We start from the raw sequence: 72,089 nt of genomic DNA, 5'->3' as shown, positions 1-72,089 counted from the left end.
AGCACTTTCGTGCAATTGCTTTATGCTTTCCAAGATCAAGAAATTGCACTTTTATTATTCATACTCACAATGTCCTTTATTGTACTGTGATTATTTATACACTAATGTCCCCTATTGTTTTATGATAATTTTTACTCAATTTTCCTCCATTGGTTTTAGAATAATTTATAAACACGTCCCTTCTTGAATAATGATCAGGTACACATACATGTCCGTTATGATTCGCAATGATTTATAAAAAAAAAAATTCTATTGTATTGTAATGATTTATACAGGAATGTCCCCTTTTGTGTTGTGATTTTTTATACCCACAATGTCCCCTATTGTATTGTGATTTTTTATACACAAATGTCCCCTATTGTATTGTGATTTTTTATACACAAATGTCCCCTATTGTATTGTGATTTTTTATACACTTATATATGTCCCCTATTGTATTGTGATTTTTTATACACAAATGTCCCCTATTGTATTGTAGTTTTTATACACAAATGAACTCCCCAATTGTATTGTGATAATTCAAGCACACAATTCCCCTATTGTATTTTTTTATGGTTTCCTAAGATTTATACACAAATGTTTTCTGTTGTTTTGTTATAAATTACAAAGATCTCCCTACTGAATCGGGATAATTTATCCACAAATGTCCCTATATATAGCTTACTTATTTGCATTATCCATTAGTTCTCTAGTTTACTGCTATACTTACATGTAATACATAATATTCCCTACTGTTTTGCGATAATTCTTAACAATAATTCCTCTACAGTAACTGTATTGTACAAATGTAATACAAATGTAAACATGTGTATAATCCCTTATTGTATTGTAATAATTAATACACAAAATGCCCCCTGAAATGTATCCTGATAATTCAAATATACATTTCCCCGATTGTATTATGATAAACGTTCCACTCTTGGTTATATTTAGGGAACGGGTTTCCTACTGTATCGGAGATACAGGGCGGGGCTTAAGACGAGGGCGAGAGCTCGAGCCGCACCCCGCCCTTTGTCTCCAATACAGTAGGAAACGTATTCCAAATGATTTGTATCATGACCTTTCTTATGAACTCACTTATTTACATGCGTATTTTGGTCTCAACCAATCAAATGATTTTGCATAAAATTGGTTTAGTACCCCATTTTCAGCAGTCGCAACTGAAATCCCGAGTGAAAGGGAAGTGCAGGAATCTTCAAATTAAATAATTATAATTATTAGATTTGTATGTAATGTGTTTTCCGTAAAATTTAATTTAGATTTGATTACGTAGGTTTTCCACTCTCTATTTAGCTCTTACCAACACTTTTTTATCAGTTAAACTACAAGTGTGCAAACCATTTTGATTCATCTTAAAAAGTATTTGGGGATGTTAAAGGGGGCATATTTTCATGTCACAAAAACATGTTCTACATACGAACAATTTCTAAAACGAGGCAACTTATTGACTAACACGTTGATGAAACAAGAATATCAACAGTCTCGTTTGAAATCATCATTTCACAAGTTCTATGACCGATAAAATGACTTTGTCAGTAAATACAATCTATCATTAAGTCGAATGCTGACTGACGTTTTACAAACTAATTGTTATGCCATTATTAACACATATAATTGTCAACGGATTTTTCCGTTTTCCCGATCATGACAAGGAGCACACGGCTTCAATTTTGTAAATATCGGTAATTTAAAAATTGAATCATTTTCGTACCATTATCGGAAGTAAAGTTTGAGTGTGCTTAACAAATATCAGAAATTGCATGTTTAACAAAATATTTGGCAATAATATGGGGTTTTAAGGTATTGTATCTGTTTATCATAAGTAAATCAGCAATGTTCCGAAAAATAAATTCCCCTATCTTTTCTGAAAGCGATGCCAAGGCTGTCTGAAAGTGACTTAAGTAGACATTTCCATTGCTCTAGCTGGAAAATCTCAAAATAAAGGTGATGGAGAGTTGCAGATGCAAATATGACCTACATCACGCCTCAACAGTCTCTTACTTATCATTAGCATGAATGACAGTCCTTGGACCGTACATCCAAGGGTTACTACACTGCGCTTGGCTAGAGAAAATTCGACCTCATCATCTGAAAAACAGGCATTTAAAAATGGCAAAGAATATTTCTTTCCCTCAGGTCTCGAGATTGATGAACCTATTGCATCGTAGAAATCAAGCTGCAATTCTTTTACCTAAGTGTATTCATTTTTGAAAATCATTAGATAAAAAATTCAAATATTTGTAGATTACTGCTTTTGCGTTTCTTTTGCGTTTCAGTATATATACAAAATGACGATTGATCACTATGAGAACAACCAGTTTTAATGCTACAGTAATTAAACCCTGTCCATAACTTTTGCTTTCTATATAGATAACAGTAAAATATCTGAAATACCTGAATACAGGGGGCGGACCTTTTATTTTACTGCGTTTTAAGGTCCGCCTTGCCTCTTTCTCTTATTTTTATGCAACGAAAATAAACCTTGTACAAAGCGAGAAAAATATTTTTTCTACCTGGCACCTAACGGCTTCCGTATGTTTCGAATATTACCTAATAAAATTTTGAATAATGATTATATGAATATTTTCGGTATTGGCTGGAGAAATTTCCGGTAGTACAATGGATCTCAGGCGAGGAAGAGGGGGAGGGGGCTAAATCAGTTTATAAGTGGAAAAACCTATGAATAAAAACTTTTTCCTCCGGATAACCGTGAGTTGCCAATGTCCATAAATGACTTAAATAAATTATCAGCGCTTATTGAGAGATAAATATTTTTAAATTGATCTGAAATTAGACTGAAACGTTATAAGAAAGAATTAAATCCAAACCATTATGGTCTCCGACGATGTATTACATGGAAAACTCCTTATATAACGCGAAATCGAATTTATTTAAAAATACAGTTGTGTTGTTGTGATAATGCGTGAGGAGTAATTTCTTTTAAATATAAAAATGTACGTCACACCTGAAGGAGGGGTGCACAAAATGTATGCTTTAAAGAGAAAGTAGCAGAAATCCCCCCCCCCCCATGATTGGTCTCTAAATTTTATGTTTGATCATGAGCACCTTTATCCTCTGCGGAAATCTTCATCCTGATAAATTGTATGTATTTATTCATTAAAAGATATGGACCCTAACCACACTGCAAATTCCGAATTCACTTCTTGTGGCAATGCACTATTATCTGCGTAGCAGAAATAAATACGTGTAATCAAATTTTTTTGTCTTAACTTCAGCAAAATTGTCATCTATAATCAAGCAGGAATAAGCACACTGGTATTATTTTTTTTCAAAAAATTAATCCTTTTTTTTCCTAAGAATAGGTACTTATTTATCATGGAGAATATAATGACTGGCTAACGGTCGAAAACTTTCCTTCATTTGCAAGTCATGTACCATTATAAAGTTTGTGGATTCTGGGATTGCTTTAATAAGGAAACAGTAAAAACGGAGTAAAAATGATTGCTCTGTGAGCTTGCTTTCCACTGCAAGGAAGAACGCTTTGTCTAAGAAAGTTGCATTTTCAGCAGATACGTGAAAGAAGGGAGTGATCACTGGATAAAAATTATATTACAGCGATAGGTATTATTAATGCAGTGTTTCTTCAGCTAATCTTGTGTATCTGCTTCCTGTGATAAGTGTAGTGGCGGCTGGAGAGGATGATTTCTTTATTAAGTTCTTCGGGTCATTTGTGCGAGGAAAGGTGCAATCGAAACTGCTCCTCCAAACTGTTCCAAAAAGGAATAAATTCCGGAACATAATTATCATTTGGGAAAAATCACCAGGGCTGAAAGTATTTTAGACGAACGGCTTGATTTAATTTATATGCGGTTTATTATATTGATTAACCTCTCTCTCTCTCTCTCTCTCTCTCTCTCTCTCTCTCTCTCTCTCTGGAATAGGGTGGGGATCATGTATTGTAAATATTTAAGTTTTCTCTGAAATTGTTTAATTACCGATCATAAAATCGTAGAATAAAACTTTTGAAACAGAGAAAAAAACCTACAAACAAACAATTAAATCTGAACTGTGTAACTTTTTTAAAGGGGATTGGGGGGAGGGGGGGGCATAAAAGCCTCTAGTATTAGATGAATCTGAGTTTTCCGCCGATATTTTATAACTACACATCATAAAAAAGCACAATAAAATGTAACCAACAAGAAAAAAAAAATAGAAATAAGCTTAAAAAAAGATATAAAAAAAAACAAAAATTAAGAAAGACACAAAACAAAATAATATCTCTCGTCTGGTCTCTCTTTTTTTTTAGGGGGGGGGGGGGGGTATTGTTAATATATAAACCTGGATTTTCTTCTGAAATGCTAAAATCATCGATCATAAAAATATCAAGGTAATTTAAAAAAAAACTACATTTGTAATGCCATCTGTATTTTTGGTATGCAGTTTTCACACCACAAGCATGGAAATGTTAAAAAAAAATAAACGGCACTGCTAAAAGCAACTAAATAAGGAGTAGAATTCCTGCTCTAGAGATATATCATACAAACTATCTTTAATTTTATGTGTTTAAATCAAGATTAAAACCTTTTGCACTACCCGGACCTTTAAACGTAGGCAGATCTTTTCTTATACGGGCCGGACCTTTTCTTATAAAAGGCGGACCATATATGTTATCGTATTAGCCATCCCCCCCCCCCCCTCCCCCGACCTTTAAACGAGGCGGACCAAATATCATGCGACACCGGTCGGCAGGGGGTGATTACTCCTCCATGGCACTGTGAACTTGAGTGTTTTTAACGTCCGTGTTTGCCCTGCTCACGATTTGTACGGATTTAACATAGGCACTAGGCACTCCCCAGCTTAATTGTTAAAAAATATATATCTATTATACTACAAACATGTTATGTTTATAGTATGGGTTTCAATGGACTTTTGAGGCTTATTACTGTTCGTTATCTCCATATTTGATTTAAAATCTAAAACATTCAAGTACCTGTGAAGACAAGAATCCTATTCAGAGATGAGAACGGTGTTAATTATTGAATAAAAGGCACAAAAGGGAGTATTTTGCATTCTTTTTTGAAAATGTCCCCGATTAGATACAATGAATCAAGTACTGGTGTGTGAATATTAATGAGTGTGAAATAGGTCCCCGTTTGTGCTGTAAAAAGTGCTTGGCTTAAAATTAAAGATATTGACATATTCTGATTATATTCGCCATCAGAGTTATAGGAGGACAAATATTTTTGGTCAAAAGTCAATGAAATAATAAAAATAAAGAAGTCCCCACTTTGACAGTCTTTAACCCCTGTCCCCGTTTGACACCTTTCACATGTATGTGTGTGTGTGTGTGTGTGTGTGTGTGTGTGTGTGTGAGGGTGTGTGTGTGTGGAGATGAGAAACGCGGGGTAGGGGTTACTTGATCATTGTTTTTTTTATGGGCATGCAGAAACAATCCATTTTATTATTGGAGAGAGAGAGAATTTTATTTTTACTGGTCTGCAATGCACATGATTTGTAAAACAGTGTGATATCTTAATTGTCAAGAAACTCCCTTTCCGCTATATTTACACATGCCAGTAAAAATAAATAGATTTCTTTTCTAAATTTCGTGCATGAAAAAGCAAAAGCAAACTGATGCACTGATCAATGAAATAACCCCCCCCCCCCCACACACACACACACACACACACGTGTGTACGCACGTTTCTAATTTGCAACACCTGTGATTTGAATATCAACTGATTTTTTTAAATGGTTAATGATATCAATATATGATGAAGTCAGATCTATTGTAAGAATAAGCATATGTTTTTTTTTCCTTTTGTTTTATTTTCCTTCCGTTAACTATTCAATCAGCTGTAGAAAATAACGGCAGCTAAAATACGATCACGTTACATACCTTTCCCAATGAGACTAGAAAATGGAAAATGGGAATTTCCATTCTTAAGTTATTTCTATTTTTAGGTCCACACTCAGATAAGTTTACATGAAAATGGGAGTGGATCAAATATTTTAGTATTGTTACATGTATAATATTTGCAGACAATTTGACACCAGAAAGCGGAGTTGGGAGGAAATAAAGAAAAAATATTATAACATCAAAACTAGAAGTAAAGACTGTTATCTTTCTATACTTTTTAGCAGAGAAATAATTATTATTAGTAATTTTTTTATAATTGTAAAGAGAAAGAAAAATGACAATTAAAAAATACAGTAACTTCAAGCAAATACACAATAAAAAATATGTATATTTATCTCATCCAATGTTCCTTACAAAAAATTGATGACATCTTCACCTTTGTACATGTGTGTAGAATTTTTTTCAATGAATTACAGGCAAGGAGAAGTTGGACGGCCTAAAGAGGCCTAAAACTGGAGGAGGGCCTCCTCTACCCCCACTGACTCAAGGGGAGGAAATACTCCTTAAATTGTTTGAAAAGGAACCCAACCTCCATGGCCTCGAAGGAGGGATGGATACTGATGGTATAGTTTGTGGTGTATTATATATACTATTATTTATGTTCCTTGTAATTACAGCTCTAATTCATCAAGTAAATTTTGATAAATATTTCTAATTATGAATAATTTTATCTATATATTCAATTGCCAAAGCTAGATTTAGACACTAATTATAAGGACTGGTACCATATATGATTTAAATTTGTTTGTTTCTTCAATTATGGTAAGATTTTTTTATAATCAGTATTTTTGTTACTTTTCCAGCTCCAACAGTCAGTGCCATCACAGTCCCTGAAAATGCCCAGGAAGAAAATGCAGGGATAAATGCACAAGGTAATGATTTGTCCTTAATTATGTAAATATTATGTATATGGACTGAAAAATTAGGACAAAAAATTAACATGACAATGCAAACTGATGTTGATTATTAGTTCAGTGAATGTTTATCTGTCAAATTCTTAATCACTCATAAGAAGACAGAAATAAACAAAATCCTCCTATGCAGTTCAAGCTTCAATTCTCAAAACAAGGATTCATTTGACAAATAATTTTGCAGATTTAGATTCTTCATCTAACATCCAATTGCAAGAAAGACAAGATGCAGAAAAATCATCTGCTAGACATAAAAGAAAGGAAAAGAAAGGTTTGTCAGCAAAATGTAGCCCTTCTCTCTCTCTCTCTCTCTCTCTCTCTCTCTCATATCAAATAAAAAAGAAAAAAAATGTTAAATTACATAGATTATTTTTAATATTTGATTATAATATGTATTAAAAATAAATGTAGTTCAATAAAGAGAGTCCAATATGTATTTCAGTATGATATAGCATTTTTTTTTATTTTAGAAAATCTAAATTGTATAACTTCTTTTCAATCTGCTAATAATTATCCAAAGCTTTAAAACACAAATTGAAATAGCACAAAGCAGTATTCAAGTGAATTTTTTCAGCAATGGAACACTTATCTATTGAATCATTTCTAAATGATCAACAAAGAAGATGAAAAAAATGTTAATGTACATGTAATATGTAAAGCCAATTGAACAAAAACAAAGGATTAAAAAAAAACACTTTAGTTTTAGATTTAATGCATTTGTAATTTAATCAAACAGGTGAACCCAATAGAAGAAAACTGGCAGAGTTGGAAGAAAGAAATTTGAGGCTAGACAATGAAAGATTAGAGGAGGAGATCCTAAAGGTGAAACAAGAGAGGGAAGTCCTGAACATCCAGAAGGAGGTCCTCACCCTGAAGAAGCAGAGGCTTCTGTTAGACATTCAAACAACATATCCTGAAATGTTGGTCCATATTTCATCAGAACTTTAAATATGCTTTTATTTCACCTTTAACTCATATGAACCAAAAGTTTAAACAAACTTTTCTGATCACTGTTGTCCATCGTCTGTCTAGCTTTTTGTCCTTCTGTCTGTCCTTAGGGTGTTGTCATGGTTACTAAAATAGAAATTTATATGAATTTTTTTTTCAAATTGATATTCTTCTTACAGTTTAATTCTGATTTCAATAAGACTTTGTACACAAGTAGACTATGCTGTCCAGTAGAGCTACAGTCTTATCAGACTTCTGGTTTTAATATATCAAGTAATGCAGACTCAAGTTGGTTTGGATCTTAGCATAGGCCAATGTGAATCATGTGAGCATTGTGGCTCATGGACCTTTTTTATTCTTAAACCTTTTGAAATAAAATACATTGAGAGAGAGAGAGAGAGAGAGAGAGCAAAACTGGACCTCTTTTCATGAAAAATTACGTTAATAAATTTAAATAAATGAACATTTTCTCTGACTTGGCTTAATTGTATACGTTCCTAGAAAATCTCATTTAAACTGTGGACATTAGATCTACAGTTTGCATTAATATTTCTTTTAGAAAAATCCTTGTGTAATTGCTGCTCTCTTTAATACTCCATCATTGCGGACTTGTCCAGGTTCCTGTATATTTTGCTGGATGCAGGCGGCAACATCAATGTTTGTTAAATTCTGCTGCACACAGATATCTCCTCTGTCGATTCCCAGATTAAGGAGTATCACACAGGCTGTAATAAACTGTACAGCTTGGTCTGGGGATACCCTGAACCCGATTTGGAGAGCTTGGAATCTCCTCTTCATGATGCCAAAGGTCTGCTCAATCAAGACACGGGTCTGACATAGACTGGCATTATACCTCTCCTCAGACCGTGTCGCCGGTGCTAACTATGAATAGGGTGTCATGAGGTATCTTATAAGGGGGTACCCAGAATCTCCAAGCAGAATCCCATCATGTAACCCTGAATATTAAAAGAGGGTATAAATGCATGCTTAAGTCAAGCTAGAACATAATCAATGCAATTCAGGAAAAGGATACATATAGAGAAACATATCACATATAGTTACATTATATAATTTAAAGAAGTACCATTTTCAAAATGTTGGCAAAGGTGTGAATTTCTCCAAATTCTCGAATCGTGACATGATCCAGGCCACCTGGCACAAAGTGAGGTCACCTTGAAAGTGGGACTACATACCATCTAAAGAAATACATATGTTTTTTAAACATATACTTTAAAATGTATAATATGTTAATAATTATTTATCATTCCAATTTCCTTTTTATGATGAATTTTTGAAACATAGCTGTAGCTGACATCCCTTATTACATTTAAAAGGTCTCTTGTACTATTCATAATGCCAATGAAAGTGAGCTTCTACAATGAAATATTATGGTCAAACCAACTTAATATATGTTCTACTATATAAAAAATCAGAAGTAAAATCCTTTTAAATATGTTTTTTTTAAATACCTGAACATTGAGGCTATGGAATCCCTTCCTGTTCACATAATCAGGTTCATTCAGTGAAGGAGCTTGAATTCTTATCTGGGTTCCGTCAATACAACCCACAACTTTGGGAAAACCTGTCAATGAAATCATTATTGTTTCAGCTTTAATTATATGAGGGCATTAAAGGTTTGAAGGTTGTATTTCTAAATATTGGAAAAAAAATTACACGTATACTTATTTCTAGCAAGAACAACCCAAAACATCTCTGTATTTTTTTAAACAATACCTTAAACTCATTTGAAATTCAGATATCAAAGTAATTTAATTAATAAAAAATATTTATTTCAATTTTTGTTCTCATTTTTTTTTAAATTGCCATTATTGATGATTTTCTTACAAAAAATAACCAGCCAACAATCATTTAACTTGCTTTTTTTCTAAGGCCAAACAAATAAATATGTGTGGTTCCGGTTACACCTCCAAAAAACTAAGAGTAGGTAAGTAGGGATTTTTTTTTAACAAAATGATTTTCTTAATTATTCTAAATAATACTTATCACTACTTTGCAAATGACATTTAGATGTGGTGTGATAAAATACTAGTCAGTATTGGTAGGGGACACCTACATGCTAGCTTGCTTTCGATTTAACACTAATAAACACTTGCACTATGTCGTGCAAGGAGGCCGTCATTGCTGAAACTAAAACTTAAACCGGAGCCATTGATGGAAATTGGGGAAAATTCCGGAAAAAATATGAAAATTGTCAAAAAAAAAGTTTAGGGTCGAGGGGTATAAAATAGGGACGGTCGGGTAACCGGAACCACACGTATTTTTTTATTTGGCCTAACATAGCAGTAAAAACATAAAGAGGATATGAAAATGGAAATAAGAAAGACAATAATTATTTGAAAAAAAGTGATAGAGAAAGGAAATAAATACTGTAGATTCCTAAATATACGCGAGAAATAAATTATCGCGTAATTACGCGAGAAGCACCACTCGCGAAATAAAATTACTCGCTTTTATTTTTATGGTGCTTTAATGTATGTAAAACCTCTAGATAAATCACCCATTCGCGAATTATTATTCTCGCGATTTGACGCCCTTGGGCCATTTCGCGATATTAAGTACTCGCGTAAAATAAGGAATCTACAGTAAACAATAGTAATTCTTTCAAATGTGCTACAAGAATTTAAATTAGTATGCATTTTGCACTAAGTATTGTTTATATACTCAGCTTTAAAATCATTACATTTTATTGTCAATGTTTACAAATAACAAACAGAACAGCTTTGCTTTGAAAGTTTGTGTTGGATCCACCACCTAATTACACTATTGCACTAAATACAGTTGTGGCCCGTAGTGGAACTCTTCCTATCTTCCGTAAATGTCGACGGAAAAAATGCAATTTATTGTAAGGGGATTTTTCATAAATTTACAGAAAAGTAAATATTCTCTCGAGTGTATTTATTGACTTAATTGTTGTTTTGAATAAGCTTTCAGTCATGTAGTGTATTTAAAGATTTGCACATATCTCACTAAAAGCAAAGAACGATTTTTGCAGTGGGTTTTTTTTCTTCTCCAAATTATAGGTCTTACCCGCAATTCTTCTGAATCCTTCCTTGACTTTGGTCGCTATTTCACCGACGGGAAATTTTATCAGATTGATAAAAACTTCAATGATGGCCCTTGCTACCGCTTTAACAGCCCTTCCAGTCGTACATTCTGAAACGTTAAGACTGTCTCCAATAAGTCTTAAGTGTGCCCCTGTAGCCGGGAAACGGAGAAACAGTAGAACCTGGATCAGTGGAGGAATGGGTCGGTTCCTGGCAGTATCTGCTTGAAGATTGTCACTGACACCATTTACAATATAAAGTATGCTACCCGGAGAAAAACGATATCTCTGGAAAATCTCTTCCTCCTCTAGACTCTCCAAAGGATTGCTTAGGTCACGAAATACTCGTGATCGCCTCAAAACAAGCAGATTCTGTCTCCTTCGATGTCGACGTTGGATCATGGCAGCCATTTTTAATGCTTGAGAATGTACTTAAGTTTGCTTTATAGTAAACTCAAATATTTAAGAATAAAATGATTCTGAGAATTTTTTTGTTACTCAAATTTTTTATGGCGGTGGCTGAGTCTGAGAATTTAGGAGTTGAGAAAATTCTCAGACTTGAGAAGATTCTCAGACTTAAGTATGTTTTATGACGGCGGACCCTGGAAATTACACGTGGATGAAGTTATAGGTGAAGCTTATAGTCGCCTGACAATGATGCGTAGAGTTAAATTTATACTGGATAGGAAAACGTTACAAAATATCTATTTTTCGTTTGTGAGACCTATACTTGAATACGTCGATATCGTTTGGCATAATATACCAGACTATTTAGTAGATAAACTTGAAGGTGTTCAACATGAAGCTGCTAGAATAGTTACGGGAGGGAATAGAATGGCAGCCAGGTACTTGTTATACAAAGAGACGGGATGGGTAACCCTATCAAAAAGAAGAGAAAATCATCGTTTAATTCAATTCCATAAAATATATCATAAAAAGTCCCCTGATTACTTAGTAAATATTGTCTCCGAGTATGGCAATCATAGACATAGTTACAACACTAGACAAGAAAACTCACTACAAGAAATCCAAACTACAACCCAACTATACTATAATTCCTTCTTTCCCAGGACAATACGTATTTGGAATAAATTACCTTTGGTGATTCAAAATAATCCATCCCTTTCAAGTCTTAAATTATACTTAAATTCTAATTTATCTAGAATACCCAATTATTTCTTTGTTGGGAGTAGGCTTGGTCAGATTTTACATACGAAACTCAGACTGGAATGCAGTTCTTTGAATTTACATATGTTTCGTAGAAATCTGTGTATTTCTCCACTATGTTCTTGCGGCGAGATTGAAAGTATCGAACATTTTTTCTTCCATTGTAACAATTTTACAAGAGTACGAAATAGAACTATTCTTTCAATACCTCATCACATAACTGTTGATATATTACTTTATGGTTCACAAAATCTGTCAGAAAGGAAAACCAAAATATTTTTCTTGTTGTCCAAAACCTTCTGATAGAAAGCAAAAGATTTTAAAACAAATCACTTGATATTTTTACCACGAGATATTATTCGGTCTCTTTTTTCAGTTTAAATTTTTATTAGTGATGTGGCTTAATGAGTGAGGTAAATTTTATTTTGTAATGTAAAAATTGGAATTTTTGGAGATTTTCAGCGACTTCAATTCCAGTAAACTGTTCACAATATAAATGTATGAAAGTTTTCCATATGAGTGTACTATTTTAGGTTCCATTCACATACATTTCCTCGCACTTGTTGAATTTGCAGAAAGAGGGATTAATATAAGCCTTATGGCTTGTTTCCCAATTAACTTGTATTTATTACTAGTGTATTGTACCATTGTCAATTTCTTCAATAAAATATTGTTTAAACTAAAATTGATTGGGTATGGCTTTTCAAGGAGGTTTTTGCCTAATCAAATACTAAAAAAGTTTGCACATTTTGATAAATTCATCAAAAATGCTTTGTACTTAAATGATATTAATTGTTCTTGAGAAAATAAATTTAAAAAGTTCCAATTATGGGCCAAACATTTATATCCCCCCTTTTATCAAAACCTAATTTACATCATTAATTAAATTCTGTTATCTCAGACTGGTAATGAATTAAGTAAAGGAAATACCTATAAGAGGCTCATGGGTCACATGGTCACCTGAGCATTTTATGCTCGATTTGACGAATGCATGTACTGTGTAAATTATAGAATTATTTTGGACTTTTTCCTTGGTAAGCCCAATAAGTCTGCATTTAGAGGCAAACACCTAAGTGCGAATATTACTGTCTCCTGACAGCATCTAGTTTTCCTTACATGTGAAAATGGCGCTCCCTGATCGGCAAGAATTAAAAGCACTTTCTCTTCCGTTGCTGATGAAGGCATATCAAAGAATTCTTGGAGGAAATAAAGTAACAACATCAGTAGTGACCTGTTTTAACAATTTTTGGCATAAAATACTCTACGATAGGCCGTTTTAGGTAAACAAGTCCAAAAGTGCATGTGTAGGTCTATGATCTTCGTCTCATTTTTTTCATCGAATTGTGCAGCTTATTGTTAACATGTACGAGCTAGTATTTCAGAAAGGAGTCTAGTTTGAATGTTTTTACATTTATAAGATATCATAGTTAATAGAATAAGTATTAAAATGCCCGACTAAAATGAAATTCTTTATAATTTTATCTTTTTTTAAACGAATGTTTCGCAATTTTAAGAAATTTAAAGATACTGAAAATAATTCATTTGACTGACATGTATTATTTTCATTGTCTTCGGATTTGCACACTGTCAGGGAAGCCATTCTAACACAGAAATCATGCATTTTGGCTATTGTTTCTGAAAATTATATGAAAGTCTATTGATAGCTACAAATATGCGAAGACAAGTCTTGAGTCAAGAGGTTTCATGACACAAGATGAGAACGGGGGGGGGGGGGGGGGGGGCATGATGTAAGACTAGAGGAAAATTCTCTGATGAGAAATTTTGCATAATTTGATCATTCAATATAAAATTTGTTTGTACGTGTATTTGTAGGCTAATTATAAGGTTGAATTTTACTTCTAAAATCACTAAAACTCCCAGATCTCCGGCCTCTGACAAAAAAAAAAAATTCACAGCTCCCCTAACCCAAATTCCAGGATCCGCCACTGGACATATGTATTTTAACAAATTCAACATTCATAATGAATTTTTGAAATAGAATATTAAATTAATTCTTTTTAAAATATTGAATAGTAGAAAAATTATATTGAAAAATATTTCTACAAACTTGATATAGAGCAAAGAGTGGGAAATGTGAATTTTTCGTCTTTTTTGAATAATTGCAATCCTCAAAAGTGATGCGATAAATTAGACTCAGATGTCACAATTATTCAAAACATAGATATGAACCATAAAAAGAGCTATGTTCACTTTATCCATAAAATGGCCCTGTCCACATACCAATAGACTAACCAAGTCCCAATGACAGGCTGTGTGAAGAATATGGGTGTATTTGAGTATCTTCAGCAAAGAATTAAAATATGAGTCCCCTCGATCCAAAAAATAAAACATGGATTACAATCTTCTTCTGAAACAGTTATTTCATAATATAATTAAATATTTGGATCAGAGATTGGGGTCTATGCAAAATTTTGAAAAATAGCTGAAATTGTTGGCCATTTTGAAGATATTTTCAGGATTTGAAGATAATGACACAATTCATGGCGTCAAAATACATAGACTAGCAAGAAAATAACGCCATTTTCAATAGATATGCAGTCACCAAGGGTCCAGTGAAATTTTATGTTCAACTACATTAATTTTCAATTAAAACTGAGCAGTTTTAATTTTTCAGAAATTCACAAGCAAGGCCAAAAAAGGATGCATGTGATCCTTGTTCTGGCATTAAACATATGCATATACACATGAATGTAATTTTCTTGTAGGAGATACATATTTAAAATATCATTTTCACTGACTAATAAACCAAATGCTAAATATATATTAAAATAGGTGTTTTAAATGCGACTAAATCATTGAACATTTTACAGTTTATGAGATAAAATTGAGAAAATCCTCTTTTTTTACATAATGATTTACAGTATCACGAATACTTAACTGCATTTAAATGAAAAAAAAAATGTTTTTTTACACTAAGGTTCATATACAAAAAGAAGAATGTCAACGTCCTCTCCTTTGATTTGGCCGTTTCATTCTTTGTAATTGAGGTCCATGTCTGATTTGGATGTACAACAAAGGGAGATCACTGCAGATTATGAGTAAGAAAACAAATGTAATCAATCCCACTCCAAGAATCATTCCTATTCCCTGTGCAGATGTCCGTTTGTCTGGAGCCGAAATTTTCTGTCGAATGTTTAAAGACAGTTCGGATTTCTTCACTTGTAGATTATTCTTCGTTTCCTCTATTCTTATTGTTAGGACTTAGGACCTTTGATGAAGTTTTGTGTCTTTGTCATCTTGCATGGACACTGACATCCTAACAAATATTACATTATTTGTGCTTATATGATATTGTGCATGATAAGAAATCTTTCAAACAATAAAATCTATACAATTTAGCATCTACTTTCATTTGATATTGTCCCTTATAGTACTCAATGAAACTTTAATTATTTTTATTGTCCCTTTTAGTGAATTTTCAATTTCTCAAATACCTTAGAAAATATGCATTACTTTAATGCATTGATATGATTTTTATGCCCCCGTATCGAAGATTCGGGGGTATATAGTTTTTGCCCTGTCCGTCCGTCTGTCTGTTTGTCCGCAAAAACTTTAACCTTGCCCATAACTTTTGATTGGTTAGAGATATTACTTTCATACACTGTATTTCACATGTGTATTTCTTGTGACAAGACCTTTCTTTGGGTACCTTCATGTTTGACATTTTGATCTTGACCTTGGAGTTTGACCAACTTTTGCATATTTTATGAGACTTTAACCTTGGCCATAACTTTTGAGCAGTTGGTGCTTAGGGTTTCAAACTTTACATGTGTATTTCTTGGGACAAGACCTTCCTTTGGATACCAACAACTTTGACCTTGACATTTGACATTTGACTTTTGAAAAACTTTTGAACGTTTCGAGCTAGGGCTTTCATACTTCACATATGTAATCCTTGTGACAAGGCCTTTGTTTGGATACCAACCACTTTGACCTTGACCTTGGAGTTTGACCTACTTTTGAAAAACTTTAACCTTGGCCATAACTTTAAAAACTTTGGTGCTATGGCTTTCATACTTCACATGTGCATTCCTTGGAACAAGACTTTCCTTTGCATACAAACAATTTTGGCATTGACACTGACCTTGGGGTTGGACCTACTTTTAAAAAACTTTAACCTTGGCCACATCTAGGGTAAAATTTGATGATGTGCACTAGCTGGGATGGAAGTTCCCGGTATTTTCGGGCGTCATTATTAAGTGTAATGTCATTCGGAACTTTAAATGCGAGAGGGAAAAAATCCCAAATTTTCTCTTCATATTACATGGAACGGTAAGTTCTCTGTACAACAAGACTAGCAGATTCTGATGGATGAAGATTAACATTAAACATACGACTTAGACAACCAAATTTCACAATATTTTTATTACAGAGCCTGGAATTTTTATTTAATGCAGAACATTTGTAAAGTCAGAGTTACCGTTATTGCACTTCCGTCCCAGCTAGTGCACATCAACAAAATTTACCCTAGATGTGGGTGATTTAATCGAAATATTTACAAATCGAGGGCACATAAAAATTGAACGGAAATGTGAAAAGGAAGAAGAATGTGTAACAAATTTATTGACGTATGCATACTCCATGTGTTCTTATGTTTTAGGTAAATAATCAGGCGAAGTTTAAGCGACGAGAAAAGAGTTGCAAGCCGTCTCTCTTTTTATGTATCAGTCGAAAACGGTATATTTAAAAACAGCTTATAGAGACAAAAGAGTTACATTATTGATAACATATAGTGCATATTAGAACATAAAAATAGGTAAAAGGTGGCTCGACCCAAGATTTAAAAAGAAACAAGCATTCTGAGAGTATTGCATTAGCAATACTAGTCCCCTACCGACAATTGTAATCTGGTTCCCGTTAAAAATTGAAAATACCATAATTCCGTCAAAAATCAATGAAGCGGAACGAAATGCAAACTTGATCTATAACTCATCATGGTTAAGTCAAATACCAAAACTCAACTCAATATCTGCAAGCGTTCAGAAAAAAAATTGTGGAAAACCGTGAAAAATTGAAAAGGTCGTAATTCCGTCAAAAGTCATTGAAGCGGAACGAAAATCAAACTGGATCTGTAACTCATCAAGATACACTCACACACAAAAAATCAGCTCAATACCTGCAAGCGTTTAGGGAAAAAAAATGCGGAAAACCAAGTGGGACAGACTGACAGACAGACAGAGGGACAGACAGACAGACGGACGGACAGACTCAGAGGAAACCTATAGTCCCCTCCGGTTTCACCGGTAGGGGACTAAAAAAATGTAAAAGGGGTGGGGGTCCATTCCCCAAGTGCCTGTGGTCAGGTGACGAACCTGTTTTTATACGGACGTAAATGGTGAATTAAAAAAAATGACCAAATGAATATTTATTCAACCCACACTAAAAATACCGGCAATGAAAATAAATTTCTATGTCTCAGAATATGTCTTTAGATAGTGTCTAAATACCTGCCAAATATCTCGTTGATATCTCAATTAACAAAAAAAAATATGCCCAAAAATGATGCTTAAATTGTCAGGAGTGCAACACCTTTTTGTGACAGTTTGAAATTTCAATATTTTTTGGAGATATGTGAAATAAATAATAATGCTTTATGTTGAAAATAAAGACTCTCCTGATAATATTCAAAGTATTGAGCTTTAAATGTGGGCTGCAGTAACTTTTGTTTAATCAAGTTGCAGTCATGGCTGATGTTTAAAAAAATGTTATACCAAGTCAGGAGTTCAACAGAAAAAATGTAGTGTTGCCAAAAAAAAAACATCAATTGTAAAATTCTGAAAGAAAATTAAGACAAAAAAGAATTTACAAAGTGTAAAACAATAACTGATATACATTTAAAAACTTAAAAATGTTTTATAAATCACAAGGAGCATTAATGAGAGTCAAGTATATGTGCATACCCAATAATGTCAGGAGTGCAACATTTCATGTTTTGCTCCCAAGCATGAAAAAACTGTTATCATTATTTCATTTTCTGATCTTTATTTTGGAAAATAAAGACACAAAGAACATTTTTACCAAATAGATTTATCAATTACAGGATCTGTCTGTGCTTCAGATATATATTTCTATGGTCAGGAGTGCAACACATTTTTTTTAAACATTCAAGTTGTGTGACGAAAACACTTCTATTCATGCTTAGAAGTATTATTTAATTAATAATGATCTTTTTGTATAATTTAATACTAAATTATTGACAGTTTTATTATCAAAATCCTTCTTTTTTTCAATTTTATCGATTCGGATGTGTTTTATTTTTTATTTATTTTTTTGTGATTTTTTTAATGAACGTTAAAAATAAACACACTAAAAAAATTGTCAAAAAATTCAAGTTACTGTAATTCCTCCTCAACTTCACTGAAACAACAGAACAAGTTCTTATGTAATTTTCACTTCACAATTCTACTTTAAAGGCCCCATTACTTTTGGTCAGGAGTGGAACAAATATGTTAGAATCATAAATCATCCAATAAGAATAAAAATAAAGAAAAAATGATGAGTAGAATTTTTCTGGTTGGTTACTGTGTTTGTCCTCTAAAGGAAAATATGCTATAAAATATATTTTATCTTCTAAATATACATTTAAGCTAGTTATTTTGGCATAAATAGGGGATAATTCCTGATAAAATGCGAATTTTAAATACTTTCATCTGTTTTAATTATGAAGTATTGGACTATAAATATTGCACAATTTCATTACCATTTGATGTTGCCAACACTTTATGAATTTTTGTGTTCTATGGTTTTAATTTTAAATTTTACTGCAGTCAGGAGTGCAACAAAACTGCTTTATAATTACCCATGCTTTTTAACTATCTTTACTCAAAAATAAGTTGAAAAAAAATGTTTGATACTATTTGATGTTCAAAACACTATGTCTATCAACAAATTACAGAAATTTTACAGTCAATTCGGGGAATAGTTTTCATCATTTCACATATATTTTAAAATACAATTTATATACCTTACACCTTGCAAATAATCATGTTTTAAGGTCTTAAAAATATGAAAAACCTGCCGTAAACGATGAAAAATATCAACACGACAAATTGATTTACAGAGTAAGAATGGGTTATTGTGTGTTACATATTTTAAATCAATTTTAAATTAAAAACATGAAATATATGGAGATAACGAACAGTATTCAAGCTCAAAAGTCTATTAATCAATACAAAATAGGAGCAGAGCAAACACGGACCTCCAAACATCAGAGGTGGGATCAGGTGCCATGGAGGAGTGAGCATCCCCTGCCGACCGGTCACACCCGCCGTGTGCTCCTTGTCATGATCGGGAAATAACGGAAAAATCCGTCGACAATTCAGTGTGTACATAATGGCCTAACAATTAGTGTGAAAAACGTCAGTCAGCATTTGACTCAATGATAAATTGTATTTGCTGACAAGGTCATTGTATCGACCATAGAACTTACGAAATGATGACTTTAAACGAGACAGCTGATATTCTTGTTTCATCAACTTATTTGTCAATAATTTACCTCGTTTTAGAAATTGTACATACGTAGAGCATGTTCTTGCGTATCGAATCAACTGAGAGATATATACCCCGTATGCAGGTGATGAAGGTATATTGCTGCATAAGTAAGGGAAGTTGACGATTGAAAAGTTATAGTCATCACGTTTATCATAAACCTTGGTTGTTAGTTTACCATTAACGTCTTTTTCAAGTAAAATATCCAAATATGAAACAGATGTGTTTTCTCCTTTTCACGTACAAGATTTTGGACAAATTCTGCTTCATATGAATACAAAAAAAGGTCTGCTAATAACGGGGCGCAATTGGTACCCATGGGAATTCCAATAGATTGTTGGAAGACCTGGTCTCTAAAAACCACATAGATATTGTCAATCAGAAACTCAAGCATCTTTTTAATGTCAACTTCAGAGTACTTGTGTGAACAATCAGAATGTTTTTTAACAAAATAATTTTGCAAATGACCAATGACAAGGTAAGTATATTTACGAGTTCCATTTTTATTGAAAAAGCAGCTGTCAATGATATCAAAAAGCCTGGACTTTAATTTATCGTGGGGAATAGTTGTGTACAAAGTTGAAAAGTCGTTTGTTTTTAACCTGTTGATTTTGGTAAAATCTTGTGATTTCAAATTTTCCAAAAGTTCCTTGGAATTTTTAAGTATCCACATCTGATTTACATCACTTCTCGAATATATTGTTGCACAGTACTCTTGAAGTTTCTCCTTCACCACTGTTAATATCTTAGTGAGGAGTAAAGATAGAGGTTTGGTTGAACATTTACTGGAACCCGCTATGTATCTTTGTTTGTAAGGATTTTTATGAAGTTTCGGAATCCAATATAAATATGGTAATTCAAATTCATTTTGGTTGTTTGGAATATTAAAAATATTCAAAACTGACATATGATTTTGAAGAATTTCTTCCTTAGAAAGGGAACTATGAGTATAAGTTGGATTACCACTTGTAGAATTAAATCCAAGTTCCTCTAAAATACATTTAATATAATGAGCCTTACAAACAAAGACAATGTTGTTACCTGCTTTGTCAGCAGGGACCAGTACGTACTGATCAGGTAATCTATCTAATTCTTTTTTCACTTCTGGATTATTGAATACAGTAGATACATATCAGATGTCAGGAGTGCAACACCATGATGTAAAATAGGGTCACTTCAAAATGTAGTATTTTTTGTAAGAGAACTCGTATATAAAAATTTCTTTTTGACTTAGATTTAAAGAATTGACTTGAACGGACAAAAAACTGAATTTTGGGGAATTTTATTGCTTCATATTTTTTTAATATTAAAACTTTTCAAACCAGAATTGAAAAAATAATGTGAAATAACATTCAAAAAGCCAATTTTTTGTCACATATACAAGAGAAGATACTCAATCAAGGTCTTAATTTAATCATTTATATCCTTTTACCATTTTGAAGCATAAATAAGTGTAATATCTTGTGATTATGTAGTTTAGAAAGTCTTTTAAGGTGTAATGATATTTTCTTTTTTCAAAAGAAATTTTACTAATAAAAATTCTGAAACTTTTTAATCTAAATGTCTATTCCATTGCCACTTCAGGATTTTAAACTAGAATGCATGTGCAATATGATGATATAAGTGAAAAATATGTTATAAGTAGTTGGATTTTTCCAAAAAATTTAAGTTTGGTGGTCATATTTTTGAACTTACCCATATGCGCCTTGCTCGAATAATTTTATATAAGGGAAAACATTTGCAAATGTAAATATTTGCATTTGACACACAAGTGTGTCTGTTATTTTCACATTGTGGGTTCATTTTGTCATATGAAAATAAAACATTTATTCAAATAATCTTACATATGGAGAAATGGTGTTCATTCTGCTCATTTGCATATCCGCCATATTTGAGCTTTAATGGCAGCAGATTCCTAAAGTTCATTTAAGAAATCTCAAATTTCTATATGCTATTTCGGATATAATTCTTCCCCCAATGGTTAGATCTATCTTGATATTCTTTACCGGAAATGACAAGATTGTTGATACAAAAGTGAAAATTGCGATCGCCTTTTAGATTTGAAAATTCGAAGCAAGAGTATATAGTTTATTGAAGGAAAGAGCACAGAATTGGTGTCTTTATCATTGTTGATGATGAAATGTAATTGTTAGTCCCCTACCGTTGAAACCGGAGGGGACTATAGGTTTCCTCTGAGTCTGTCCGTCCGTCCAGCTGTCCGTCTGTCCCTCTGTCCGTCTGTCCCACTTGCTTTTCCGCATTTTTTTCCCTAAACCCTTGCAGATATTGAGCTGATTTTTGGTATGTTAGTGTATCTTGATGAGTTACAGATCAAGTTTGCATTTCGTTTCGCTTCATTGATTTTTGACGGAATTACGACCTTTTCAATTTTTAAGGGTTTTCCGCAATTTTCTAGTAAACGCTTTCAGATATTGAGCTGATTTTTGATATGAGAATTTACCTTGATTAGTTATAGATCAAGTTTGCATTTCGTCCCGCTTCATTGATTTTTGACGGAATTATGGCATTTTCAATTCTTAACGGGAACCAGATTACACTTGCCGGTAGTGGACTAGTATTGCTAATGCAATACTCTCAGAATGCTTGTTTATTACAAGTTAACAGAGTTCTTCCGCGGATTAATAGGTGAAAGAGAAAACCTTTTTTACGAGTTGATGGTATCAACTCATGTTATGTGACTTGTAAGGGATTCCCCAATGTATCGAAACTAATCACATTTTCATTTGAGTATTTTGCGTACGGGTTCTTGTATAATATTGGTTTATTTACAGTTTTCATAATCTACAGGACAAAAATATGTTTCCTGATATGCTTTGAAGTGTTTATAAACATAATTATTTATTATTAATTTTATTGGAATTTGTGTCTATCCGCGAGAGAAAATAGTGTTCGGGACATAAGGTTAACAAAAATGGCATGTCGTGCAAACAAAGTCTTGATTTATAAATCAATAAATGTTTTATACAATAAGAAGTATTTTTAAAACAGATTTTTTAAAGAAAATTCACAAAATTGAACATTGTATAAACCAGGTTATTTTTACAAGATTGACGTGCTAGGGGTATATATATAAACTAATTCTTGCGCTGTTATGCTAATGAACAGAGCAGTTTTCCCGCGCTAGTGATGAATCGTTCAATACAGAGAACACTGCCTATGTTTGTAAACAAAGCGAGAAGTTTGCAGTAAAGAAGGTCGAAGTTAATCAACTACTAATCTCAAACGGAAATTGTTTAAAAGGGTTATTGATAAAACTCACCGTAACATTTGTACGAAATAGAATCGTTATTAATATTTTTAGTTCTCTCTTCACAAGTCCCTTGACAATTGCATTTGTCCCGTAAATTTCCTCTATTTTGCAGAATTATGTATTTAGAATGACACATTAGGGTGATATTGTCCATTTCATTCGAAAAAGCAATATTCGTTTCTGGTAGATCTGAAAAAATGTTTTTAAAAATAATGATAAAGTGATATGACTTAAGATGACTTAAGATAAAATAGTTGTGATTTAGATAAATTAGTTTAAATACTCAAAAAGTGATTTTTTTTTTCATAAAAACATTTTTTAATATGTTCTCTAGTTTAAAAGAAATGTGTGTTTAGAGCTCTTTTAAATCGCTACAATGAATGATAAAAGAAATAGTCTTCGAAAAATCGACGCAGATGAAGGGTGTATAGAAAACTTACCGAAAGGAAATCCGTCAACTATTTTCTCAGAGCAATTACAGCTCTGCTCATCCCCATTTTCTATGCAACCTAAATTGAACGTACAAATCAGTATTTCCATATCAATTCCTCTCTTAACCGGAATATCTGTTCGTGCAGTTGACAAAGTATAGCGTTCTATTTTTAAAAAGATAAACTTTTTAAAGAACACTGTGTAAATGAAAAAGGCGAAAATAACGAACAGTAATTAATCTCAAAACACCAACAAACAATGAGAGAGAGAGAGAGCGGAAAAACGCTCATTACTTTCAGGTATATTTATTTCCGGCTATCAATCTTTTTTACCACAACATTCGATTTTATGCATTTTAAAAAGATATATTGTAGATAATTTTAACCATATCTTCCTGTATATTATCAATATTTATAAATATTTCAGAGAGTGGGTTTTTTTAAAGTTTTTTTTCACTTTCACATATAAGGACATAAGAAAATGGTCAAACACAACGTGAAGAGAGAAAGAGAGAGAGACCCCAAATTTCCACTTCACATATATCTAGGATATTGTTGAAGTATCCTGTGCGATGGCCATTTTTATCAACATTCGAATCATTTGGGTTGGATTTGTTCTGAAAGATATACATCTGCCTTCCTTCGAATCCCCCTGGAAATAGCATTACGGTTTGAGTACTTGGATGGAACCTTTTGCCATGATACACAGCAGGAAGTGAAGACAGTTTCTCGACGTCAACGGGGTTGTTGTTGATGAATATGTAGTAACCATAATGGCGTTTAACTATGAAATATATAAATGAATCATTTAATGTCTACATAGCATAAAAAGATCTTCAATTAATATCACATATAAGCTCATATAGCTCACTCCTCCATGGCACCTGATCCCACCTCTGATGTTTGGAGGTCCGTGTTTGCTCTGCTCCTATTTTGTATTGATTAATGGACTTTTGAGCTTGAATACTGTTCGTTATCTCCATATATTTCATCAACATCCCTTTGTATATTTTTTTGATGTACACTTTCGTGTCAAATTATTTTTCATCAATGAAATTTCAAACAAATTATGCAATAGACTTTAAACTTTAAAGTAATGCAATCTTACCACAGATACTACATTAATCAGCAAAGTAACTTCAATTATTTTAAATAATGGGTTCATGATTTCTTTTATTGCAAAATCTATTTCGATTCTTCCACAGTCTCTTGGGGCTGGAACCCCCAACCCCCTTTTTCCATTTTTTGTTCTATTTTTAAATCCGAGGTTGATATACCATTTCCCTTTTTTGTACTCTAATATGTGCTTCCTGATATCTATAATGTAACCCTTTTGTGTCAATAAACTGTTTTTAAATATATCGTTTATGTGTCAGTCGCAAACGATATATTTAAAAACAGCTTAATTATTGAGACAAAAGGGTTACATTATCGATATCAGTTAATGCATTTTAGAGTACAAAAATAGGAAAAAGGTGTGTCGACCCCAGATTTCAAAAAGAAAAAATGGAAAGGGGTCCAGTCCCCAAGTGCCTGTGAATTTTTCTCGAAAAGTGATGTGTGTTGCCATACCTCACAATCGCTCTTTTCTTACTTTTAAACTGAGATGGTTGATAGAAATCGAGCTTAAACCAGTGTTCTGTTGTTAAAAATCATTATTGAATCAGATTACAAATAGGATAGAATGCTATGTCCATCAGTTTAACCGAGCAGAAGAAAAACACAGACTCATGTTTTCAATATATCTTGAAAATGCAATTTAACAGCAATTGCATATGTATATGAAGAACATATAATATACGGTAGTCAATCTATTAGACAACATATACGAGGGTTGTTAAAAAAGTTCGCGGACACATTGATTTACGGAAAATCTATTGTGTACTGTGAAGTATGACTTATGTCTGATTAAATTCCTATCTTTTGTTTAATAGTATGTAAAAAATCAGGTCCATTTACTAAAATGTTTAAAATTTACAACAATTTTTACTATGCGGTCATAGGATTCACGAAGCAATCACTTGACGTTAAGTGACGTGACAAATTTCAAACCCATTAAGCTTTTTCATAGTTCTAAATATCTTTCATTTCTTTCGACTTTTCTCGTCTTTTTTCTACTTAAAAATTAAATATCTATATCAAGACATGTTACTTTTCTTCTATAAAGTCTTTTGTGCTGTTTCGGATATTAGTGAGATCTTAAAATAAATGTCCACGCAGTTAAGAGATCAGATATGGAAACAATGCAAAATCCATAGGCGGCAACGTCCATGCGATAAGTGGGGTATTGAGGTATCGATGGAGTTGATCATTAAAAATGTTAATCCTTCCATTCTTAAAAAGCTACTACCATTTGAATACTTTTGTCCTTTGTACATGTAGGCAATTTTCAGCAACATCTAGAAGCATTTTAGTCTATTTTTAGACATTTTCCTGTCTGCAAACATAATTTTTTAGTAGCTCGGTGCTCCATGACGTTCAACGACGTTCCCATTCTTGGCTTTGTTTTTACTCGTTGATTATTTGTAAATGGCTATAAAACAGTCATACAACCTCCAATTTAATTCAAAATTTCGGCAAGTGACGTTTTATTAATACTGTAGCGACAGGTAAAATAATATAATTCTTTCTGCGCTACAACTGTGCAATTTTTAATTTCAATAAAAAGTCTATGTAATGTATACGTGCGAAAAAGTAGCATGCTCCGTGAAGCATGTTTTATCAAAATAATATAGCTGTATATTTTTTAAGGATCACCGGAAAACAACAAATCTTTGTATATTTATTGGAAAATAGGTAAAGTTTTTATCTGGAGACTTTAACCGGTTTCATGGAAATAGCGCGCTCACAATAGAACTTGTCCGCGAACTTTTCTAACAACCCTCGTACATGTACATGTCATAAAAACAGACGTTTATGCATAACATTATTAATTCTCACAAGGAAATGCATTAGAAAAAATACCTATACGGTCAGCACGATCTTGAGCTTTTGAGACATTGAAATTGGCTGAAAGGACAAATATTACTGATCGAACTTGGATATTTATACCCAATTCTACCGCGCAAATGGATTAAGATGATACAAATTATTATTAAACAACAAGAGAGTATTTAATACTCGCCTAAAAGCAATATTAGAATTTCATTGACTTGATTCAAAGTGTAAAGAAATAATAGACAAGATTTAACAAGTTTATTCGATACTCGACTACGGAGTTTTTAGATACTGAATATAGCTAAGATGAATATGTTTAATTAGTTTGTTTATCAAAAAATGGAGGTGCACCAAATGTGGAACAATGTTTGACATCTGGTATTCATAGAATTACATAAGTTAACAAACAGCCAATGAACTACAAATATCACAAGACTTTACATTTTACTATGATCCCGATGAAGAATAAGTGTATGCCAACACAAGAGACCCAAGGCCTTGACAGTCACCTGAGTATAATACAACAATTAAGAGGATCCACAGAGTATAAAAGAAACTGATATATGAAGCTTTCTTGACCAAGAGCAAAAGAAATAGGATGATCAGGAAAAACGAAATAATTAGTCTAGTCACCCCTACTAATATTATTGTGATTTAAATTCAAGACACATGGTGTAGGTTGACCCATTCAAAGGTTAGATTAGAACCAGTTTTATGAATAAAATTGGCAGTAAACAAGAAATTGCTATAGTCTGTTTCTTTTAACAAGAGGCCCAAGGGCCTTAACGGTCTCCTGAGTACAACAATATAGAGGATCCATAAACTGATAAATGAAGCTTTGTTGCAAAAAAAGCAAGAAAAATAGTACGATTAAGATCAACAAAATAATTGTTCTAGTATCACTATCTGTCCCCCATTTATCACTATTACCATGCAGACTTTTAACAAAATGTCTTTCACTTTCACATTGACCTCACTTGGCCTTCGAAGAACATATAAAACATTTAAAAAGATAAGTTATTTTTGTTTCATTTTTATTCATGTATTATTTCCAAGTCTACCTGATCATTTAGACTAAGAAAGTACTTTTTGTATTATACAATAAATGTTCTTGCATAATTCTCTTATTCTATTAACCTTTCAAATATATTATCTACAGTGATTAATTATCAAAGGTGAATGGTAAAGGGGAATAACTTCAGTCAGTAGAATACAAATTAATAGAGCTCTGGCCAGGACCAAAACACATGACTAAATGGTCCAGATGTTCAAAATTCTAGTAAAAATACCCCTGCTTATTAAAACTTTTTACTCTGTTTGCCTCCAATATATGCCGAGGAGCAGAGAAGATCTTCAAAGAAATAATGCATTTTCACTATTTAACACAGCCCTACCCACACACCAGAACCATGACCCAGGGTCATGAAATTTACAAATTTGGAAGAGGTACCCTCATCATCATAATCATGCAATTACATGTAGTTGAAGATTTTCAAAGAATTCACCCATTTTCACTATATTATCAGTAGATAACACCAGAACCCCTGACTCTGGGGCCATGAAATTCACAATTCTGGAAGAGGCAGCCATGCTCATCATAACTATGTACTTAGTTAGTTTATTTAATACCCAGGAGCAGAGAGGAAGATTTTCAAAGATTTAATGCATTTTCGCTATATAATCAATAGAGCCCTGTCCTAACACCAGAACCCCTGACCCTGGGGCCATGAAATTCACAATTTTGGAAGAGGCAGCCATGCTCATCATAACTATTTACTTAGTTAGTTTATTTAATACCCAGGAGCAGAGAAGATTTTCAAAGATTTAATGCATTTTCACTATATAATCAATAGGGCCCCGCCCTAACACCAGAACCCCTGACGTTGGGGCCAATAAATTCACAATTTTGGAAGAAGCAGCCCTGCTTATCATAACTTTGTACTTAGTTTATTTAATACCCAGGAGCAGAGAAGATTTTCAAAGAATTAATGCATTTTCACTATATGATCAATAGAGCCCCGCCCTAGCACCAGAACTTCTGACCCAGGGGCAAGGAATTTCACAATTTTGGTAGAGGGCTCAATGCTTATTACATTCATGCCAACAGTTTGTCTGCTTGATGTCCAGAAGTAAAGAAGATTTTTAAAGATTGCATTATTTTGGCGGTTTTAGCCCCATCCCTGAGACTCCAGGGGGGCAGGGACCATGAAATTCACATTTTTTGTCCCCCTTCACCCATAGATGCTATATGCCAAAATTGGGTGAAATTGGTTTAGCGGTTTTAGAGAAGAAGCTGAAAATGTTTAAATGTTAACGCACGACGGACGACGCACGACGACGGACAAAAACGGATAGCAATAGGTCACCTGAGTGACTCAGGTGACCTGAAAACATGTCCTAGAAAAATGTGTTTCCAGACCTTTCTAAAAGATTTTCATGATTTTAAACAGAAAAGGGGGGTATCTACTTAATCTTCGCTTTTCAGATATTTTACGGCGAGAACTGGAGCTCAGTAGTGACAATTTTACCAGAATCGCTGGAAGAAATCTTTAACAAAGACAAACCTTAAATTTCCTTATATGGCTATTGTTATTAATAGGCAGAGGATCATTGACCAATCATTGAATATCAACGTTTACTGGACAACTACATGTTTACATTTTACTTTGAACACGTGGTTCAGGTCAGTCTGATATTAAATGGACTGCAAAAAAACAAATTTAAAAAATGTTTTATGAAAAAATACAAAGATTAGAAACTATAAAGGATATCAAGGGTGTTTGTAATGTGTTGTTACGTTGTTAACTAGAAAATGTACATTAAAAAATGTAGTCTGTGCCACGTTCAGAACACCAGCGCTTCAAGGTTAAGGAAAACGGGCAGCATCTCTTAGGCATTTAAATGTACAACAGATTTTTTTCACATTACAATACCCGTGATCACATGTGTCTTTGGCCAGGGAATCCACCGGGCAATTGTATTCACCGATAATACAACAAAGGTATAAGGACTAAAATCGCCTTACAGTATGGCTTTGAGAAACCTAGAAATCCACGTTTATTTAACAAATAAATTGTTTTAATTGTGAACAAGGAAAATAATGGACTAAAAATGGACGGATTGTTTTCATCTACAAAATGCATGGGAAAAAATGCTCTTTGTACCTTTTCGATCTTCTGTAGATTTTTTTCAAACTTAACATTCCTGTAGTATCCGTAGTAACCCACAATGCAATTCAACTCATTTGTCAGTTTTGAATTGTCAATTTAAGCCATGCTGGTACCTCATTTGCTAATCTGACACCAAAAAAAATATAGTCCCAGTTCCCATGCAAGTATGTTTTTCCAAAAAGAAAAACCGTTGAAAATAATGTCAGATAGAATACTTTTTGAAGGTTCAATGAATTCTAGAGAGACTGATGTACATTTCTACGGATACATGTATTATACAGTCACTGTGGTGAAACCTGAAACGCAACATAACTTCTCTGTTTGCCATGTCTCCACGTGTTACCCACTTCCTAGCCACATTTCCGTGAATAATTTACCTTATCTCGCTGTAGTCTCGCTAAATCTCGTCAGAGCTACTGCCAGAGCTACTGTGAACTCCTCTGTTTTTTTTTTATAATTTGCAGAACACCGAAAAATAAAAGGTTCAGAACACAGTAGAGGTGATAAGGTTCAGTAACAACTCACAAAGTTCTAATCTGTCCATCATTTATCAGTATCACCATGCAGACAAATTAACAAATAATTAGTGCTTCTGTACTATTTTAACCCCCTACTATAACCTCTCACATTGGCCTCTCTTGGTCTTTGAAGAATATTTATTAAGATAAGTTATTTTTGTCTCATTTTTATTTATCTATTATTTACAAGTCTATCTGATTATTAAGACTATGAAAGTACTTTCTGCATTATACAATAAAAAATCTTGCATAATTCTCTTATTCTATTTACCTTTCAAAAAACATTATTTACAGTGATTTATTATATAAAGTGAATGGCAAAGGGGAATACTATAAATCAACTATTATTTGAGTCATCTTTTATTCGCGATTCGCCAGTTTGAAATCAATCCGCGCCTATTAATCTTCGCGACTGAGGAAACATCCTATACAAATACAAAGCTAAATAAATTGTTCGCGGCGATTAATATTCGCGAGTTAAAGTAGGTCGCATGACCCAGGGTCATGAAATTCACAAATTTCCAAGAGGTACCCTCATCATCATAGTTACTATGCATTTAGTTGAAGATTTTCAAAGAATTAACACATTTTCGCTTTATTATCAATAGAGCCCCCACTCCTCCGCCCCGAGAAAAACCAGAACCACTGGGAGCACAAGTTTTAAAATTTTGTAAGAAGCACCCTGTTAATCATAAATATGCAATTTGTTTATCTGCTCATCACTAAGTAGCAGACAGGATTATTTGATAGAATTAATGCATTTTCACTAAATTATCAATAGAGCCTCACCCTTACACCACATCTGACCCAGAGGCCATGAAACTCACAATTCAGGAAGGAGCTCTCTTGTTCATCATAACTATACACTTAGTTTCTTTGCTTTGTAACTAGGAACAGAAAAGAATATTTATTTTCAAAGAAATTATGCTTTTTCCTATATAATCAATAGAGCTCCAACCAACCCCCTTTCACCAGAAACCCCAACCCTGGCTCCATGAATTTCACAATTTTGGAGGAGGCATCCTTGCTTATGCGAACCATGCACTTAGTTTGTTTGAATAATTGTTCAAAGAATGAATTCATTTTCACTATATAATCAATAGAGCCCCGCCCTAGCAACAGAACCCCTGACCCAGGGGCCATGAAATTCACAAATTAGGAAGAGGCACCCTTGTTCATCACGACTATTTTGTTAGCTTGTTTAATACCCAGGTTAAGAGAAGAATATTTTCAAAGAAATAGTGCACTTTCAGTATATGATCTCTATACCCCCTCCCTAGCACCAGAACCACTGAGCCTGGGGCCAAGAGTCATGCCAACTGTTTGACTGCTTAATATCTAGGAGTAAAGAACAAGATTTTAATAGATTGCATTAATTTTGGTGGTTTTAGTCCATCCCCTCAGGACCCGGTTCAACTAGGGTATACGGAAAAGTAGATCCGTAAAACCGATTAACATCTTTCAAATTTAAAATAACGAAAGAAATAGTTCCCTTTATAAAACAAAAAAGTGTTTTGCCTTATTACGTCAAATAAATGCGTTTAAAAAATAGTCCACAAGAAGAGTATTTCTATAAATGGTTGACAATTTGACACTTAACCTGTATTGTTATCACAAAGGTCGACAGGTCGACAGTTGACACCTACTTGGTAAACTCTTATCCCTCAAAATAAAGGTCGACAGGTCGACATCAAATTGCTAAATCTTATCCATCACAACAAAGGTCGACAGGTCGACAGTTAACAGCTAATTGGGAAAGTATTTTCTCGAACCCATCGGAAAGATTAGGATTAGTCCTCGAGCCCACCAGAAAGATTAGGATTAGTCCTCGAACCGACCTGATAGATTAGGGTTAGTCCTCAAACCCATCGGAGAGATTAGGGTTAGTCCTCAAACCCTCCCGAGAGATTAGGGTTAGTGCAGGAACCCACTGGAGATAATAATCCGTCGACCTGTCTACCTGTCAACCCGTTGACTCGTTTACCTGTCGACTGGTCAATTTGTCGACCTGTCAATCCGTCGACTCGTCCACCTGTCGACCTGTCAACCTGTCGACTTGTCAACCCGTTGACTTGTCTTCCTGAATACATGTAGACCTGTCAAGCAAACAATCTGTCAACCTGTCGACCTGTCAACCTGTCGACCTGTCAACGAAACATTTTGTCAACCCGTCGACCTGTCAACCTATCCACCTGTTTACATGTCCACATTTTTACCAAAAAGTTCGTACGCTACATAGAATTTCTCCAAATTTCTTTATATTCTTTAGCAATGCACATTAATTCTTCAGTCCTTTGGCGTATGAAAATAATTACCGGTACTACTTATCCATATATCCTAGTTGAGTCCAGGACCCAGGGGGCGAGACAATGAAATTCTCGATTTTTGTTTCCCTTTACCCATAGATGCTATACGCTAAAATTGGTTGAAATTGGTTTAACGGTTCCAGAGGAGAAGTTGAAAATGTTTAAATGTTAAAGCACGACGCACAAGGCACGACGGACGACGTACGACGACGGACAAAAACGGATACCATTATGTCACCTGAGTGAATCAGATGACCTAGAAATTTAATAACGTTGTTTATCTCCACATAGAAATACTTTTTCTACTGGAGTATGGGAAATAAATATGTTTTTAATCAATAAACTTTTCTTCATTTTTAAGTTCTCTCCCCGATGGATCATAACATACTTCGTTGTAATGTTTTTGAGTTGATCCCGATATCAAAAAAGTTTATTATATATATTAAAATTTCGCGTTGCTTTTGACTGTAATGTAATCGTGCAAATGTTAAAATCGCCGTATATTTCCACAAAACTGCCAAATATTTTTTTCTTTTTACTAGAATGAAGAAAATACAAATCATTTCAATTAATTTACATTTCTTAATATTTGATCTCTCTCTTCAAATGTATTTTTTCACATTTTCCCTCGTAACGTTTAGCGTTGATCCTGATGCAGTTTTTTATAATGCAAAATGCCATAGCCATAGTTGTCACACCAAAATGATATGGAACTTCTGGAGTTCCCTTGCTTTGAATCATATATCTATGTCTTTGAGTTCGTGGACTAGGGCCGTGGAACCAAGCAAAACCTTTTATTGATGTCCGTCCAACTTCCAAACACCTTATCGCCTGTTTACCAGATTTTAGTTTGAGTGCGTATTTCATCATATTTTTATACATAAACATTGATTTTCACATCATTTTGAAAGATTTTTTGGATACATTAGTGATTGTTGTCTGTTCGATTAATTCTTAATTTTGCTTTTGTTAAAAACTTACAATATTTTTGAAAGATATCATTGAAAGTGAGGTTTCAAACAATATAATAAACAAACACAGGTTTTAAAAACAACAGACCGTCTCCCTGTTTTATAAAGAAATTAAAGTTCTGTAATAATTGAAATGTACTACTGCTTTTTGAGTCCGATCTGAATAATTCCGGTGTCAACAGATTAAACATTTACAAAATGTAATTAACTACAAGTGGACATGTACATTATCGTGAACTAGAGTGGTATACGTTTTCTCTCAAATCACTTTAGAAGATTTAATAAATTTCTCGATCTTCAATTCATTGATAAATTGATATGATTTATGCATCAGGTATTTTTAATTTTTTATGTTTAATTTTATAGAATTTTTTTTTTTTGGGGGGGGGGGGATATTGAACATCTATTAGTCTTCAGGGAATTAATTGTTTTGTTTTAGGTGCTTTGATACAACAAAATTACCACAAATCAACCAACAGTACTGTTTACAATTGCAGTTTATACCAGCAAATACCACACATCCTTATCTTACAATTTGAAATATTAAGTAAATCATTTTTTGAACGTTTATAAACTTCATGCAGAGGCAAATCAAACAAATATTCTTCAACAATCATTTTAAGCAATTAAAACTTACATTTTTCTCTGAATATGATGTTGATTTTGTAAATTCTTGCCAGGAAAGGCAGCGTAATACTCCACCATGCATTTTGACGTATCCCTGTAGTATTTGTTCCAACACAGTCGCCTCGCCTGTGGATTTTATACTCCCCATCTAATGCCCTACTCGCATCCAAAAGAGGGCCACCGGCGTACTCATAAACTGACGACATTCTAGCAGCTGTCCCATTCAGTCGTCCTAGATTACAGATGCCTAGAAACATGTTTGTTTTGGATACTTTACTTTGGATATGTAAATTTCCACTTACACCCCAAATATAAAAGAAGAAAGCTTCAGGCAGTGTTACTCTAGATATCATAATTCTGAAAAAGGATGATTTTTTTTTCACATAGCACAACCTCTTTACAATTAAAAGTTAGAAAGTAAATTTTAAGAGATTGAGAAGTAAAACTACATATAATTGAACATTAAGTAATTATGATTCTGCCATTGAACAAAGTGGAATTTCTCAAAATTAATATTCATTTCTTAAAAAACGTTTATTTTCAGAATGACAAGCTAAATATCTGATCATAAACTCTTTGCGATGGCGATAACACCGAAAAAATCTTTCTCTCACAGTCTTAGTGTCTTCCCACAAAGGAGATGGGCGAACATAGCGTGCAGAAAGCCTATAGATTCAAATATATAAAAATCATGTTCAATTTGTGAATTCAGTATTTAGAGTAAAGTTCTCATTATTGAAATGCATGAAATTATGATAAACAAAGCTTTTCTGAGGAAAATTTTCTCGGAAAATTTATTCTTTTATTTAAAAAATAATGTGATATTCGTGGGGGTTCGAACCCTAGCAATAAAAATCCTGAGTATCATTTTCTTTCGAGACTAGCACGCTAACCACTAGACTACGCAAGATCTGATAAATAGTGGCATTTAAATCATGTTTGTGATGTACCCTTGACTTACTGGACTTCAAGTATTTCTCGAAAAGATGCGAATGATATGTCATAAAAGTATATTTTTAAAGTATAGTGGGTCTTTCCTCCATATTTTAGGAAACCAAAAAATGTATATTTTTATGCAAACTTCGAGGATTAACTTTCAAAAAAATGGAGCGAAGACCCACTCATATCGAAAAATAGTGTTATAGTATGAGAAAATGACTCTTTTTGCCCTCTTTAGTGTGTGTACAATATTTCATAAGCAAATAATTTCAATCTTTGCGAGATTTTTGCAAATTGTAGAGATTTTACATAAAGTATATTTTAAAGAGGCTAGGGGTTGTGGCCATTTTTAGACTATATTGATCTCCTTTAGAAGAAGAGCTCCATATGAAGATATAGAAAATGATCAAATTTTAAAACTAAAATTTTTGAAATTTTTCTTTGCCAAATGATAGTTGACAGCTTAAGATATCATATCTAAAAAATTAAGTTAAATCTGGTGGTTAATTTGTGGTTAATTTGTTGACCCCCCCAGCCTCCTTAATGTTAGATTAAATATCAAGGAAAATTTTGATATAATTGAGATTTAATTTTTCACCTTCATGTTTGTCACACTATTGGCTTTTCGGTCGTCATGTTCACCCATCTTCTTTTTATTAAAACAGAAAATTTGGTGTTATGACTAAATAGTCATAACACCAAATTTTCTGTTTTAACAAAAATTTGTGGAAAGACATTAGCGTAGTTCTCTTACATAACCTGAATTTGCGATATTTAAATCCATTATATGTCTGTTGCATGTTTATTTTGTATGTTAACATAGGTAATGCCTTTTCAAAATTCTTTTTTTTTTTTTTACAATTTCAAAGTTCATATTTCTCGTTAGCCCCCAGTTTTAACTGTAAAAGAAAAAAAAATGTTATTCAAATATACATATACAGTTGCCATTCCTGATATATATGTTATGTATATTATGTAATGTTGTTTCCGAATACCAGCTTTTTATGTATTTACCTGCCATATTTACTTTTGCTCTAATGGCAATATAATTCAATTATTTTCTCGTATTTGACGATCATCTTTAATTTCTGATTAAGATAAGAATTGCCTAAATACAAATAATAATAATAACTGGACGAACTTGTTGCAAAACAACTAGTAGGTCTTACGTCAAATTTTCAAAGAGATGAGATTGAGATAGAGAGACATCATTATGAATCGACGAGATGTCTGACGTCTTCAGTAACTTTTGTCATTGAAATCTACGATGATATATGCACACACAAAAATAAGCGATTTAAGACTATACTTCCAATATGAAAATAAGTGACATCATTGGACGACTTTTAATGATCTCAATAGCTGCTACTTGTAATTTTGAACAACTTTGCTTAAATAATACAATACAAATTCTCAATAATTTTAGAAATATTGAGGAAAAAACTTTCAACCCGTGTAGATCCCTAATTTTAGGGGCCATCCCTTAAAAAAAAAAAAAAAAAAAAAAAAAAAAAAAAAGATTAAATATCTTGAAACTTTGACTACATTTTGTTCTACAGGTTTTAAAAATTATTTTAAGATTATTTTCAGGTAAAGAGATACTGTACAAACAGTGTTGAAAATTTCGAAATTTCCCATATTCCATCATTCAGAACATTGCAAGTACCGACGTGCGACATTTCTGGAAAACATGAAATGCCTAATGCACATCTACAAACATAGCTCTATCATGTCTGAAAGTTTCATGTTCTATCTGGATCCATTTATCAGAAAATTTGCGGACAAAACAGCCCTTGGAAATCATTAAATCTATGATATCTCCAGATCGGAAGTGACGTCATCAAAACGGAAAAACGCATAATGTTCAAGTGATCTTGCATTAGTCCTGAAAGTTTCGTAAAAATCCATCGAGTTGTTTTCGAGAAATCGCCTACACAAAATCGGTAAGAAAAAAAAAAACAATATATAATAACAAAGCTCGTTGCAAGACGGACGATGGACGTCGAAAGTAATGTATATATAATTCGAATCCTATTTAGAATCAAATTTAGGCAAATTTCTGAAAAATACACACACAAAAATCATTTTTCGACATTTTCCGGTTTTGATTCAGACTTTTCGGGCCGTTAGGTCGTCATTTGCGGTTGATGTCGAAAGTCACGAAGGCAGAAAAACCTGGAAACGCAATTTCAAATCATTTACTACTTCTAATGATTTTTGAGAAAAAGATTTATTTTTCGACTAGTTCCGGTTATTATTTACAATGGATTGTTCTTGTTGTCGATTATCCATACGAACATAAACTGTTTTTTTTCTTTTTAATCGATAAATTAAATACCACTTCCGGTGTCAACCTGAAGTATTGTATGCACAAACAAAAGGGTTATGCATAACTCAAAGCTTCTCAAATATCTTTAGTTGTTTTTCAGAAAATGCGTGGACAAAATGACAATTTGAAAAATGAAAATCGGACAAAAAATGTGACTGCAAGTGATTTTTTAAAAAATGAAAAGAAAAAATCTGTAGTTAATAAAATTGATGCATCATTCCTGAAAAAAAAATTGAAATCGGTCAACTACATATAATGTACATGTACTTGCCGAGAAATCGCGTGTACTATGAAAAGGGACTCATTCCTTGAGTTTCTCATTGACAATATCTATGTAGGTCTTCCACCAATCTGTTGGAATTTCCATGAATACTTATTGTTCCCCGTTATCAGCAGACCTGTAGTGCTTTGGCCTTCATTTCGACATACGGATATATCGACGATGTTTTATCAATTAACAATATTCGCTTTTATTCCTACGTGATTCGATATATCTCACTGACCTCGAAATAAAAGACTTAACAGAATCTGACACATATGTGTCATATTTTGATATTTTACCAGAGGAAGACAAAAATGTGATGACTTCAACTTAATATATGGTTTTATATATGAGATTAATATCTCATATAAGGTTATCAATCTCATTTCGAAAACCAGCTTCTTATGTATTTCCCTGTCAAATTTACTTTTGCTCAAATGAAATACTGTTTAAGCCAATTTACTATTCTTCAAGAATGGTACAATTATCTTTTTCATATTTGATAAACATCTTTTAATTTCCGATCAAGATAAGCTGAGTATAAATATTCTTTTTTTCCGCACAGGGATCGACAGTCTTCCTTAACGCGTCAAGGGTTCGTAATATATTCCTCTAGAATAAATGAACATAACATATCTGCTGATAAAAACAAAGAAGAATTACTTACAATATGCAAAGTCAGTCAAAACAATTACGACAACAATCCTAAAACAAAACAGCCTTGCCATGATGCAATTTATCTCCTACAGAAAGCTGCTTCAAGCTATAAAATTAAATACTCTAACAAAATGTTGATTAATTTTTAATTTTTTATAGGGAATACGCTGAATTTATATATTATTCATCAAACAGAGTAGAATTTGAGGAAAAAACAGATAGACATCTGTATCATCATAATGTAGCAACATGGGTTATTTTGATAAGTACGACACTGGTGTCTTTATCTGCAACTAATTGCATGTTGCCCTCTTATAGGTCAGTTACTGTGCAATAATATGCATTAGCAGACTGAAAAAGTGCTAACTTCATGTTTGCATAATTTAAGAGTTATAGACAACTAGACTTTTGAGTTTAGTTTGATGGTCACCTGGTACTCGAGGCCATATGTGCGATGACTTCCAAGCTTCTCTATGTAAACATAATAAAAACGATCGCCGAAAATTCAAAATTACGAGGTAACAGTATAATTTTATAGCTAAAAACTTATGTGTTACATAAATAAAACCATACAGTAAAATGAATTCCTGCTTATAATTTATAAACAACGATATCAATTCGTTAAAATAGTTGAAAATGTTTAGACAGGTTGAGAAGGGTAGCAACAATTGTGTCTATGAAATGAACGTGTTTTTACATTATAAATTATTATTATAAATTAATTTCCATTCCGGTGTGCTTATATATGTGCCCTGTCATTAATTGTTCCCGTCTGTAACATATATTACAATGAAAATTAAGGTGTTTGTACAACTTTGGCTGGTGTTTCGTGTTTACAGATTAAATTTTAATAAATCTAACAATTTCTCCTTAAGATTCTTTACAAATGGGAATGCGATCCATTTCTTCGTGAACTGGCATGGGTAAACAGGAATATATCCCTGACGTCAAAATTTAAGTGCACCATATTTAAAAAAAAAATGATAGTTCAATGACACAATTTGTGGATTGTCATCGTATAAATAATTTTAATTTAAGATATCAATTTAATTTCCCAAAATTCGTGAGGTACATGAACTACAACGTTTCACGTCTGCATATTCATAATGAAGCGTTGATGCGTTAATGTCCCCGTGAATTTTCAAATTTTAAATTCATTTCTTAAGTAGATACACATATGAGATGGCGAACGCGTTGACTTCCGATCATATATTTCACACTTTGTTAAGCTATTTCATACAAATTAAAATTACATGCTAAACTTTCAGCAGGAAATTTTATAAGAGATGTTTCGCAAATCAATGTGTACGTCATGCTTATGATGAAATTCTACACATATCTAGGTACGTGTAGATCGCCGAGAACCCATAAGTGCAGATTTGTAGCTTATATTTTCTTATTTCAATGAAAGTGTGCGTTTTCTATAAACTGGAGATTAAGGGCAAGTACTGAAAAAAGGAACATTATGATTTTACGTTGAAATTTTATTTTATTATGCGTAAGCTTCACATACACTAATCTTGACTTTCAAAACATAATTTAACGAAATTAAAACATTCTTTTGAATTTAATTTCATAAATACTTGCATATAATCAATTAAAATAATGATGTACAAGACAAATTTAAGTGGATAAACCTACAAAACAAATTGAAAGTATCTAAAGTTAAAAACTTAAAAAGGCATTTAAAGTTGTCTAATACAGAAAATACTTTTAAATATTGCATAAATAAAGATGTCTTTGATTCAACCTTTCATATATTTATTGATATAAAATAACGCCTTTTGGAAAGGCGTTATAATGTTTTTTAGAAAAGCGTAATAACGCCTTTTGGAAAGGCGTAATAAAGCTTTTTGGAAGGGCGTTATAACGCCTTTTAAAATTTTTTCTCCATAGATTGATTTTAATAAGATTTCGTATCTAGCCGATACTCTGTTGTTGTGACAAAAAGTTAAACAACAGAATAAAGTATAAAATCAGAGGTAAAATTAGATTTTCTGATTCGCAATTTATAAGTCCTTGATATTTATCATTAAACAATCATCAACGCAAAATATTATGACACTCGAGCAAGTCAAGGTGTGAAAAATTCGTTATGAAAACAGCACAAATTGCACATTTCCCCAGGAGTCGCGCATATGGCGTCATAAATCATGGCGTGCAAATCTCTCTTGAAATATGCATATCGCGAAATTTCAAATTTCAAACATTGCTGTCAAATGATTTTGAAAATAATTAGTTTATTTAAATAAAAAAATATTTTTAATCTACATCTTTCATAAAAATCCAATTGACATTTATCTCTTGAAATGAAATATGGAGATAACGAACAGTATTCAAGCCCAAAGTCGATTAAGACAATACAAATCAGGAACAGGGCAAGCACGGAGCTCTAAAATCATCAGAGGTGGGATTAGGTGCCATGGAGGATTGAGCATCCTCTGCCGACCAGTCACACCTCCGTATGCTCCTTGTCATGATATGTAAATAACAGAAAAATCCGTCGAGACAATTCGGTGTGTAAATAATGGCCTAAAAATTAGTAAGAAAAACGTCAGTTAGCATATGACTCAATGTTACATTGTATTCTTTGTATCGACTATAGAACTTACGAAATGAAGACTTCAAACGAGACTGTTGGTATCCTTGTTTCATCAATCTGTTTGGTAGTAACTTACCTCGTTTTAGAAATTGTTCATATGTAGAGTTTGCTCTTGCGTATCGAATCAACTGAGAGACATACACAACATATACAGGTGGTAAGGGTATATTGCTGCATAAGTCAGGGAAGCTGACGAATGAAAAGTTAAAGTCATCGCGTTTATCATAAAGCTTTGTTGTTAGATTATTATTAAAGCCTTTTTCTAGTAAAATATCCAAATATGAAACAGATGTGTCAGACTCTGTTGTACCTTTTATTTCAAGCTCACTGGGATATATCGAGTCGACATATAAATGGAAGTAACTATTATTGTTGTAACTCGAAATGTCGAGTTGAAGGCCACAGCAAGTGTTTTCTTCTTCTCATGTAGAAGCTTTTGAATAAAACTACTAATCGGGGTGCAGGTTGTACCCATGGGAATTCCAAACAGATTGCTGAAAGACCTGATCCCCAAAACTACATAGATATTGTAATTAACTCAAGCATCCTTTTAATATCAACCTCAGAGTACTTGTGTGTACAATCAGAATGATTTTTAACAAAATAATTTTGCAAATGACCAATTACAAGGTTAGTATATTTACGAGTTCCAATTTTTTTGAAAAAGCAGCTGTTTATGATGTCAAAAAGCTTGGACTTCAATTTATCATGGGGAATGGTTGTCTAAAGTGTTGAAAAGTCGTACGTTTTGGTGCTTTTGATTTTGGGGAAAAATTGTTATTTCAAATTTTCTAAAAGTTCCTTGGAGTTTTAAGTATCCACATCTGATTTACATCACTTCTCGAATATAGTATTGTACAGAACTCCTGAAGTTTCTCCTTCATAACAGTGAATATTTTTAGTGAGGAGTAAAGAAAGAGGCTTGGTAAAACATTTACTGGAACCCGCTATGTATCTTTGTTTGTAAGGATTTTTATGAAGTTTAGAAAGCAAGTAAAGGTATGGTAATTCAAATTCATTGTGATTGTTGGGAATATTAAAAATATCGATAACGGATATATGATTTTGAAGAATTCCTCCTTAGAAAAGGAGCTAAAGGTTTAAGTTGGATTTCCACTTGCAGAATTAAATACTAGTTCCTCTTAAATACAATTCAAATAATGAGCCTTACAAACAAAGACTATGTTGTTACCAGCTTTGTCAGGTTGGACCAGTACATACTGATCGTGTAATCTATCTAATTTCTTTCTCACTTCTAAATCATGAAAGAGGAGGATAAATAGTTTTTATACAGCCCCTCAATCGCTTAATGCAAGATTTCAACATCCATCTGATGCTCTTAATCCATTCTGACAAAGTGTCAAGGCCTTCTTTTTCTTGTTTGACCCATCGCCTGGCGTAATCTTTCACAGAATTCATCAAATTTATAAAATTATGACACCAGTTGAAAAAAGGGGGTTCCCTAAATTTTGGCACTATTTAAATAATAAGCGATTTAAGGTCCTCATTATTAACTATATTTACGTCACCAGTAATGAGGGTGAAGAAGAACAAGAACACGTAGGAGGATTATGTATCAGATGATCAATTCAAATTTCAAATAAAACGGATAATTTTAAACTTGCAAAAGCACCTCAATGCTGTAGTATTCCTGGCTTATAAAATTACAAAAAATTCCTCCTATCACATTTAGTGGATAAGTCAGGATAACGAACTTTGATCAATCTCATAAATCCTGTAAACAAACTTAAACACGGCACAGAAACGGAACGCTGGAAACATCCCCTGGTGGGATCGGGTACCTAGGATGAGTAAGCATCCACTGTCAATCGACCGGCTACAACCGAACTAACACCAATTCTTTTCATATACCTATCTATTGTACTTATACACTAGAGCAGCGATATATGCACCCCTTCATTTATTGAATGATACCAAGTCACTAAATCTTCAAAGATGTAATGTACAGGGAATTTCAGCAAACATGTCTCGACTTTGTATGTTTCAAAAAAAGTTATTTAGCATTTTGCAAAGAACAAGAGGAACAAAATCAGACAATTTTATCAATGAAAAATGAAGATGACGAACAGTATCAAGCTCAAAGTCCATTAAAACAATACAAATCAAAGAGCAGAGCAAACACGGACCGCCAAAAACATCAGAAGTGGGATCAGGTGGAATGGAGGAGTGAGCATCCCTGCCAAACGGTAACACCCGCCGTGTGCTCCTTGTCATGATCGGTAAATAACGGGAAAATCTATCGACAATACAGTGTGTAAATAATAATCTAACAATTCGTATGAAAAACGTCAGTCAGCATTTGACTCAATGATAAATTGTATTTGCTGACAAGGTCATTGTATCGACCATAGAACTTACGACATTTAAACGAGACTGCGACAATATGAAAGTTCAAATAAAGTAAGATCATTTATTTTTAATATATGCAATTTTAAAACATGGTCAACAGAGATAGTTTTCAACTGGAAGTTGCTTTATAAAGTACTCTAATGTCCGCCATGTATCTCAGTTACCAGCCTTATTCCGTCTCCGAAGTACCTGATGTCCAGAGATGTTAATTCTTAAAAATCCTTTTAAAAAAGTTTTATATTCTTTTCACTGACTTTTGTGATTTTTCCTGGCTGTGTGATATTTTCATCTGACCGTCTAGTCTTTGGCCTTCTAGACAACGTATCTTTTGTCACCAATATATAGTCGAAAGTTGCACAAAGAATGGATGCGTACAAGGTGAGGACAATCCACCGATCAGAGATAAGCTTTTTCTCAATTCTGGAAGTTCATAGAAAAGTTGTTTTTTTTTTTAAATTGTTGTCAGTATCATCTTTTACACATTTGATTCCCTTATTACATTCAGTTATTCATCGCTAAATAATTTTTTTCTGCTTTTTAAGGGTGTGTTAAAGAAATAACTCTCATGCATGATTCGAACTCACTCCAAAGATAGCGATGGGGAGTAATGTTAAACACGTTAACCACTACGCTACATTGTCTTCTATTTTGTGTCAGTGTGATTTAAATAAATGAGTATGTTGAAGCATATCTTTCTTTCCGGAAATTTTCAATTTTCATATACAGTGGGTTCAGACTCCATTTTTTGTAACATAAAAGAGATTGATTTAAAATTCATTTTCCCGTCATTTAAACGTTTATGAAGAATTGAGACTTAAACCAATTCATACTCAAAATTCATTTTAATAAATGGCTCTGATAGACCTATTTTCCACTTAATATGCTTTAACAGTCAATCAAAAAAACAAATTATTTATTCAATAAGATACATGTACATGTGTATTAAATAAAATGATTTAATCAAATGTTTAAAGATGGCATTACTGACAGGATATTTTTTTTTGAAAATATATAACTTTTTATGAACTTTTCAAAATTGAGAAATATCTTGTCTCAGAGCGAAGGATTGTCCTCGCTTCGAACATCCCTATTCTTTGGAGACAGTTCAAAGTTAAAAATGAACAACGTACTGCGAGCAGTGAACTTTCTAAAGTGATACCCCCACCCCCACCCCTGCTCCCATATGAGTATAATGTCAAAGTCCATTTTTTATTTGCCATGTGAAAGCTCAAATATCTGTCCGATCAAACTATAGAGTAGGAGGTGTACAATGGCACTATGTAATAAAGATTCTGTGAAAATATAATTGAATTTTATTCAGCGGTATAGAAGTTTCAGGTAAGAATAGGGTACCTCCATTAAAATAGGGAGAATGGCAGTGTCCATGTTTTGCTATAAATATGGGAAATCCGAAATATGTCTCCGATCAAAAAGAAAATTAGGAGGTACACAATGGCACTGTGTACTAAAGCCTATCAGGATCAAACTATGGAGAAAAAAATTAAAGCGCGTTATAACGCATAGTGAAATGGCGTAAAATAACGCAAAAAGGCGCAATAACGCGAAGTGATAAGACGTACTAAGGCAAAAAGACTTTTCAAAAGGCGTTATTTTTCTTTTTTTTAGTGAGAAATTGTTGCAAATAGATAAATAAATATTAGAATGTTTTCTATTTATGGCAACAAAGTATCCAGTTGTCACTAGGTGTGGTGGACGGGGTATGAAGCACTGGGTGACTACTGTACTTTGTGATATGACAGACTAACCACCATATATCATTAAATTTTTGACTGGGAAACCGCTTCTATTGCATCATCAATGACCACCATTTGTAACCACCTCCTAGATCCCTGATCACACTCGGGCGTTTCCAGGGGTCCGGGGTTTTGCCCTCTTCAAGATCCGCTTTGTCTGCTGTATTAAAATATGAGATTGATCACTGCTCGTTATCTTCAACTTTTACATGGTAGGATTTATGAGATCGATCCTTGTTCATTATCTTCACATTTTTTTTTTCATTTTCATGATATTATAATGCTTTCTTAGTTGGCAAATCTTGTTTTTTCATGATTGATTTATTTGATCCTTATATTTTTTTCTTTTGCTTGTCATCAAAATGTATCAGGTCACGTAGCAGCATTGCAAACAAAGGCTTCCTTGTCCACGACTAATATCAGTCTACTTAATTACTTTCTCTTTTTTTAAAATGTACTTACAAATCAACCTTAAAAGATAATTCAAATTTGGTGAGGCTATAATTTTAACATTTTCATTCTAAAATATATATTAAATTATAAATGCTTATATATCAGTTTGAAAAATATGTACTATACTTGATAAAATCTTGTTCAATTCACCTGACAGTACTCTACAAAGACTGATATGAAAACATTTTTGGCCAGCATCTAACTCGTGCCAAAGTGTAATTTGTGAGCGATTAAAGGAACCCAACTTCATGGGAAAAGATTAGGTCCAATTTCAGAAATGTACGCAGAAATTTGACGTCTTAATTAAAAAAATATAGAAATTCATAACAATATAAAATTCAGTCCGACTTAAATGGCATTCTTCAATAATATTTAATGCAGATCCCCCCAAAAATCAATTTTATACTGGTTTAAGATCATCGTTATGGGAACAAATGCATGGATTATCCATTATTCTAGCATCATTCTATTCCTACAATACATAATTAATAACTGGAATCGTGTTTTTCTTGTCATTCAAGCTATATTTAAGATTATATATTGATCCAAAGGTTCAGATAACCTGACAAAATCTGTATGATTTAGGTGAAATATATTTATTGAGTCAGCGTCAGGACGATTGAACACAAATTATGCTATTATAAAGACATGTGATGTAAATACAAACTATGGTGGCATATTTCTGTCCCCTACATACGGAAGCGTAAAGGGCTCTACACTTGTGTTATAACTTGTATATTGTCTTATATTTTATTGTCTTGTCAACATATAAAGTGGAATAACTCCTTATTTATACATATATTTTGAATTGTATTTAGATGTTTTTACATAGTTTAAGGCACCTTCTTTTATTTGATTGATTTTATTGCTACAAGTTTTATCGACTTAAAAAATATTGATTTTAAGATATTGATCAAAGCAAGATACTCAATCCTATTGATAAAGTAAAGTCGATAAAAAATAAATAATTATTTAATAATTCAAACACTTGGAGGCAGTTAAGCTCACCTGCATAAGGGAAATTATGAGGTTTCAAAACAGACAAACAAACAAAAAAAGAAAATGTCACCATCTTTGACCGCTTCAGAACAAACCAACATCTTAAATAGGTTAAATACTTCCGGGAGAATCCTTTTTAAGCTCTTTTACGGGTCTCAGGAACATAATGGTGCCAAAAGGCTAACCTGAAATTTGCTTACTCCTAATATTTACATTGAAGAGGGTTTGAAGGTAATTAAATCTATTTTTAGTTATTATCCTTAAAGTGTGCTTCGAATAATTACTGGCACAAGGTAAAGGGTCCACAGGGCTATTATATACGGCCATAAAAATTAGGCTGAAGTGGTACAACCAAGTGGTGCCAAGGGCGGGTTACATATTTCTAGCATTTATTATACCTCTTGTCTTAGAAGTGTGCTTAAAATCATTACTGTGGCAAGATTTCTAAGAGTATCATTTCCCGCAATCGGTATGAGGCTGTAGTGGCACCACAAAGTGGTGCAAACGGTGGGGAATATATTTCAAGCATTTATTTTTCAACCATCATTGAACACTAGAACAAACTAACACTAAACTGGTAAAAAGTTAAAGGCTTTAGGGAGCATCCCTTGTCAACTTTTTGACAGGTTCCAATGACTAGAAAAGGCCAATTAGGTAACCTGAACTTTGTTGTTTTTCACTTTGTCTATTGATATACGGGATAAAGGTCAGCTGTTATACCCCTTATCTTTGAAGTGTGCTTCAAATCGTTACTGGGGCAAGGTAGAGGGCCCCTGGACTATCATTTCCTACTATCAGAATGGGGCTGTAGTGGTACCACCAAGTGGTGCCAAGGATGGGGGACGAATTTCAAGCATTCATTTTGAAAGCATCTTTGGCTACTAGAACAAAGTAACACTAGTGAAAGGTTAAGGACCTTAGGGAGAACCACTTGCCAGTTTTATGAAGTGGAAGAAAAAGGGCCAATTAGCTAACCTGAACTTTGTTGTTTTCCACATTGATAAACGAGTTAAAGGTCAGCTATTACACCCATTATCTTTGATCATTAAATGATATCTGGAGACAAATAAGCATTTCGAATAACACCTTAGTTTACCCTAGTTATTTACATTTTTTATTTTCTAAAGAAAATCAAAGTTTATTCGTTAATAATGTTTTTGCAATGAATTTCCTTTCACATTCTTCAGTTCTTTTATTCCTACGATATTTTTTCATTTGAAAAGTAAAAATTTGTTGTATATTCATACATTATATACAAATTTACATTACTGGTATCATTTCCTCTAAAACAGTTGTAGAGTAAAGTTTCGATGTAAACTTAAGCGGTATGTACTAAAGTAACAATAGTTAACTATAGTGAACAATAGTCTATTTTTGCTATGATAGTGGCACCACAAAATGGTTCCTATGGTCGTTGGTGGTGCTTTTGGCCGGACCATATATCGTGCATTTATTTCTATATCATTCATGGCCACCGGTACAAGAACACATCAACTCTGAGTAAGCCCAGATTACCTTAGGCCTTATCAGGTTTTGGAAAGGTCTGTGGCCAGTTACCTCACCCAAACTTTTGTCATATTTGCATTGCATAACCGCTGGGGAAAATGTTGGTTCCTTTCATGAATTGTTAAAAAGTCCATCAAACAATTACTGGTACATAGTAAAAGAGCAAAATCAGTATACTTAATGTCTCATTCTTCAAATATATTTCGTTAAAAATAAAGACTGTGTACTATTAAATACATATATCCATGTTGATAAGGTAAAAATCAATTGATCCTTACATCTATATCAATTATTGTTGTTGTTTCAATTGTGTTTTATTGAAAGAACAACCACTATTGAAATAATCATTTCAATTGTGAACGTTATTTATTATTATTGTAATCATCATTATTCTAATCAAATGAAATATACGGAGATAACGAATGGAGATAACGAACAATATTCAAGCTCAAAAGTCCATTAAACAATACAAAATAGGAGCAGAGCAAACACGGACCTCCAAACATCAGAGGTGGGATGAGGTGCCATGGAGGTGTGAGCATCCCCTGTCGACCGGTCACACCCGCTGTGTACTCCTTGTCATGATCAGGAAATAACGGAAAAATCCGTCGACAATTAACAAGAAACACACTAGAGGTATGATAAAATATATAGAGAAACAAAGAGGTAATTTCTATTGTAAAACGTTATATTTTGTATGTTGTTAAACTATTCCCTTGCGTCTATTTTATCCCTCCCTTCGACAAGAACCAAATCTCATGGCACTTTGGAAAAGTTTGCCAACATATACATATCGTATGTTTGCAAAATTTTGGGAACAGCTTTATATTGAGTATTTTGTCAGGCAAGTATTCCATCCCCCGTCCTCTTCCCGCAGCAGCCTTTATTTTTAGCTCATCTGATCTGACGGCTCAAATAAGCTTTTAATTCTGATTAAAATCTATGTCATAGTTGTTGTATTTGGCGTAAAATTTTTACAATATTATCTTCTCAAGAACTGCTGGAACAGTTTAAACAAAATTGCCTAAAAGTTTCCTTGGGTAAAGGGGATTTAAGTTTTATCAAATAAGGGTAAAGCTCATTTTAAGGAGATATAAGATGACTGAAAATTTCAAAAGTCTTATTCTAAAGAACCACTGAGTCAGAAAAGTTTAATTTATTTGAAAGCTTCATTACATAGTGTAGATTTATGTTGTTCACACATTACCTCCCAGGGATAGAGTGGGGCCAAAAGAGGCAATTAAAGCTTTACATGGGAACGTTTAAGAAAAAAAAAACTTTTCAAGACCCACTTGGCAAGAGCAATGGAAACTTACTGTGATAGCTTCATTACATAATGTGGAATCAAAATTGTTCTTACAAAAGCACTACTCCTCCTACCGTTTTATCTAATTTGATTGAGACTGTACAAGTAGATTATACTAAGATACATAATTCTGTTTATCTTCTTTAAAGAGATTTACCTGAACAGTGTTGTCATGGTAAGTAAGATAGATACAGTCAAACCTCATTACCTCAAACTTATTGGGACCACTATTAAAGTTTGAGATATCCGATGATTCGAGATAACCTTGAATTTATACATGTTATAGGTGGATTCATGAACCATAGGAACCCCTATTTGACCCCCAGGGTGTAAATGAAAATTCCGAAACATTATTGCACATTTACAGGACACCACCAACCATCTTTCATAAGATGATTAGGCTACTGTGTAAAATGTTAGAGGGGTTCTGGGAACCAGGTTTTTTTTTTTGTTTTTGTTTTTTTTTTTTTTTTGCATAAAAACGTCATTTTTCGACCCCATATGACCCTAAGTGTGAAAATGAAAATTCCAAAACCTTATTGCACATCTACGGGACACCATCAACCATCTTCTATTAGATGATTAGGCTACTGTGTAAAACGTAAGAGGAGTTCTAGGAACTAGGAGATTTTTGCATTTTTGACCTCCATTTGACCCAAGGGTGAAAATGAAAGTTCAGAAACCTTACTGCTCATATAAAGGACACCACCAATCATGTTTTAAAAGATGATTAGGATACTATGTTAAATGTAAGAAGAGTTCTGGGAACGAGGTTTTTGTAGAATGAAATATGAAGATAACGAACAGTATTCAATCTCAAAAGTCCAATGAAACGATATAAATTTGAAGCACAGCAAACACGGACCTCAAAAATTAGAGATGGGATAAGGTGCCATGGAGGAGTAAGCATCCCCTGCCGACCGGTCACACCCATCGTGTGCTCCTTGTCATGATCGGGAAACAAAAACCGGACAAATCCGTTGACAGTTGAGTGTATAAATAATGGCTTCACAATTAGTATGAGAAACGTCAGTCGGAATTGACTCAATGATAGGTTGTATGTGCTGACAAGGTCATTGTATCGACCGAAAAAATAAAAATGACTTCAAACGAGACTGTTGATATCTTTGATTCGTCAATTTGTTTGTCAATAGCTTGCCTCATTTAGAAATTGTTCATACGTAGGGCATGCTCTTGCGTATCGAATCAATTGAGAGACATAAACCCCATATGGAGGTGATAAGGGTAAAATTGAAAATTTCAAAGCCTTATTTCAAACCTTCAGGACACCGCCAATCATATTCCAAAAGACTGATTGGTTACTGCTTAAAATATAAGAGGAGTTTGAGGAAGAAGAAAATGTGACAGATGGGCGGACGGAATAGGGTAACAACATTACAAGAAAACTTTACAGGGCCTGGATATGGAATATCTGAAACATAATCCTCCATCGTGTTCATGTTCTTCTTCACCCTATAACTATAGTCCTGCTGGACACGTTATTACTGGTGACGTAAATATAGTTAATAATGAGGACCTCAGAACATTAATTTTAAAAGGTCCTAAATATAGGGAACCCCGATCCTTCAACTGGCGTCGGAATTTCATAAATATTATGGATTCTGTAGAGGATTACGCCAGGCGATGGGCCAGATATGAAAAAGAAGACCTTGACACTTTGTCAGAATGAATTAAATGTATCAGAGTTAAAATCGCACATTAAAAGATTGAGGGGCAATATGAGAACCATCTATCCTTCTGTAATTAATAATCTAGAAGTGAAAAAAGAATTAGATAGATTACGTGATCAGTACGTACTGGTCCCTGCTGACAAATCAGGTAACAACATTGTCTTTGTTTGTAAGGCTCATTATATTAAATGTATTTTAGAGGAACTTGGATTTAATTCTACAAGTGGTAATCCAACTTATAATCATAGTTCCCTTTCTAAAGAAGAAATAATTCAAAATCATATGTCAGTATTGAACATTTTTAATATTCCAAACAACCAAAATGAATTTGAATTACCATATCTATATTGGATTCCGAAACTCCATAAATATCCTTAAAACAAAGATACATAGAGGGTTCCAGTAAATGTTCAACCAAGCCTCTATCTTTACTCCTCACTAAGATATTAACAGTGGTGATGGAGAAACTTCAAGAGTACTGTGCAACATTATATTCGAGAAGTGGTGTAAATAAGATGTGGATACTTAAAAATTCCAAGGAACTTTTGGAAAATTTGAAATCACAAGATTTTACCAAAATCAACAGCTTAAAAACTTACGACTTTTCAACTTTATACACAACCATTCCCCACGATAAATTAGAGTCCAGGCTTTTTGATATCATTGACAGCTGCTTTTTCAATAAAAACTCGTGAATTTACTTACCTTGTCATTGATCATTTGCAAAATTATGCTAATAAAAACATTCTGATTGTACACACAAGTACTCTGAAGTTGACATTAAAAAGATGCTTGAGTTTCTGATTGACAATATCTATGTGGTTTTTGGAGACCAAGTCTTCCAACAATCTATTAGAATTTCCATGGGTACCAATTGCGCCCCGTTATTAGCAGACCTTTTTTTTTGTATTCATATGAAGCAGAATTGGTTCAAAATCTTATACGTGCTACAATGCGCAACGATTCCTTCAATACCTTAGTAATTTTTCTCAAAGATGTTTTCAAGTAACGATAATCATTGTGTTATTGAAAAAAAAAAAAAACAAAAACAAAAAAAAAAAAAAAACTTTTTTGATGAGATATACAACATAATTAAGTATGATAAAAGTCGCACAAAATTCCTTCAATAATTGAAACTATGCAAGGAAATTAGAAAATAATATTGAAGATTACCTTGGTATATCCTTAATTTAAGCACTGTCAAGGAGTCGAAATCAGAGATCAAGAGTTATAGAAATGGCTGGGACTGGACATTACCACCTGACAGTTAATTCATGCATTCTGAGTATACTGTAGATGTACTTTTTAGCTCACCTGAGCCGAAGGCTCAAATGAGCTTTTGTGATCAAAGAGTTTCCGTCGTCCGTTTGTCGTCCGTTAAACTTTTCACATTTTCGACTTTTCTCAAGAAAAACCGGACTAGTTTCAACCATACTTGTCACAAAGCATCCTTGGGTAAAGGAAATTTAAGTTTGTACAAAGGATGCTCACTCCTCCATGGTACCTGATCCCACCTCTAAATTTTTAGGTCCGTGTTTGCTCTGCTCCAAATTTGTATCGTTTCATTGGACGTTCGAGATTGAATACTGTTCGTTTTCTTCGTATTTCATCCTAGGAAATTGATGTTGAGTTCTGGTTGTAGAAAATCTAACGAAGATTGAGACACTTTTTTTTATCTATCAATAAGAACCCAGGGGAGAAGCAAGGTGCAAATAGTACATTAACCAGTCCTCGTCTCTAGATAAGGGAAATCTTAGTACTGTAAGATTTGACCTCAAAGCAGTCATAATAATTATTCCAATCATTAACTCAGAAAGAGTAAAGGGTTAGACTAAAGACTAAGCAGAGATTTGTGCAGGTGGCATCAAACTCTGTCTAAGTCAGACCACATATTGCAGGTCAAAATTAGAATATATGAAATCAGAATTAGGGTATATGAACTCTGCATTAGAGAATATGTACTCAACTCGGCAACTCATCGCGTTACTTTACAAAGAAGTATTTTGCTGTATCGGCAAAGAGCCTCCAAACGGCTGTAGGTGTTTTACTGTATGTGGCCATACGGCCGCATATATACCTTCACCAGAGACTCAAGTACTCCTCATACGTGAATATCCTCTTCATTATGTATGCAAATTTTAAGACAACTTATTCAATATTTTATCGGAGGTGAAGAATTCAAATTAATTTTGTCTCAGTTTCTCCTAGTTTGTAATTGCTCGCATGAACTGAATGAACTAAGAAGGTTATTGTAAAGACAATGTAATTTTATCATATGATTATGTGAGAGAATTGGCTAAATATTGGAGACTGGGATATAATAGTACAATCATGAATGGAAAATTTGTAACTCGTACTGACAAAACATCCATTTCTTTTTCCTGCAACCCCATGAAACAGTAGCAGAAAGAAAAACTTGTAGAAGGATTCCTTTATTTTTCTTTCTAAAAATGTACCCAAAAGATTTAGAAATATAATATTTTAGCTAAGAATGTTTATCTAATATTCAAAGAAATATGAAATTTTTATATAGACAATTGTAAAGCTGTTTGTGAAGAATTTATCATCGCTAGAACACATATGGAACACGAAGTTTTCACTGAAATCCAGCCTTGTGCTATATTAAGAATTTAAAATGAAAGAAGTAAATGAAGCATCAGATGATATTCGGTTTTTTTCTCTGAATGCATTGGATTTCCTATTAGGTGATCACAGTGTAAATCGATATTAAGTATATGAAATTAAAATGACTCTTGATATATAAAAAAAACAATTTTTCCCGGAATACTATTTATCCCTGACATATTGAATATAAATCATGTTTTCCAATTATCAGGATTTCAGTTAATTAAGGAAGAGTCTGTAAATATCGAAGTCATGCGTTTCCTTTATACTTTAACTCATAATTTTCTCCCATGGTACGTTACATTATTCATAATGCATTGCTATTACAAAGATTGACACACCAGACCCCGAGGTTATAAAACTTTTACCGTACTCATACTCCAACTCAAACTCCAAACTCCGTTTTATAACCTCGGGGCCAGGTATCTACACTGCAGCCGATATCAAACTAAGAATATAAGCATACGTTACACCAATGATTTTTTTTAAAGGAGTCTTATTATCTCAGTCGAACTATTTAAACATACATGAGAGTTTGGTTTCAACTTTCTCGCGTTTCAAAAAATTAACAAATGAAATCTTTGGATATTTGAAAACTAAAGTAGGAAAACATTCATCTAATTTCCATTATATGTATTTCATTTTGGTAACCGATTATGTCAGTTTCCATCCCACGTGAAGTTAAATTGAGCTTTTCTGACTAAAAAACATACACGTGTTAACTAGAATCAGGCAATTAGTAACCCAATAAATAGTAATTCCTTTCTATAAATATTAATAGGCATATTAATTTTGCCCCAAAATTGTTATAGCAGAAGTTTCTGAATAAATACAAAAGTGGATGGTATAAATTTAAATATTCACTACTAACATTATCAAAAATGCAAGTTACGAATATTAAATTTCTTCTCTCTTCCTCTCTTATTAATTTGCTGCTTTAAATATATATATATATATATATATATATATATATATATATATATATATATATATATATATATATATATATATATATATATATATATATATATAAATTAATTAATTGACAATATCTATATGGTTTGGAGACCAGGTATTCCAACCAACAATCTATTGGAATTCCCACGGGTACCAATTGCTCCCCGTTATTAGCAGACCTATTTTGTATTCATATGAAGCAGAATTTGTTCAGAATCTTTTACGTGAAAAGAAGAAAACACTTGCTGTGGCCTTCAATTCGACATTTAGATATATCGACGACGTATTGTTAATTAACAATGGTTATTTCCATTCTTATGTCGATACGATATACATGTATCCCGATGAGCTAAAAGATACTACAGAGTCTGACACATCTGTTTTTTATTTGGATATTTTACTTGAAAAGACGTTAATGGTAATCTAACAACTAAGCTTTATGATAAACGTGATGACTTTAACTTTTCAATCGTCAACTTCCCTTATTTATGCAGCAATATACCTTCATCACCTGCATAAGGGGTTTATATCTCTCAGTTGATTTGATACGCAAGAGCATGATCTACGTATGTACAATTTCTAAAACGAGGTAAATTATTGACAAACAAGTTGAGGAAACAAGAATATCAGCACTCTCGTTTAAAGTCATCATTTCGTAAGTTCTATTGTCGATACAATGACCTTGTCAGCAAATACAATTTATCATTGATTCAAATACTGACTGACGTTTTTCATACTAATTGTAAGGCCAATATTTACAGAATGAATTGTCGTCGGATTTTTCCGTTATTTCCCGATCATGACAAGGAGCACACGGCGGGTGTGACCGGTCGGCAGGGGATGCTTACTCCTCCATGGCACCTGATCCCACCTCTAATGTTTTGGAGGTCCGTGTTTGCTATGCTTCTATTTTGTAATGTTTAATGGACTTTTGAGCTTGAATACTGTTTCGTTATCTTCATATATTTCATTTAGAAAGTGCGAGTATAAAAATGAATTTCATTTAGTAGTTGAATGTTTCCTAGTGTACAGTCTCATAAATCCAATATGGATGGGCAAAATATAGAGATTTTTAATGTCATGATATTTTATCAAATTCGCTGTGCAAATGCTTCAATATTTTGTGTGACTACCAAGCGCTAATACAACAGCATGACAATGCCTCAGAGAACTACGAATAAGAGTTCTAATCATTTGCAATGGGATCTTGCTCAGTTCTTCACAGGGAGCATTTTCCAATTCCTGAACATTTTTTGGAGGCACATCAGTCGTACACATCGCTGAAGGACATCCCAAGTTTGTTCTACTGGGTTTAAGTCTGGCAAACATAAAGGTCATTGCATTCGTTCAATTGTTTCATTAGAAATATATTGTTCAACAACTCGAGCCCTGTGTGGTATTGCGTTACTATCCATGAGATCAAAATCGTGACCAATAGCAGCTGTAAAAGGACAAACAATGTTGTGAAAAATCTCATCCTGTATATAAGACCAGTTAAAGGACCATTCCGAATGAAATACTGTTCTGTAATCTATCGGAACATAACCCACTCCAAACAATGACAGAACCGCCACCAAAGCGGTTATGCTTAGCAACACAATAGTTATGGTACTGTTAATTTTTTTCGCGCCGCTCACAGAGACGACTATCATGGAAGTCCACACAAAACTTGGATTCATCTGTGAACAGAATCGGTCTCATAATTGCCAATGTTCATGGTTACTGCTAAACTCAAGACAAGCATTGCGATGCATTACAGTCAAACGTTGACAGATATGCTGGCTTGTAAACATGCAAATTTGCTGCAGGTATCCTATTTCTTAACGTCTGAGTGGGTTTTTGCAACCCATGATCATTCCTATACTTCCTATTCAAGATTTCGGCAGACATGAACCGATGCGTTTTGCCAAGAGCAAATTTCACACTGCTGACGGGCTGTCGTACTTTTTGGCCTGTCACTACAGTCTTTGTTGCAACCCCCCCCCCCCCTCCCCTGTGTTTTGGGACCTTTCCCTTTACCTCCTTGATACGCTTTGACTGACGTTGAACTGTCGAACCAGTTGACGTTGAGCATACCCAATTGCAACATGCCTATGGCACAACCGTTGTGCTGTACATCCATATGTCGCCTCTGCGGCATGTTGTCATTAATTAAGGTCAGCAGTTGTCAAAGTTCAAAGTCTTTTGTAATTTCTGAAAAATATAGTCTTACACCAAATTTCTTTACCTTGACCTTTGACAGCTGTTTCTCATTTTGGGAGGGGGATATTGTAAATGTACACGTGGTTTTGGTTACTCGGTAATCGAACTTGTGCAAATAAAAAGCAGAATGTACGTCAGCCAAATAAATATTATTCTTACAAACAAAACTCTTGTATTAAAAAATAAATGTGGACTTAATTCCATGACCCTTTACTTTTTTGTTGAGTATTATTTTTATTGATCTATCAATTACAGTATTTACAGTGATTAATTATCAAAACTGAATAAACAAAAGAAAATAATTTCTCTCAGTTTACTCATAAGATCAATGGTACCCTGCTCAGAACCAGAACACTTGATCCATTGGACCAGTTTCAGAATTTTGGAAAGGTCATCCCTCCTTATTTCTTTTAATAACCATGCCCTCAGTTTGTCTACTTAATACACAGGAATAGAGAAGAAGATTTTCAAAGAATTGAAGCAATTTCAGTAAACATGTATGACCAGTAAAGCCCCACCCTAACAATATAACCATAACCAAGAGGCCTTAATTCAAAATTTTGGAAGAGGCACGCTTGCTTATCATTTCTGTGCATTTAGTTTGTCTCCTAAATATATAGCTGAGAGAAGAAGACTTTAAAGAATATTGCTTTACCTATATGATCTATAAAGCCCAACTATTACAGCAAAACTCCAAATCTAAGGACCATGAATTTCACAGTTTGCTTTTGAGGTATCATTGCTTATTGGAATTCATAAAATAAGCAAGAATTTAACGGAAAAAAAATGATTATATAAGGATATAAAGAATCTCGTTTATACACAATATTTTGAAAATTCTGTGGTTGAAACAATGGCTATAATTGCAACTACTACAATCTCTCGTTAAGTCAATTACTTTTACACTGATTTGTCTACTGAATTCTTCAGTTTCCCGATAATGAGGAAGAGCAAACAACGGATGCGACCGGACGACAGGGGATGCTCACTCATCCAAGGCACCTGGTCCCTCCTCTGTTTTCAGAGGCCTTGTGGCTCTGCTAACAATTTTGTATTGTTTGCTTTGACTGTTCGTAATTCTCATATTTTATAAATGCTTAAAGTCTGACTGCTTGATGTCTAGGAGTAAAAAAAGACTTTTAAAAGTTACATTAAAGTTGATAGTTTGAAACCCACCCAGTAGTATAAGAAGCCTGGTCAACTGGATGTTTTGGGTCCGGATAGCCTCGCTGGCTGGGTCTTTTGGGTCCGGGTCATTTAGATCCCGCGGGGGCGAAAGATCCGCCCCCCAGATCCTGGATAGGGGGGTCAACTGAGTGCACCCCCCAGATCCTGGATAGGGGGTCAACCTAGTACACTAGGGGGATATAGGGATATAGGAAATTAGTACACACCCCAAAGGCAAGACATTACGTTTGTACTACGTCTTGGTATTGATTCAAATCTGTTCATTATGACGTCATGGCAATCACAGCAGCAAGCCTCTGTAAGCTATTTTCTGAAAACCAATACACACATTGAGTATAAAAAAATTATAACACAGTAAAATTGGAATGATTTATTCAAATTATACATAATTTTACTTTTTCTTCTGTAGTTTCAGTGGCAGCTGCTTCTTCTCTGTCTGGGTGTTAAGGTTTTTCCTCTTGTTGTTCACAGTAATGGGGATTTTTCCCTGGTCTGCCTCCATTCCTAGATTACGAATCTCATTCCTCATCTCTTCTCTAAAATCACGAAGCTCATGCATCACCACCTCTCTAAACTTACGCATATCATTATCAATTTCCTGCATTATCGTGGTCATTTCTTCTAAGATATCACATATCAAACTTCTTTCGTTAACTCCAATAAGATTCTTTGTCTCTGGTAAGGTTGCAGGTGGATTCATGGAATTTTCCTCTGCCATCTTAAACGTCTGTCTAGTACCAAGTGTTAACTGAAGACTGATCCTTATACTCCCGGCTCTGCTTTATATACCCTTGGGGGAAATCGTGTGCAAAAATATGTTTTACTTACATTTTTTTGTACGTCTTGTGTTCGTCTTGGCAGCGATTCAAATCTTTATTGTGACGTCATGCCATTCATTCACAGCCTCTCCAGCTACATGTTTTGACACACCAAAAACCAACATGGTTTGTACAATGAAAAATAGTAACACTGAATTTTTTAAGTTTTAATATACGCCATTTATTAAATCATTTCACTGGTTTATTTAATAGATACTGGGTATAGACTTGGATCTCTGGTAAGTTTGACTTACTTTTCTTTACATTTTCTATGAAAGTCATCTATGCATTTAGCCATGATTACTGTGTATTTCTTAATGTGACCCGATGCTTTAACATTCATGTAAACACGTGTTTGTCTAAAATATACTAGGAGTCCTCAAAATGTTCATAACATAAGTCCTTTGGCGTGAAAATAAGAAGTTATGATATAATCTCATAATTCCTTATGTTGGACCAACATTCTAAATATTCTTGTGAGCAGGGTCATAGTATCTTACAAAATCCAGACTGTAGTCAATAAATTGGTATGAATAATGCAATTTATAATAATTGTGTACATGCTTTTACCAAAAAAAGTGACATTCTCAGTTGTTTTATCATATCTCTATGAAACTTTAATCACAGTGACCTAATATTAATCACTCAGAGCATATTTTGCCTCTTATGCAATTATATCTTATTTTATATAGATCTGTTTTATTAGACATGCATAATTTCTTGTTTTATGTGTCACTCATACTTGAAAGTTTCATTTACCAATACTAAAACATCCCTGTAAAACAGAAATGGACCAAGCTCAAATTATTAAAGATCAGAATCTCTGTAAATTAACTCATATGTATCCCCCTTCTTTTTTTCTTTTTTTACCTCATGCAGTTAGTGATTTCAAAAATCTACATGTAAAATATATATTGAGTCAGTGCATTGTAAGTAAATGATCCTTGTTTGAACACCCTGGGTATTCTTTCTTACTAAATGGTGACCAAAGGGATATTAGGAATGTAATAAGACTTTTGAAAGTAAACCAAAAAAAAAAAAATACAAAAGAGAAAGATTCATAGTAATTGACTTTTGTTTCGATTCTGTATAGCATATACTTACACAGAAAACCCTAGTATTTAGAAAAATGTAAGTAATTTTTTTAGTCCAAAATTCATAACGTCAAAGGTATGACGCTTCAACTTTTCTATTTCTTATAATAAGAAACTATGTCATTTTCACTTTCGTTTCTAAGTAATGAATTGGTTTTTCAGAAACTGTGTACATGCTTGTATTTTTTTTTACATATTGTACAGACAGGTATCATTTAAGAAAAGTGAATCTGCTATTTATAAAAAGTCCCTTAATGCTTAAATGGTTTCTCTGATAATAATGTTAATGTGGTATATATTAGGTATTTGTGACTTTTAGTTATATATAAATAACATGTAAAATGCATGTGCTTTTCTCTTCTGGAGTAATTTAAAATATTTATAAATTTTTTCATGATTATTTTTGCCTTGTATTTAAACATGCATTTTTCACGCCATATTAATACAATGGTTTTATTTCTACAGTCATCAACATAAAAGATATTATTTGTTTCTATCAGTTTAACCAGTTAATCAGTACTCTATGAAGTTGATCCTGGCTACTCTTCCTTTGGAAATACTCAGTTACTTCTTCTATTTGATTGTTAAAATCAGGTAAATTATATCATGATAATTAATTTCACAGAGATACATGTAATTTTGTTTTTTGCTACACAGGTTTATATATATATTTTAAAATTGAATTGAAAAGTAAAAGATATGATTTTGTGAATTAATATCATAGTTGGTAAATATAGCGAGTTTTATCTCCAAGTGCTGATGAAATTCTGAATTTTCCATTTAATATTGACATTATATTACAAGGAAAGAAGACTTTAATGTGGGCCACCAGCATTGACAGTGATTTCACCTTTATATGTGGGATATGGCTGCTTCAACAGAGTACACATTTGGGGTTAAATCTGGAAAAACCCAAGTCTATGGAATAAGGAGGAAAAAAGGGGGTCGTGTGCAAAAATCAACACCTTCAGTCTTGCTTAGCACGCGCTAACGTTTTACATATGTTTGGCTGTACGTCTTGGGTACATCTTGGGTACGTTATCTGTACGTCTTGGCAGTAATTCAAATCACAGCTACCTATGCATTGTGACGTCATACACTGTATAAATACAGCATTCTTCCGACGTTGAGCTCATTCCATTGTCAGTTCTTTTCCCCTGAACATGGATTTTGACAGTGCCATGAAAAGAAACTTACATAGTATCCAACTTATGAGATGGAAAAAACGGGAGAAAGAATTAGAAAGAATTATTTATCGACAGAGAAAGAGAGAATTAGCTCTCAGGAAAAAAAAATGCAAGATTATTGGAAAGATTAAAGAGAGCCAAAGCCAACCGACACCAACACCTACAGGTTTTAAGGAATGTACCTGAAGAAGAAGAACCATCCCCATCACCACCCCATTCACCACCACCACCACCGAAACCAAAAACCATTTCCCAGTATTACCAAGTGAGACTCAATCAGGCCCGGCATTCCAGAAAATTTAAAGCTAAAGAAGATGTCTACAGTGTGAATTTTAAACAATTTCCAGAGGAGGAAAACAGAGGCTTTGTTCGGCGATTATTTAGAGACATGCTACAAAATGTCAAATATCAAATGCAGTGTAACCCTAACGATTACGTACGCCTGAACATTCACCACCCTTCGCTGGATTCCGACATTTGGTACGAGTTTACTCAATGTAAACATTTGAACGAGGACCTCATTTTAAACAAAATAGAAGCCGTGCAACAATCCAAGAAAGATTTTAAACTGGGAGACGGCGCTATGGAATTCGACATGTTTCACGTCAAATATCCAGAAGGCAGTGGTGGACAGAATACCAAGCACCTGATGGTCAATAAGGGGAATTTTAAGAAAGGGAAACGATCCATCCTTCAGATCCATAATCCTAGGGATGTGTTGTGTTTTCCCCGAGCCATTGTAGTCACCCGGTTACACAGTCAAAAACCGGAAAATCCAGAGAGTTTACCCGATTGGGAAAAATCATGGAAACGCATGAGATTAGGAGATTCTCAATCCTCAGACCAGAAAAACGAAGCCCTAGCTCTCATGGAACAAGCCGGGTGTGATATTCATCAGCCTTGTGGACCCGAAGAATGGGGGAAATTACAACAGGTGTTAGCCCCTCGCTATCGACTGAAAATATATCAGTTCAAGTCCACCTCCTCTAAACTCAGTTTGGAGCCCATTTATAAAGGCTGCGGAGATGGAACTTGTTTAAATATTCTGTTAGACGATCATCATTACGATGCCATTTTGTCTATGCCAGGTGTGACGGGCAATCAATACTATTGTGATCATTGCGATGTGGGGTACAGGAACATTACAGACCATCGTACCAAGTGTCCTTACCGCTGTTCATTTTGTTTAACGGACACTCCCTGCCCTCCAGACGGGAGCCACATTCAATGTAGCCAGTGCCAGGGATTTTTTCAGAGCAAAACTTGCTACGAAAACCATTTACGGCCTCACAGTAAGAATACGGCCACAACGGTATGCAGTTTAATGGGACGATGCGAGCATTGTGAGAAATGGATGCCTAAACGATTACTCCCTCATCATCATTGCGTAGGACAGAAACAATGTAAGATCTGTAAGAAAACTGTAGACAGGGATCATCAGTGCTACGTTCAACTGAAGCCTGAGAAAAAGAAAAAGAAAGGCAAAGAGACATTACAGTTTTATATTTATTTTGATTTCGAATGTACACAGGAAAACGGCATCCACGTCCCTAATTTATGTGTGGCACACCGCGTATGTCAACATTGCGGGCACTTACCCATAGAAGATCCCTGTCCTCACTGTCGACACATGGGACCCCGTCAACACGTGTTTAAAGGCCCAGATACCTTAAAACACTTCATGGACTGGTTATTACAGCCCGACACAGGGAATAAGAATTCAGCCTTATTACACGACGAGGCCATCATCATTGCCCACAATTTCAAAGGATATGACGGACAGTTCATTTTAAACTAGTGCTAATTGTAACGGGAACCGTTACAGATGTTCCCCAAACGGCTCCCCAATCCCTTATGATGCCCTATTCCCTACAAGCTTCAATAAATTAGACAATACTTTTGTAATATAGATGGGCACTTTATTTTTAAGGGTATTTCATTGGAAAACTACTCCGATATAGCCATATGGGTATTAGCCAATCAAATTTCAGCGCATGTGCTTGCACATGTTTTCTACATCTTTTCACATTAATTTTCTTATAGTGTCTCACAATACATACATTTGTGTTAAATATTAAAGAATCTCATTGAAAAATAAGAGAGATGTAACATTTAAGTATTAGCCAATCAGAATTAGCATACGCGCATGCATGGCCTTGCATTCAATTTTGATAGTATCATAATGTAGGAGCTCTATGTGCCTACCCATGTCGTAAATTTCATCCTGGTTTGTTGAAAACCAAGGGAGTTATAGACATTTAAAGTTTCAACCAATCAGATTGCAGCACACCTACATGCATGTGTTTTCAAGAAATTTCCTATGTAACAAGTTGTAGCACCTTATAATATATACTTATATTCTAAATTTCAAAGTATTTTGTCAAAAAATAAGGAAATTATTGATAGTTTTGTATCAGCCAATCAGAGAAGGGCGCACGTGCATGCGCGTGAGTTCACGCTAATTTGACCATGTTATCTTGTCTAGACTACTAATATATCTTTATATTTTGAGTTTCAAAGCAATTCCTCAAGAAATTTAAAAGTTACGGCTTCATCAAGTATATCAGTGATTTCACTCATTGCACGAGCGCGCACGTGCATGCATGTGCGCACAAAATGACCTTCGTTCCGAACACCTACACAACATGCCTATTAACCCTAAAAAGGTTTCATGTCAATCGGATGAGTGGTTCTATGAGAACACTCCCGGACAAAAAAGTACCGGAGAAGAAAGTAGAAAAAAAGAATAATAATAATAATAATAATAATAAGAAACAGAGTAAAAACAATATGTTCCCAAACTTCGTTTGGGGAACATAATTACCTGGTGCATTCCGCCTGCATGAAACCTACGGTAATCATGAACGGCAGTAAAATCTTATCCATGCAAATCTGCGGATTGAAATTCATCGACTCTTATAATTTTTTACCTTTTGCTCTGTCTAAAATGCCCTCTGCTTTCGGATTCACCGAACTGAAAAAAGGGTATTTCCCTCACTTTTTTAATACAGAACAGAACCAGAATTATGTGGGGCCTTATCCACCGGCAGCTTTCTACAATCCGGACGACATGTCAATAAGTGGACGACAGGCTTTTTACCAATGGTACGAACAACAAGCCGGAAAAGTGTTTGATTTCCAGAAGGAATTTTTAGACTATTGTGTTTCAGACGTCGATATTTTACGACGATGCTGTGCTCAGTTTAAAGCCACCCTCAAGACCTTGGTCAATGTAGACCCCTTCCAGGAATCCATCACTTTTGCCAGTGCGGCCAGTTTAGCTAACCGTCGAGGATTCATGCCCGAAGATACCATTGCCATCATTCCCAACATGGGGTATCAGCCTGCGCGTCAATATTCCGCCAAAGCCTGTCGGTGGCTAACCTGGATGAGTCACCAGAGCGGATCTCACATATGACATGCTAGAAACGGGGGAGAAGTCAAGATCGGAAGTTATACTGTAGATGGATACCAGGAAGCTACTCGCACCTTCTACGAATTTTACGGATGCTATTGGCACGGATGCCCTACCTGCTATCCGAATCTACAGACCGAAACTCATCCTCACCGGACACAATTTACTTACCAGGAATTACACGAGGAAACTTTAAGGAGGAATACGGTCTTAGAGGAAATGGGGTACTCCGTACATAGTATCTGGGAACACGATTTCGATCAACAAGTACAAAGAGAGGTGGCATTACAGAATTATTTACGACACCTGGACATTCCAGATCCTTTGAACCCCCGAGAAGCTCTGTACGGAGGCCGAACGAATGCTACAAGATTGTATTGTGAGGAGGGGGACATGAGATACGTGGACGTCTGTTCCTTATACCCTTACGTGTTAAAACACAGACCTTTTCCTTTGGGCCATCCTCAGATCATTACAGACCAATTCCAGGACCTAAGAACTTATTTCGGCCTCATTCACTGTCGGGTCTTACCACCCCGAGGCCTCTATCACCCCGTTTTACCTTATCGCACGGGAGGCAAGTTATTATTTCCATTATGCCGAACATGTGCGGAACGACAGGACTCTACTACTAAACATCGATGTCAACACACAGACCAGGAACGCAGTCTCACGGGCACCTGGGTGACTACAGAATTACATAAAGCCCTAGACATGGGATATACCTTAGAGCGGATTTACGAGGTTTGGCATTTTCCAGAAAGTAGTAAAGATTTATTCAGATCTTACATCGATACCTTCTTAAAGATCAAACAGGAAGCTTCTGGATTCCCACCTGATTGTCAGACGGAGGAACAGAAACTAGATTACATTCGTAAAGTAATAGAAAGAGAAGGGATCAGAATGGACCTGTTAAGTATAGAAAAAAATCCTGTGCGAAGAACGATAGCCAAACTCTTTTTAAATTGCCTGTGGGGAAAATTCGCTCAACGCCTGTTATTACCTAAAACTCGATACTTGACCGAAGAAGAGGAATTACAGCAACTCTTACAAGATTCGACCATTGACATCAAAGGTATAGAACTCTTAGAAAATAAAGAGGACCCGGAATTGGACATGATGCTGGTGAATTATCAAGAGAAACAGGAATTCGTAGAAGAGTGTCCATTCGGAAACGTGGTACTGGCCTGTTTCACTACCGCTCATGCCCGATTACACCTCTACGAGACTTTACAACCTTTAGGAAATCGGGTCCTTTATTTCGATACGGACAGTATCGTGTACCAACATAAGGAGGGACAATTTAATCCTACCCTCGGGAACAGTTTAGGAGAATGGACCGACGAATTAGACGGGGACCACATTATCAAATTCATGTCAGGAGGCCCCAAAAATTATGCTTACCTCACAGCCAAGGGAAATTCCGTGTGTAAAGTCAAAGGATTGACTCTTAATTATCGGGCCTCCAATATCGTGTCACCAGAGACATTAGAAAAAATGCTCAAGAAAGAAATTGATGAAATCCAAGTCTCGTATCCCTACAAAATACAGAGGACTCGTCAACATGAAGTCAAGACAGTACCTTTAGAAAAACAATATAGAATTGTCTATGATAAGAGACAATTAATGAATGATTATAATACTTTACCTTATGGTTATTAAAAACTGTATTTCAAAATGTGTTGTTATTTTATGGGGAAAACCCCAAAAATGAAGGGGTTATAAAAAGGGGGCAAAAATATTTTAACACTTCAGTCATGGCTGTTCATTCTAGGGAGCCAGAGGGGCTTCCTGTTTACCCTAACTATGCTCTGCTCTTAAAGAGAAAAGCTACCTTTGATGATAAATGGCCCGAGTCTTTAAAAGGGATTATTACCCAACCTAGCCAAAGCGGGATTTTATTACAGGGGAGTGGGTGATAAGACCATCTGTTTTCATTGTGGTTTGACTTTAACCATCTGGAATCCTACAGACAATCCTTATGTAGAACATGCTTATTGGAACCCTAATTGTCCTTACATCAATATTATTAAAGGACGAGAGTGGGTGATGATGGAGTTCATTGAGGAATTACTCCGGCACGGATACAAACCTTCACCTCATATCAAACCTCTACTAGACCAAACCTCTACAGAGATTCAGGCCACAGGAAAATGTCACATTTGTTTAGAGGGAGAATTACAAATTGCTTTACTCCCTTGTGGACACGTATGTTGCTGTTCATTATGTGCTCCCACCTTCCGGTGTTGTTCCATCTGTGGAGCCGATGTGAAGAGAACTCAGCGTATATTTCTGTGTTAACTATAAATATAACCCTGAAACAACATTTCCCATCATTTGTCAAATGCAACCCGACGAGACATGATTTTTATTAAATATAATCTCCTTATCAAAATCATGAAAAGTGGACTTTATTTTAATTGATTAAACAGTAATATAACAGTAATCATCTCCTTCAACGCTATGTAGCATTGTATATTTTGGATGAAATTCGGTGTATTAAACAAAATAAGAAAAATGACAGCTTGCAAACCATAGGACCATGGGTTACATAGTCATCTGAGTACCATAATCCATCACTGTTTGGGTGTAGAGTTTATTTGCAACCTTTATTATGTTCATGTCATAAACAATGCTTTTTTTTCAATGGTTTAAGACCAAGCCAAGGAAAAATAAAAATTCTGGATATATTGGTTGGATACATTACATGGGATAGCAGAAAGCCAGATAATCTTTGATATGTTAACATGAAAAAAATAATATTTGTCATTAAATCATCATACAGCCAATATATTTTATTTGTCTACCAACCAAAGAAAAAAGAAAAAAAAAAACATGCTAAATAAAATTTTCAGGAGTGAAGCAATATAACCCCTTTTCTTCAATGTGGCAAAAAAAAAAGGTTTGGGATGTAGGGTTTCTTAGGTATTATATTTTGGTTGCATGAAATTGAGGCATATGCAGATCATTGATATTTTTTTATGTGATATTTAATGTTACAGGGACCATGAATCATGATATGCAAGTCTCACCCATTATAGGCTGGATGGCTAGTCATGCATTGTATATAGGATTTAAAATGGTACCTTTCAGGATAACATCATAATGCTGCAGCTGTGATAATGAGAAACATGATGGAATGCATGTATTTTACCCAAACATCTAACTTTAAGCCTCCTACTTGCGTGCATTTGAAACATTAACTTTCTAAGCCTCCAGTATATTTGTTTGTGCTCCATTATTTTAAAATTTTACAAGCAATAATATGCTGACATTGAATCTATCAAACATAACTGGTTTAAATAATGTTTGCAGGTGTCAAAATGCTCCAATACAAAATGCAATTACTATGGAAATTCAATAAAAATATAGAATTGAATAACTGAAAGTGTTTTTGCACTACTAATTGATGTAGATTAAATGCAGAGGAAATTAACTGCTATAGCAAATACCATTGTATAAGATTCATCGCCCCTCTGATAAGAGAAATAACTCTAATTGGGATAAATGGATATTATACCTCTATAGAATTGTCAAAAGGTGATTTATGTCAAATTTTACCCCACAAGGTATGCTGAAATTGTGTGCATTTTGCTCATAAATGAGTTTTCTTTTGAAAAATCATAACCATTAAAGCAAAATTTTATGTGAATAAGCAGAGGGGAGATGAACCTTAAACATCATTTTCTTTGTCATACTAGCTTTCATAAGCAGGGATGGGGTTAATTACAAACGAGAGTAATTAATAAAATTACAATTACTTGCCCAAAACCTTCAACTAAATTACCATTACAAGGATTTTGATATGTAATTGATTAAATTACAATTAATTTGCGAATGTAATTAATTAAATTACAAATAACATTTTTAAGAAAATAGTCATGAACGTTCCTTTCATATCAGATACAGATGTAACCTTCTTCTTCTTCTTCTTTTTTTTTTTTTTTTTTTTTTTATACATGCTTTAATTGTTCATGATATTTTCAAATATAGCGTCCCCTAACCTAACCTACATCTATCAGGTTTGAAGGTTTTCTCCTGCCACACTGAAAAAAACTTTCCACTGGAGCATATTTGACAGGAATAGATAGATACTGACTAGTATCAATTTTACTCATGTTTTTACCTAGTTAATTCATGTGTTACAAAATTTGATGTCATTTTAAAACTTTCTGATATATTTATGTAAAACAATGGATGCATTTTGCCTTGATGGTTCCTTTTCAGCATTCTAAACTATCTCAAAATGTTGGTATTTGACATATTGTATGTCAAACTACCATAAATACAAAGTCAAAATATGTGTTAAATATCTATTAAAAATCAGTATCAGTATGTTCATGACATTAGGGCATTAATTAGCACCTGTTATTCACTTCTAACACAAGTTATAAACACATACATGTATGGCAAACAAAAGATTAGAAGCCATTGGACTAGGTATTTTAACTGTCAATTCATAAACAACTTGATCATAATCATTAATTTTATTTGTAAATTAAACACAGGGAGATTATTTTGATGCAAAAGTTTTTTTAAAAAAAATTAATAAGAGGAAACAGCAATTCACTAAAAAGGGAAAATATGTAATATCCTTTTAAAAAAAAAATAACCATCAAAATATTTTGTCCAAAATGTCAGTTAAGCTCTCTTGAATAGTGTGTACGTGGGAAGGGGGAGCTATTTTTCATTCATTAAACATCAGTGTAATTGAATGTAATTGAAAAGTAATTGTGAATTACATGCAATTTCTTGAAATTAATTAAATTACAATTACATGTAATTGAAAATTTGTCTAATTACACATTACGTTCAATTACATCGAAATTTGAAATTAATTACTGTCAATTACCATTATACATTACCATTACCCCATCCCTGTTCATAAGTATTCTAAATAAATAAAGTATTCTCAAATAGTAATTTATAGTGTATTGACTTTTACATATACAAATACATTTCAAACAAAAACACAATAGATGGCCTATGCCAAACACTCTTGTAATGAAATGGTTACATATGTAATAGGCATTAAACAAGTCATGTACACCTTTAGCATAAGTATACAAGATTCTTTAAAGCAAACCATTTTACATACACAGTATAACCACTTTCAAAGTTACAAAAAGTTATTTCATTAAATTGTATATTTGCAAAATTAAAAAAAATCTTGTGGTTTTAGGGTAGACTTAAAATAACTGTACACCTGAAACATAAAATTTACAAGTCATCTCTTTGAACTTGTTTTCTTTTGGAATAATAAATATATCTATAAACAAACATTCAAACAGAAGCAAATGCATGTCATATCTTTTCAAAAATCTTTAAGAAATTTATGATAAATACAGTCAAACCCTGATACTCGTAACTAGATCATGGCTGAACTGTAAAATGATTTTCAGACCTCCAGTGTGTCCTCTTATACAATTATAGACCTGTTTACCACAAAACAAAGTGTAAAATATATAAAAATTAGCATGGGTTGACTATACATTTGTCAAAAATGCATCCAAACCTAACATGTGGAATATGCTGGAAAAGAGATTTTAAAAATGAACATGGACTCAAAATTCACATGTCCAGAATGCACCCTCAGAAAAGTATATGTACTTCATGAGGATTGAAAAAAACAGAACTTTATTTAAGAGAATAGGCACAGCATAGAATCGGCAGCAAAGATAGAAAAGATGAAAAGAGTTCTTACAATGCAAAGAGAAACTCCAAGAACCAAAGATTGGACTTTCAACTACCCAAAATCCATATGTAAATGTAATGTAAACGTGTAAATAACAAAATGTTCAATAAAGATGGTTATCTTGTTCCCGAATCTTTTAAAGTAAAGATGTTCCAATTTTTGAAAAAGTGTATTGCAAGTCCAGATTCCATGAAGCCAGAAGAACCATAAGTAAGTTTTTAATCGTCCATCGAAAGTTTCTGCCCATTCAAATATTGTTTTTGTTGTTCACTGTTTATAAGGGTATTTTTGTGGACTTTGAATTTTAATGTCTAAATCCTTTATTTAAATATCCACTTTTTAAAAGAAGTATTCATATTGTTCTCTCTGATTCTTAACTTTCCTTATTACGAAGTTTTCTTTAATGAAAGAGTTTCATAAAAGAAAAATTACACTCTTTCTCTCTCTCCCCAGGAAAACTGCATCTTTCCGAAAGTCCAGCTTTCGCTGTGCTTTATATAATTATGACTTGCAAGGTTGTGTTAAACCACCAATCGACATTGATCAAGTTCAGCCATTAAAATAGATGGATTGTCCCCAAACTCCATGCCAATTGGCTAAGTGATGATCATGCTAGAAAGACAATGAAATGTTTCCACGAAGACGTTTCCAGGGGGTAAGAAGGATATAACTTACATATTTTGCTATTATTTAAGATTATTATAACAGTAAGCTTTTCTGCTTTTGATTAAAAAAAATACTATTCTGACACATATCATACTTTTAATACTATACTAGTATGTCTCTGTTCAGAAAAATTGAAATCAATAGAACATAGCATTCCATATAAAAAATGAACCGTTAGAAATTTAAAGATATTTTCGTGTACCAATACATTATGTTAAACGAGACAATCTTTTTCTTTCACTGTGATGCAAAACCCTCTCCTACATATAACAAGCAGATGAAGAACTTCTTTGGAGGTTGTCATTTTCACATGCCGATAAGAAACTAATTCACCAGGCTGAAGATAGTGACAACGGTGTCTAAAATACAATCATTAAAATTCTAAAGAAAATAAAGGAAAATATCAAAACCGAAAGTCCAGGAATTGAAAAAAAAAATTTACAGTTATCATCTAAAGATGTTTATGCTTGGATTTTTTTTTTATAAACACAAAGACCTCTCTGAGACAAATAAGGAACTTTTGCTCAATCAAAATTTCAGAGAACTTGTGAAATGTCTGCAAGGGGGAGAAATTAAGAACTATTTCATTCAAAATGACAGTATTTTGGAATATATACCGGAGATAGAAAAAACACTTGTGTCGGAAAAATTCAAGGAAAAAATTGATTGGTCAGGAAATATTGACCATGAGGGTCTGAAAGCTTAGTTGTATTTTTAATTGTAACACGTAAGGTACATGAAGGATTGTTTAATGGATGCAAAATACCGTATAAATTGTTTATATACTTTATAGCCATTTTACATATTAATGTTGTGTATTCTTCGACATTAATATTATATAATATGCATATTAACTAGTACACATGCATACTAATGGATATACTTATAGGCTTACCAATGATACTAAAAAGAGTTTACAGATATAAAGTGTTCGATTAAAATGAGGAAACCTACTTAAAATCTCTGCTTTGAGCAGAGTTCACTATATACACAAATAATGCAATGAAATTGATATTTTTGGGGAATAATTCTTTTGTTACCTGTGATTGAGAATGCATAACTGAGTTCTTTATTTAAGCTCTTTTGCATTCAGTGATATATTATAGAAGGAACAGGGAATTTCTTAAATTACTCCTTACAAATCAAAATTCTCTCAGAGTTCCTTATAAGAAGTTTTAGTGTAACAGAAACCCCATTGACCTTTGACGTGAAAAATCAATGGAGGTGATAAGATATACATGGCCAACATGTATATTAAGCCCATCAAGCAAAAGTGCTTAGACAACATAGGTATAGCAGAAAATCTGATGATCTTTGACCTGAATGAGTGTTGTCAAATTGTTGTTTACATAGGCAAATAAATTGTAGATAAAAACACAATAGATGCCCTATGCCGAACACCCCTGTGATGAAATTATTACATAATTATGTAATATGCATAACACCTCATGTACAACTTTAGCATAAGTATACAAGATTTCTAGCAAACCACTTTACACAGTACAGTGTACAACTACTTTCTTAAGTTATGAAAAATTTCGATCAAAATGTATTAATGCAAAAATAAATGTCAGGGTAGACTTTAATCTAAGTACTGAAAGCACTCATGAGAGTTGAACATTGTGTTTGTTTGTTGTTTAACGTTCCTCTCAAGAATTTTTCA

The 72,089-nt window shown here is 33.7% G+C and overlaps 3 protein-coding genes and 1 long non-coding RNA gene across 4 annotated transcripts; 1 reads left to right on the top strand and 3 right to left on the bottom strand.

Annotated features, from left to right (window-relative positions):
* Positions 1-8,629: 8,629 nt before the first annotated feature.
* Positions 8,630-9,328, bottom strand: LOC133186906 (uncharacterized). The gene is made up of 3 exons (XR_009721106.1): positions 9,210-9,328; positions 8,825-8,936; positions 8,630-8,696 (listed from the first exon to the last, which is right to left on the bottom strand). It is a non-coding gene; the product is annotated as an uncharacterized LOC133186906 (long non-coding RNA).
* A 1,377-nt stretch (positions 9,329-10,705) lies between these two features.
* LOC133186569 (uncharacterized) lies at positions 10,706-11,215 on the bottom strand. The gene has a single exon (XM_061321801.1). The coding sequence runs from the start codon at positions 11,213-11,215 to the stop codon at positions 10,706-10,708; it is 510 nt and encodes a 169-aa protein (XP_061177785.1).
* A 3,717-nt stretch (positions 11,216-14,932) lies between these two features.
* LOC133186568 (uncharacterized) lies at positions 14,933-33,968 on the bottom strand. Its single transcript, XM_061321799.1, is given in 6 exon segments — positions 14,933-15,183; positions 15,186-15,248; positions 22,761-22,940; positions 23,192-23,260; positions 23,703-23,966; positions 33,722-33,968. Coding segments are annotated over 6 exon segments (1,074 nt in total).
* A 30,316-nt stretch (positions 33,969-64,284) lies between these two features.
* Positions 64,285-67,076, top strand: LOC133186567 (uncharacterized). The gene is made up of 3 exons (XM_061321798.1): positions 64,285-65,643; positions 65,932-66,273; positions 67,068-67,076. The coding sequence occupies exons 1-3, from the start codon at positions 64,285-64,287 to the stop codon at positions 67,074-67,076; spliced, it is 1,710 nt and encodes a 569-aa protein (XP_061177782.1).
* The last annotated feature ends 5,013 nt before the right edge of the window (positions 67,077-72,089 follow it).

The sequence above is a fragment of the Saccostrea echinata genome, unplaced genomic scaffold (genome assembly GCF_033153115.1).
Source record: "Saccostrea echinata isolate AGI-Se365-2 ecotype Australia unplaced genomic scaffold, CSIRO_AGI_Sech_v1 ptg000014l, whole genome shotgun sequence".
Lineage (NCBI taxonomy): Eukaryota > Metazoa > Mollusca > Bivalvia > Ostreida > Ostreidae > Saccostrea > Saccostrea echinata.
Note: the sequence above shows the minus strand (reverse complement) of the source record. Positions and strands in the feature narration are given on the sequence as shown.

Coding starts and splice junctions, on each gene's coding strand:
- LOC133186569 (XM_061321801.1), bottom strand. CDS start 11,215: ATGGCTGCCATGATCCAACGTCGACATCGAAGGAGACAGAATCTGCTT.
- LOC133186567 (XM_061321798.1), top strand. CDS start 64,285: ATGGGGTACTCCGTACATAGTATCTGGGAACACGATTTCGATCAACAA. Junction 65,644..65,931: donor GTCAACATGAAGTCAAGACA/GTACCTTTAGAA, acceptor AGTCTTTAAAAG/GGATTATTACCCAACCTAGC.